This window comes from Carassius gibelio, chromosome B5, assembly GCF_023724105.1.
Source record: "Carassius gibelio isolate Cgi1373 ecotype wild population from Czech Republic chromosome B5, carGib1.2-hapl.c, whole genome shotgun sequence".
Classification (NCBI taxonomy): Eukaryota; Metazoa; Chordata; class Actinopteri; order Cypriniformes; family Cyprinidae; genus Carassius; species Carassius gibelio.
This window is the reverse complement of record NC_068400.1, coordinates 42,242,614-42,314,702: the sequence shown is the minus strand read 5'-3', so window position 1 is coordinate 42,314,702 and position 72,089 is coordinate 42,242,614. Positions and strand designations below refer to the sequence as shown.

The following is a 72,089-nucleotide window of genomic DNA, read 5'->3' as shown; positions in this document are numbered from 1 at the left end:
TTTCAGATACTAGAAAAGGTAGTATACTCACAATTATATTCTTTCTTAGAGAAAAATGGTATCTGTGAGGATTTCTAGTCTGGATTTAGACTGAGACTTTTCTCCTTAGAGTTACACATGACCTGCTCTTATCATCTGATCGTGGGTGTATCTCTCTATTAGTGCTTTTGGATCTTAGTGCTGCTTTTGACACAGTTGACCACAACATTCTTTTGCATAGACTTGAACACTTTGTTGGCATTAAGTGCATTAGCATGGTTTAAATCGTACTTATATGACCTCCATCAATTCGTAGCAGTGAATGAAGAGGCATCATATAGATTACAAGTGCAGTATGGAGTACCTCAAGGCCCAGTACTAGGACCATTACTCTTCATGCTTTACATGACACACTTGGGAGATATCATCAGGAAACACGGTGCTAGCTTTCACGGTTATGCTGATGGTACAACTTCTTTGTGGCCCGGCGAAACATACCAATCTGAAAAACGAACGTAATGCATAGTTGATATAAAAACCTGGAATACGAGTAATTTCTTACTGCTTAATTCTGAAGAAACAGAGGTGTTAACTATAAGACCTAAAAACTTTGCATGTAATAACCTAGAAAACTGTCTAAGACTTGATGGCTGCTCTGTCAATTCTTCGTCATCAGTTAGGAACCTAGGTGTGCTACTTGAGCGCAATCTTTCCTTAGAAAGCCACGTTTCTAGCATTTGTAAAACTGTATTTTTCCATCTCAAAAATATATCTAAATCACGGCCTATGCTCTCAATGTCAAATGCAGAAATGTTAATCCATGCATTTATGACTTCAAGGTTAGACTATTTTAATGCTTTATTGGGTGGTTGTTCTGCACGCTTAGTAAACAAACTACAGCTAGTCCAAAATGCAGCAGCAAGAGTTCTTACTAGAACCAGGAAGTATGACCATATTAGCCCGGTCCTGTCCACACTGCACTGGCTCCCTATCAAACATCGTATAGATTTTAAAATATTGCTTATTACTTATAAAGCCCTGAATGGTTTAGCATAGTCCTCCACTTCCACTCCTGTCACCGATGGAGTTTTGGTTTCTTGCCGCTGTCGCCTCTGTGAATGAAGTGTCCCCAACTAAGCAAGTCAGTGATATTGTTGACTTGATTGCAAATGATTGCAAAGATACTATTTAAACTGAACTGAGCTGAATGATGACATTACTGAATTCAATAATGAACTGCCTTTTTTGTTTTATTGACACACTGTTTTCCTTTTTAATGTTGTTCAGTTGCTTTGACATAATCTTTTTTTTTTTTTTTAAGCGCTATATAAATAAAGCTGACTTAACTTTTCATAAATGTAATGCATCCATGCTGAATAAAAGTATTATTATGATTTTTTTAAACAAACTTACTTTTGATTGGTAGTGTATATATTTGTTATTATTATATTTGATGATGAATGAGTTGAATGAAAATGACTAGTGAACGAAAATGCTGCCAACAAGTCTCATAAACACATAAATTCCCTGGAAAATAATCCTACCAGAGAATGAGTGTGTGTTTCCTTGAAAATGTGGCACGATTGCAAGTGTGTCTACCCCAGCCCTACAGCGCAGGGTGAGTGTTGTGGCTGTGAAGTGGGAAGTATTGTTACAGCCTGTAAAGATAAGGTGATTTATGAGAGAGAGTGTGAGGATAATAATCACAGCACCTCAGGGCAGAGAGACGGGATGGAGAGGAGGAGTGAAGGAGAGAAGGAGAGATGTTCTGGCAGGGATTTCTCTCCACTGCAGACCTGAAGACTTGAGTGAAAGAACACAGAGCCAGAATTAATGAGCATTTAATCAGTCTTTAATGAGGATTGAACAGTGAGTAAGAGACATGCGCTGGACAGAGAGGTGCAGAGATGATCTGTATCTGCATTCACACTGAAAGAGAGAATTCACACAAAACATGAAAATCCATCATCATTTCCTCACCCTCATTTCATTTGGAATTCTATGATTTTATATGGAAACACAAATGAAGATGTTTAGCAATATTCTAGTTATTTTAAACCATAAAACAAGTTAAAATAGAGAATGTCTAGATGAAAAAAAAGGGCAAAGGCACAAAAAGGTTCATATTAGTTGCATGTGCAATGATTCCAATATTGAAATAATATACAGTCCAGAGCAAAAGTTTGGAAACATTACTATTTTTAATGTTTTTGAAAGAAGCCTGCATTTATTTGATAAAAATACACAAAAAACAGTAATATTATTACAACTTAAAATGATAGTTTTCTATTTGAATATACTTTAAAAAATATATATATTCCTGTGATGCAAAGCTGAATTTTCAGCATCATTCCTCCAGCCTTCAGTGTCACATGTAACATCAGTCGATCACATGATCATTTAGAAATCATTCTAATATTCTGATTTATTATGAGTGTTGGAAACAGTTCTGCTGTCTGATATATATGATCAATAAAAGGTTCAAAAGAACTGCATTTATTCAAAATAATAAAAAACAAATTCTAATAATATAAATTCTAATAATATATTTTCTTTACTATCACTTTTTATCAATTTAACACATCCTTGCTGAATAAAAGTATTGATTTCATAAAAAAAGAAAGAAAAAAAAATTACTGACCCCAAATTACTGACCAGTAGTGTATATTGTTATTACAAAATATTTATATTTTAAAAACATAGCTTCTTTTTTTAATCATCAAAGTATCCTAAAAAAGTATCACATGTTCTGAAACAATATTAATCAGCAGAAATGTTTCCAGCTTTGATCATGAATCATCATATTAGAATGATTTCTAAAGGATCATGTGATAATGATCCTAAAAATTCAGCTTTGCATCACAGAAATAAACGATCGTTTAAACTATAATAAATGTAAAAAAAAATTATTTTAAATTGTAATAATATATCACAATATAAACATTTTTTCTGTAGTTTTGATCAAAGAAATGCAGGCTTGATGAGCAGAAGAAACTTCGTTCAAAAACATTAAAAATAGTAATGTTTCCAAACTTTTGGTCTATACTGTATATATTTCCTTTTAATTCTTCCAGTCAGTCGTATATCATTTGGAGACGTTCACACCAGCTACCGCAGATGGAAGTTTAGAGAATGCTTAAAAACACAAATAAGCCTATGTTTTCACTGTTCAAATAGTGCTGCACATTCACACACAAAACACTCCTAAAATGATTTTCCTGAAGTGAAAGCAGTGCGTGCTGCATGACTGCGAGGGTTTACTGTAAACAGCACGATGGAGGTTTTGGAGATCATGCAGGTGATGGAGCGACAGGAACAAAGCAGACAACAACACAAACAACCCTCTAGCAAATTAAATGCCTCATTATCTCAGAGCCATATTCATTGTTTTATTCTTTTGTGAAAAATAGTTTAATAGCAGACTAGCTATTTCAGACAGGTAATTTAGCACTTCTCATCTTGTTTGGTTTCATCTCACCAAATCACAAACTAAAATTAAAGAGCCTCACATTTTATTGGTATGTCTGACTCTTATAAAAATGTAAAAACTGCATTCACAAAAAAATGCAGGGGGTATGGGGAGGGGGTTGTTATTATGATGTTTCTCACCACTAAAGACGTCTCAATCTGAAGAATGTCAGAAAAAAGTGCACTATAATAGGCCACTATTCATTTTACCAATAAGCCCCCTTTTCTATGGCAATCTTCTGGCATGTGTTTACACGAGGCAGATATTTGTTTCTCGTCCCAGGGCTTTGGACACATGAGTGTAAACCCGCTGCAGAAGGGTGCTGAGGGCCGTCTGACTCACATACACTATAGACTGCCACTGATTCCTACTGTCAACCCACAATAGCGGTGGATTAAGACGCTAAATATCCACCTAACCCACCCTGACATGTTGACATGTTCTGCTAAGTGTGTCTCAGGGTGGATTTAGGTACATTTGTTCCATTTGGAAAGATAAAGAAATGCTGAAAGCGTGTTGCTGGTTAAAAGGGCGCACTAGTGTTTTCTCTCGGTGGGCGATGAAGACGACATTCACCTTAATAGCTGAGAAGAGAGCTGGGAGTTTTAGGGGTGACTCCGTTAAGAGTTTCAGGGTTTGTGAGAACTCCGTCCTTAAGAATTTCTGTTATTGTTGTTGTGCAGCTTTGACTGACAGCTGGGCATCTCTGAGGAGCCTGTGAGTGAAGACAGCGAGAGGTCAGACCGTGACCACACCAGCTGACCTTACACACACACACACACACACACACACACACACACACACCCACGCGCACACACACACACACACACACACACTCACTCACACACACTCACAGAGACAGACACAAACACACACTCACTCACAAACGCTCACACACACACACACACACACACACATGCGAGCACACACACACTCATGTTTGTTTTTGTGTAAAGTGTGTTCATCCCATAGGTGTAATGGTTTTTATACTGTACAAACTGTATATTCTATCACCCTTCACCAACCCTACACCTAACCCTAACCCTCACAGGAAACTTTGTGCATTTTTACTTTCTCAAAAAAACTCATTCTGTATGATTTATAAGCGTTTTGAAAAATGGAGACATGGGTTATGTCCTCATAAGTCAACCTCTCCTTGTAATACCTGTGTCATACCCATGTCATTATACAGAGTTGTGTCCTGATATGACACAAAAACAAGAGCACACACACACACACACACACACGCACACACACACACACACTAACTTGAAACGAGTTGTGTGCACTACGTAATATATATATATATATTTTTTTTTTTTCAGTATTTTTTGAATAATAGATAGTTCAGAAGAACAGCATTTATTCGAAACAGAAATCTTGAATCAAATGAATGAATTATTTTTATTGAATAAAAGTATGTTTATTTGAAAAAAAAAGTTTTGAAGTTTATGCATTTTGATGGTTTTTTTGTGGTGTTATTATATAGAAAAATTAATTTTAAGATCAGTCTTTAACACCCTTCACATAAACACAATTCAATGTGCACTTGAAGTTGCTGCCTATATAGTAATATGGGAGTAAGTACACTAAGTTTTCACACAATTCACACAATTTCATTTGTTAGAAACACAAGACCGAATATAATGCATCATTATTAATAATCCATATTTATTATCTTACACACGTTTATAAATGATCCAGTGCATGGCTTAATGCCAAAACAGGCTTCTCTATTTACAGAAAATAATGACGCCAGGTGACATCAGACTCGCCTCCTCTCCAGTTTTGGTTTTTAGTGCAAGTCATCATTAGCTGGGCCCTTGAAAGTTGAACCTTGACCCCTCACAGACAGTGTGTGAATGTGGAGATCAGAGCTGTTGTCTAAAGCACATTTGATCGGCATTTGCGCATATATAACATAAATAATGTCAGAACTCGGGGATCAAACTGGTAACATGACAATTATACTGTTCATAGCATGAATATCTGTACATTTTAGAGTGATGTAACTCAGCCCACCGGCCGTGTGTGTGTGTGTGTGTGTGTGTGTGTGTGTGTGTGTGTGTGTGTGTGTGTGTGTGTGTGCGTGTGTGTGTGTGTGTGATTTGACAGAGCCAAGCTGTTGGTGGTAGTGTGTTGGGGTCAGGGTTCTTCAGTCAGCACCCCGTCCATGAGACGAGCACATTTTTCGATATTGAGATTTGAAAAGCTGAATAAATAATCTTTCCATTGATGTATGTTTTGTTAGGAGGACAATATTTGTCTGAGATGCAACTATTTTAAAATCTGGAATCTGAGGGAGCAAAAAAATATATAAATATTGAGAAAATTGCCTTTAAAGTTGTCCAAAACGAAGTCCTTAGCAATGCATATAACTAATCAAAAATTAAGTTTGATATATTTATGGTAGGAAATTTACTAAATATCTTCATGGAGCATGATCTTTACATAATATCCTTATGATTTTTGCCATTAAAGAAAATTCTATAATTTTGACCCATACAATGTATTGTTGGCTATTGCTACAAAAATACCTCAGCGAGAAGTGCAAAATTTGCACTTTTGGGTCAGCTGTCCCTTTAAGTATGTAACATGGCCATTAAAATAACGTTTCTAAAGCGCTTTTCATATTCATTTTATATAACAATTGTATAAGTACAGAACTTAAGCAAATTCAGAGACTTATATAAGTTTTGTATATCTGTCGTTTCACTAACTCTGAAATTGTCCCATTTTAACTTCATTACACATTTTATTGAACCATTAAATGCATATTATGCCCAAAAGTTAAAATTCATTTCCTCAACTTCATGTTCTTCCAAACCTGTATTTCAATTTCTTGCATGAAAAAAAAAATTGCTACAGTGAACGGGACTGAAATAAACCACCCCACCAAGAAAAATGTTGCGTTATAATTGCACTTGCACTTATATATCAACATATTTCAAAATGCACTTTTATCTGGTTTGAAAGTACACAGATGTCACAGATTTCCTGTCACAAAATGAATTGAACCTTTGGGAATAGTTGCAATTTAACTTCCCTCAAAGCCAAGGCTATTAGCCAAGCACACAAACAACCGATAAGCTAAACCTATGGAGCGATAAATGCCCAGCAAGTGATCAATTCATCTTAACATTGTGCCATTGATTAAAAATGACCAGAATTCATAATGACTACCCAGCTCAGAGTTTTTGGGGAAAAGGAAGCTAACACTGCCACCTTTAGGTCTCTGGCAGTATTGTGGACTTTGAGGCTTTACCTGGAGAGATCAGGAGCAGGAGAGTATGTACCACCCTCCTGAAGTCCAGGACTAAACAAGTGCTCTCTTCTGCGTTTGAGCTCTACGTCTCGGGGAATCTGGGTGGTGTCAGAGAACGACTAATGCACAGGAAGTACAGCCAGAGAAACAACAATATTTGCAGAATATATTTCAGAAACATTAGGCCACTCTCTCCAGCGTTTCTCATTTCAGCAAACTGTAATCCTGATTTATGAGTGTGTTTATGTGTTCGCAGCGGCGCTTGTGGTTCGTGTTGCTCTAACCTAGATCTGCTTTCTTATCCTGGAGAGCAAACACGAGGACCTTACTGGATTACCAAGAGCTGTGGTAAAAAGCAGGCCGCGCTCTCCTGGACTCGGTTATAAACAATACATCACAGTGGCACAGAAGCACATACTCGTTAGCACTGACCTCCAGAATTATAATTAGAAATATCTAGTGCTGTCAAAATGATTTGTTGCGATGAATTGCATGCAAATTAAAATGTATGTCCACATAATATATGTTTGTGTTCTCTGTATGTATAATTACACACACACATCCAGTATATATATTTGGAAAATATTGACGTATATATTTATATTCATATAATTTATATTATATATATTTATTTAATACATAAACGTAACATTTTTCTAAAATGTGTACATGCAAGTGTGTGTGTATATATATATATATATATATATATATATATATATATATATACACACACACATACACACATATATATATATATATATATACATATTATCAGTTTTATGCTGTCCCGTGGCAAATCCACGTCTTTTTTGATGCGCATTAAATAATTTATTCTGTAAAAGTGTTTCCATTGTAGTTTAAGCACATGTTTTCATACCGGATAAATAATTAAATTCTTATCTAGTTAAGTGCATATGTTTGTCTAATGCACATTTGTAGATTTTTTTTTTTAAATATTTCCGCATCCATCCAGCGTTTTTTTTTTTTTTTTTTTACTTTTAATTAGTAATATGCATTGCTAAGGACTTCATTTGTAAAATTTTAAATATGATTTTCTCAATATTTATATATTTTTTTTGCACCCTCACAGCATTAGTTAAAAAAAAAAAGTCAAAATCTGGTGAAAATAAAAGTACTCTAATAATTTTTGCCACCACTGTATACTTTTCTTTTGAAATACTTTAATGTAGCACTGAGTTGCGTCTCTCTCAGCCACGGTGAACTCCAGGGGTTTGTAGAAGGCATGGTACACCTGTTAACCCAAAAACCATGATGCACTAACAACAAGATCATTATTTCCTGCATCATCAACCACTCGAGCTCGTCATCTTAGACAAGCAACACGTGTGTTGCTGCTCTAAACTTTTTTGGGCTCCTGAAATCATACATATTGAACACATGCTGACACACGCTGCACACAGCTGTGAGGGCCAATGGGATGCATCTCTCAACGACCTCTACAAGCATCAGTCAGCCCTCTTGCACACCTGTCAATCAAACCAGAGTCACACCCCTTTCTGAATGCTCGAGGCTTCAGAGCCACGCAGGTGTGCGAGGGTCCACTGTACACATGCATGCACGCATACAGCAGACAGCACTCACATATACATAAATGCATGCATATCATGTGCATTTTTTTATATTTTCAATTTTGCATGCATGTTCAAAGGAATTATAAAATGATAAACACAAACATTTTGCCGCACTTCAGTTATTAAAGCATGTCTGCTTTCAGCTTCTACTTCAGAGAAACCTACACAACCATACTCTAGTTTAGTGCCACATGCATTAGCTGAAATAATAAAATAAAATATAAACATTAGATAAAAACTTAAACTTAAGGTGCCATAGCACTTTCTATTCTATTGCCATTTTATGTACTTGTTTTCTTTTTTCTTTATTTAAAACAAAAATAACTTGACCATCAAGTCTACAATTACTAATCTAAAATTAAAATAAACATTTCATTAGAAATGCAAAATAAACCAAAAATGACAAAACATAAAATTATTAAAACCTAAGCTTAAATTACTATGAAACATTATAAATAAAAGCAAAATATAAAGGAATACTATAATAGTAAACTGCGTAAATTCTGAGTTCTGGGCACAACAACAACAACAATACAACAGAAAAGTTGTAAACCATCATTTCCTTTGCCTTATGTTCAAATGCCGTGTCGTTAAGTGTAAATCTGTGTGCGATTAGCCTGAACAGACATTTCAGAGATTAGCATCATCTCAACATTACACAGCTGTCAGTCAGGATGATGATTACAGCGCAGAGGTGGAAGACTGCCAATCAGCGCTGGGAAAAACATGCCAACAGTAACAACACAGGAACATGCAGCACCGTGGGGCGAATTCTCCCTCACTGACTAATGGCATCAGCAACCAGTCTGATAACTTCTGTACATCCTCCTGTCCAAGGAACCGCCTCGGGTTTGTGTGTGTGTGTGTGTGGATGCCACCCAGGCAGCTGAATAGCAAATGCATTTCTTGGCCGTAACCAGGTGCAGCTCAGAATCTTGTTTTCTTTCATTAAAAATTGAGAAGGGGTGCACTTTGAAAGGGTAAAAAGCGCTTCTTCGGACTAGTTTTGTGGCTCTGTGTGTGCTCCAATAATCACACAGCTGCTAATATTTGATCCTGACATCCAGTTGTTTCGGGATGACGACCTTCCAGGAGAGCGACTGAACTGACAGACAAGAATATGCTGAAGATGTGTTGCTTTCAACAGGAGCTCAATGGAAATAAATGCCTCTGCCTACATTTCCACCAAACTCAAAAACTACATGAATTGCTGCGTTTTATACATTGTAAAAAAATTGGACATTCGAAAAGTTGTACGAACAAATAAAAAGTAGCCAGAACAATGATTATCTAAAAGAAGTCTAATTTTTTTTGTGCAAACCGAAAAAAAAAAACCTCTAAACATGTAATTTGCAAAAGTTGTTTTGTACTTGATGCACAAGTATTTGTGCACCACATATTCAAATGTTCTCCCAACTATTCAAATGGAGTCATATGAACAAACGATTTTACAGTGAGCGATATTGCACAAGTTCCCAGCATGCATTGCACCTTGAAAACATTGTGATTAAAATGTTATCGTTTTACATTTTACTAGCTTAATTTATGCTTCTGATGCCGTCACTGTTCATTAGCCGTCATGTGGATCAGAGTTCATATTTTTAACATTTGAACATTTTAATGTGCGTGTGCATCTCATTGCAACTTCTGGATTTAATAAATTTCTTTATCAGCACAAATTTGTGCATTTAGTTTTAAGAGGGAAATACTACCCATGTTATGTAGTGGGCTTTAAAAACAAACATTAATCTAAAAGAAAGAGGACTGTTGAAAAGATTTGCTAAGCTAAATGCTAAAATAAAAAAATAAAAAAATCCTTGATTGATCTGACAGAACTTTTAAAACTCAACAGAATTACTTTTTTTCATTAGATAAACAAAAGTTTTTAAGTTGTCGGTTACTAGTAGAGTTAACTTGATTGTGACAGATTGACAATTTTTTTTTTATTTATTTTACGCTGCATGCTTTAGAAACACCCATACTCTGCTCGTTTCAAAATCCTTACACACACTTGAACCTAAAATAATCATTCATATAATTCGAAAAGGATGAAGGGAATTACAAGGATGATGTTCACAGTGGCCTGTGTTTGCATTAATCTGGCATCATAAAAACCATCTGAGGTGAAAAAACACTCTTCTTCATCAGCATTTGAGTGTGTGGATATTAAAAACTAGATTAGAGCGCCATCTACTATTAAATTCTAAGCTCATGATCAAATCCAGAGAGAATCGCGATGGATTCTGAAGAGCGACATCTCAGACAGTTTTTGGAGGATTGGGGTTGAAAGTTAACCGTTGGCCTGCTGGGAGAATTTAGGGGTGGTTTTACAGTCTGAGATTAACAGGCAAAATCTTATCCAGTGATTAGAATAGAAAAACACAAGCACAGCTGGGGTAGAGTTTCTGTGTGGTGGTCTTACAGAGACCTGGATGCATATCCCATCAGCCACCTGGGGCCTGCAGAGCCATTTCTGTCACTTCCTCTCCGACGGCTGAGAGAGGCTGTCGACACTTGTCCATCTACTTCCCACTTCCCCCATTCATGGCTAGGACACACACACACACACACACACTTCAGACTTGAGTCCAAATGCCTTCATAGGTATCACAATAAACAATGTTTGCAGCCGAAGCCAGAGGGACACATGTAGATGCTATCAGCCCCCAAGAAAAACAAACCTTAAGCCCCTTTTCCTGCTTCAAGATTAGTAACAACTTCCTTCGGCTCCACTACAGTAAGACCTGATCCATAGATACAACACTAGAATGTATGCCTCGATTACACACACTTATACACAGTTGTGCTCATTATTATTAAGAGCCTTGGTAAATAGGATCAAAGACTGCTGTGAAACATTTGTATCATTACATTTTATATTTATTTGATCTAACTTAAGATTTTTAAATATGTGTTCCTGGAGCGCAAAACAGTCTTAAGTCTCTGGGGTATATTTGTAGCAATAGCCAAAAATACATTGTATTTGTTGGGTCAAATTTATCCTTTTTTTTATCCCAAAAATCATTAGGATATTAAGTAAAGATCATGTTCCATGAAGAGATTTAGTACATTTGCTAAAAACTTTATGCATTGCTAAGAATTCATTCATTTTCAATATATATATATATATATATATATATATATATATATATATATATATATATATATATATATATATATTTTTTTTTTTTTTTTTTTTTTCAGATTCCAGATTGTCTAATAGTTGTATCTCAGACAAAAATTGTCCTCCTAACAAACCATACATGATGCATAAATCTCAATGTAAAAAAAAAAAAAAGAAAATAAAAATAAAAATGGACCCTTATGACTGGTTTTGTGCTCCAGGGTCATGTATGTGTGTATTTTTCAGCTATTTTATTTCATTTCTGTGCCTGTGTTAAAGGATGGCTCTCTGCTGGTGCAACTGACATGAAAGACATCCTTTGTTTTACACCGTGGAAAAATAACGTCCTTGACTTTGTGTGGGCAAAGCCAGCCTGATAAAAGTGAGAATGCATTTTTTATTGGTGCGTTTGAAAAAGACGGGTGTGAAACGATGATTGCAGTAAAGTGGGAAAAGTACCAGTTTCTGCGTCAGACTGGAGCGAGCAATTCCTGCACTTCCTGTCTGTTTTCTGTCTGATTTGGGCTCCTGGAACTCGCTGGCCATTGTGAAGGCTGGACATAACAACACAGAATCACTGATAAGGACTACGTCTGAGAATTCACACCCACACCTCCTCGCTCTCTCCCTCTCACACAAACATACACAGCCGGCTCTGATGATGCACAAGAACAAAGCCTGGAGTCACACAAGATAGAAAGCTCAAGGCCAACATGTTAATTAGCCACAACAATCTGCCTGGCAAGACTTTAAATGAGCCTTATCAAGACAAAAATGGATGAAACGGTAAGAGATGATTAAGCTGCCTTCCATTCCGGTCACACATGAAATCAATGTGTGATCTGTAATCCTCCACCGTGATTTTAATTATAATTTAACTGCACAGTAGCATAAAAAAAGCCCCTAGCTACTATAATGCAAAAACAAATTAAATTAAACTGAAAGATATAACAGAATTATAATGACAAAATGTGACACTGGACAACAAACCCATTTATAAGGGTACATTTTAATTGAGATTTATACATCTGGAAAAAATCTGAATAAATACGCTTTCTATTGATTTATGGTTTTGTTAGAAAAAGACAATATTTGGCCGAGATACAGCTATTGGAATCTTATTATGCAAAAATATTAAAATACTGAGAAAATTGCCTTTAAGGTTGACCAAATGAAGATCTTAGCAATGCATATTAAATGTTAATAAGTAAAATGTGTACGGTTATTGGCCAACACAGATAACGTAATAATGGCAATATTTTGCCCAATGTAAAAGAGTCTAATTAAAAAATAACAATAAATTAATATTATTTTTCATTCTCGGGATAATAGATGTTAACAGCATGTTTGAAACAATAACTGCAGTAATTTGGCTTAACCTTAAATTAGGTTATAATGGTAGGAGTCTAAAAATCATAATCAAAATACATCAAACGCACAATTGTGAACCAATAGGAAAGTCTATTTTTCCTAAGTATATGACTTCCCCTCTTCAATCCTCATAAAAGTGGTAAACCTACAGTGTGGAGGAAACGTTCTCTTTCCTGGCGTTTAGCAGCCACCTGCAGAAGGGTGCAGCTCAGAGGAAGGATGGAGGAGCTCCGCTGGGGTAAAAGACAAGGGGAGGTGCCGTGAGGAAGATTAAAAATGCCAATTTTTATGCTTTCACTGCGGGAAAGAGAGCAGGACGGAGAAAACGAGAGGCCACAGCATCCTCTCAGGGGTGTGATAGAGGATATCAGCCTCTAACAGCTCTTTTCACTATAATAACACTACTCGACTATAAAATAAAAATTGGCTTGGCGGCTACATTTTGGCTAATGAAGGCACAGTAATAAATATGATAGTACTTAAAGCTGCGGTAGGGAAATTTTTACGCTCTAGCGGTTAATAAACAGAACTGCTTGCGTCTTGCGGAAGAACATCGTAGCCGGAACTACTTCTCTCTGTTTATGTCTATGAAGAATCACAAAGGTACTGGGTTACTCCGCCGCGGTACCCCCGAAGCAATCTAAAATAGTCCGAATATAAACACTTATTATAGGTGCACCCTAGTGATTCAGGACAAGCCAAAAACACGGTTTGGAAAATGGATTCATGGTGTACTTATTTATTCATTAAGTTTTTGGCTTATTATATAAATTTTTCTACAGTTTGAACACAAACAAAGTTACGGACTGCAGCTCTGATTGGCTGTTTTTTACCGGGAGCGCACGACTTTCTGCAAATGGCAATAGGACACTGGGAGGAGCCAGAGGAGCTTGATTTTTTCACAGATTATCTGTCTCATATTCTACTGTCAGGACATAATGACAGGTTTAATAAATATGTAAAAAAATATTTTTTTTTACAAAAGTTCCCTACAGCACCTTTAATGGTAGAACTGTTCATATTTGTATATTATTGCAATTAATAAATGTAATATTTATTGAACATTGCACAGCAATACATACATGGTTATTGGGCTTTGAATCAGACTCACAGTTTGATAAGATTATTAGAAATTACAATCTTTGGAAATCTAAGTATAACAAAATAGTGAAATAATAGTTAGAACTGCAGTAAATAAATAAGTGTTCATTAATTTCGCAATTTCTATAATAATAATAATTATTATATATATATATATATATATATATATATATATATATATATATATATATATATATATATATATATATATATATATATATATATATATATATATACACAACAGTTTTGTAAATTTTAGGTAATAACAAAAATAAATTACAAAAAATAAAAAATAATATTTCAATGACAGATTTGAGTTAAATAAGTATTAATTTGATTTTAATAAATAATGCACATTTTCTGTAAATTTGTAATTTAATAAATTATAATTACTACATAGAATTTTAAAATATATTAAAAGGTATAATAACAATTATAACATTTAAATAAAATTTGTGTTTTTTCAGTAATTTGTGAATTTCTCATTTGCCATATTTTTTTCAAATTATGTAAATATATCAGCATAATATCGGCCATGTGTCACCAGTTTTTCAGATTTTGGTTGAACACTATATTTTATACACTGGGTTTGTATGAATTTAATATCATACCTTAACTAAATACACATATTTAACAGAGAATAATGCTATATATGTGTTGTTTTCAACAATTTATGCATGTCTCATATGTAATTTTTCAAATTATGTAAATATATCGGCATAATATCAGCCATGTGTCACCAGTTTTTCATATTTTGGTTGAACACTATATTTTATATACTGGGTTTGTATGCACTCAAGTTCATACCTTGACTGAATACACATATTTAACAGAGAATAATGTTAGATATGTGTTGTTTTCAACCATTTGTGCATGTCTCATCTGCCATATTTTTCAAATTATGTAAATATATCGGCATAATATCGGCATAAAATCAGCCATGTGACACCAGTGGATTTCAGATTTCGGTTAAACACGACATTTTACACACTGGGTTCTTATACATATAAGATCATACCTTAACTAAATACACAAATCTGTGGTAAAATTCAAGTTACACACAGGCAGGACTGCAAACCTGAGAGCACTGTAATCCCTCAACGGCAAACAAGTCTGGCTCAGAATCTCAGGAACAAAAAGGTCAGAGAGACAGCCAAAGCCAAGACTGCCATATAATGCAGCAGGAGTCACTACAGATCACTAGATCTCAGTCTCATGTCACACACATCCAGACAGGAAGCTGAAGTCTCATCCTCACTGTACGCACTCTTCTCACACCGTCGATAAATAAACCAGCCGGATATTCCTATATTCCTCTCATTGTCCCTGTAACCGGAATGAGAGAAATCAGATGAGTGAAAGACAGAAACACAGAGCAGAGGATGGCATCTGTGGACAGAGATGCTGAGAGATGACAAAAGGGGAAAACCATGGAAGCTCTGGGTGGGTTTCCATACAGACAGACAACTCTGGCAGGAAAACCCTGAGCGAGAGAACAAAGCAAGGAATTGGGTGACCCCAGGGCCCCTGGTGCATCCTGGTCTTAAAGAGTTAACACTTCCCTAGATGATTTTATCCCTCTCTCTTTATTTATATTGCAGGCCAGTTATGCTGATAAAGCAGCACTGTTGTGTAAGCACAAACAGATACATGTATTATGAAGATTTATGCTTTTGGAAAGCGATGAAAGCATAACCGATCACAGCGGATGACTCAATTGTAGAACATGTTTTCCTGCAGCATTAAATCACTGTTAAGAAATAATGTACAGTGAAACAGTCATTAATCGCTAAACAAACCCAGACAGTCAATCAATGAACCAGAAGGTTTTTAAGAATTTAGTGTATTTGGTTAACCGTATTCTGCTTATTACACAGCTCCTTAGAAAATAAACAGATAAATTGATAATGTTAATTTGTAACTGAGAGAGGTATTTTATTACACACAAAAAAGAGACTATGAAGTGAATTATGAATTTCTTATAGTCACAGTAGCACTGTTTGTGCAAAAACTTAATGAATAAATACAGTTTGCTAAAATGTCAATCTGTGGAACTCATCTAAAGGAAAAGTGACTAATGCATTAAATCAAGCTGCATGTGTTTGAGATGCACTAAAGGCCTCACCTACAGCCCAGAGGAGTGAGTTGAAGGTGATGTTCCTCTTCAGTGTTTAGATCCATCCATGTGACCTGAAGAAGCCCAGAAGGGAGCTTCTATCAGTCTCTGTGAGTGCTGTACACATAAACAAAGAACTGCCATTTGCCCTCAAATCAATGAATAAGCAGATATAATAATGCAGTTTTAACAATAAAATCATAAAAATGCCTTTTTAGCAACTAACATAACTAAAAACACAGAGGAAAATACTTTAAAGCATCACAAGGACACATCAAATAAAGACACAACCCCTAATAATAATAATACACACCCACACACACACACACACACACATAGTATTGAGGAAAATACATTTGCTCTTTGCAAACAAAAATTAAGAATTGCAAAACAAATGAAACAGCGCGAAAAGCAATGATTTTGCAATACATATTTTCCATGGTCATATCTATTAATTTATTTGCAATGCTGCTTTTATTTTGCGTGTCAGTCTAGTTTGACCATTTTTCCTTTGCGCTTCACGTTTCTGCACGTCTCTCTTTTTTGTGGCTCTGTTTTGACGTGGGGCGGAGTCAATGGACTGGGGCGTGTACAACATTCCTCCATGGAAGTGACGTCATCGTCCCTAGACGCAGCTCACTGATCCAGGTCCTGTCATGATGAGCAGAGACTTTCGAGTGAATCGTTTATTTTTATTCAGTAGCATTAAAACATTCATGTTTTCGTTTTATTTACTTTATTAACAAATGTATGTGTATAAGCAGCATTTGTTCAAGTTAAAGAAGTTATTAACATGAACATCTGCTGTTTATTTCTCTCGATGTGCACAAGTTTATAGCATTATGTGTATTGGGATTGCAAATCATTTGAGTCAGTTCGGGAGTTCGTAGCGGGATCGTGAATCATTTGAGTCAGTTCGGGAGTTCGTAGCGGGATCGTGAATCACTTGAGTCCGTTTGGGGATCGCGAATCATTTGAATAAGTTCGGGAGTTCGTAACAGGATGGCTAATCATTTGAGTCAATTTGGGTATCGGGAATCATTTGAATAAGTTCGGGAGTTCGTAGCGGGTTCGCGAATCATTTGAGTCAGTTTGGGGTTTGCAAATCATTAGCTGTATATGGATAGGCATTTTTAACTAATTTAGTAGCTAGTTATAATTACGTTTTCCACGCTTGTTTAGGTGTGAAATGTGAACTCATATTTTTTGTTTTAATGATGTGCCTTTTAACAGTATCAAGTATATTCAAAAACTAAACAAATCGGGCCTAAAAAGTGCATGCATCTAGGCTAATGTAAAGTTACAAGTCCATTTAAATAAGGAGAATATATTTCATCTATAATAAATCGAACAAAGAGTAACTACAAATAAAGTGATGCTTTCAAATACTTTTAAGAGCTTTTCCTCATCATTTGTTTTCTTAAACACAGATTTTAGTTCAACTGAGCAATTTGCTCTTTGTTGTCATTCTATTGCTTCTGTCAGACACACTGCGGGAGTAATGCTTAGTAACAACATGACAAATCTCCTGTCAGAACACTAGAACCAATAATTAAAGATGAACACTTGAAAAAAACAGGGTTATAAAACAAGTCTGGCCAGGTCTCTCATCCTGTTTTTGCCACAAAGCCTGACGCTTCTGCCAGCGTGAGTCACATTAAAGAAGCAATGTTTGAGACCAATAATAGCTATACTAGCATTTCAAAACTCAAAACAAATTAAATCAGATTCTTTCTAAATGTGACACTGGACCACAACACCAGTCATATGTTTTTTTTTTTTTTTTTTTTTTAATTAGGCCTATTATTATTTTGATTTAGCATCATCTGAAAATCTGGAATCTGAGGGTGCAAAAAAATCTAAATAGTGAGAAAATCTCCTTTAAAGTTGTCCTAATGAAGTTCTTAGCAATGCATATTACTAATAAAAACAAATGAAGTTTTAATATATTTACAGTAAGAAATTTATATTTTCATGCACCATGATATTTACATAATATCTTAATGATTTATGGCATATAAAAAATACAAATAAAAAGTGACCCATACAATGTAGTTTTGGCTATTGCTATAAATATACCCTGGGGACTTAAGTCTGATTTTGTGCTCCAGGGTCACATATGCATCAGATAGGATGTGATGTCAGGCACCAAACAGAGATGTAGTACCTGATCAAAGCCCCGGAAGGCGATAGTGGTGTCCAGCCCAATGCCTGTCAGAAAGCCGGAAAATTCCAATGCTACATCTTTACACACAGTGAAGGAAAAGAGATACTATTTATTTAAAATATTAATCATCATCATAATGTGTGTATTTCTTTACTATGCACCCTTTCCTGCAAAAAGAAAAGAAAAGAAAAAAAAAGAAAAGTCCCAGCCTATTCAAATCAATAAATAATAATAATAATAAAAAAACACTATTTTTTTAAAATTATTTTAATGCTAATTGGTTACGTTATTAATATCACAGTATATGTGGGAAAACTTCTGGAAAAAATAAATAAATATAAGAGTTTTAATAATAATAAAAGGTAATCAAATGGCTGTTCAGGACATCAGGTGGCTTAAAAAAAATCTACATGTTATTTGAGATGAAAACGGTGAAACAACCTGTAAATGACTGTGTTTACTTGCACAATCATGAAGCAATTATGCATACTCCTTAGTGTTTTTATATTGAACCTAACTACACAATAAAAAAAAATGCATAATCGTAACCCAATCATATTTCCTCTCTCTCTCCCATACACACTCACAAAACTCAGCTCAAACACAGCTTATTTACTCCTTAAATAACCGTAGACATGTACGAATATAACACTCTCTTCCGCTCGAGTCTCACTAGTGTGAGGGAGTTGATTTTAGGGAGTGTGTGGGAACTGTGTTAATGTAGACTCGGTCAACCTTGGTCAGCACTTGATAAGAGCGGCAAGTTCATGCTGTGCCTTCCCTAAAATCTGCCCAGACTGATCCTGCTTTCATTTCAGCAGAGAGAGATAACGGGACAGAGGATTATTAACGGCATGAGGCCTAGCAGACACTTCAACCACAGGCAAAATAGTTAGCTGGTTCCTTCAAAACGAGTTATTTTCAACATTGGTGTTTATGTATTGAGCCCAAGGGTTGATATTATACTGAACACATAATTTGGTATTCTTTTCATCTGTCCTGAGAGATGCTTGGTTCTTGTTCATGCCCGTCAGTCACCAAGGTCTCGCCACTTCCACAGGATGAGTGAAGTTACTGGCGACGGTCTGAAATCACACCTGTACTGCTGACAGCTCAACAGCTAAACAACATCACCTGTCCGAGAGGATGCGGCCGCCACAGACGCTATAGCGTGAGTTGAGTCGAGGGAGAGGAACTGAAAATATTGCATAGGTTTAAGCAGAGCTTTATCTCTAAAAAAAAAAAAAAAAGTTCTTAGCAATGCACATTACTAATCAAACATTGAGTTTTGATATATTTACAGTAGGAAACTGATCCAAACATGATCTTTACTTAATATCTTAATGATTTTTGGCTTAAAAGAAAAATCTAGAATTTTGAATAAAAAAAGAACAGCATTTATTAATATAATCGTTGCTATCACTTCTAAACAATTTAACACATCCTTGCTGAATAAAAGTTTTAATTTCTTTCAGAACAAAGAAAGAAAAAAAATGTGCTGACCCCAAACTTTTGAAGATATATTTATATAAAATATTTATATTTTTAAAAATTATGTTCTTTTTAATACTTTATTCATCAAAGTGATACAAAAAAGTATCACAGTTTCCCCAAAATATTTGTCAGCACAACTGTTGAGAATTCTAATAATAAATCAGCATATTATTCTGATTTCTGAAGATCATGTGACACTGAAGACTGTAGGAATGATGCTGAAAATACAGCGGAGCATCACAGAAATAAATTCTATTTTAAAAGATATTAAATATACTGTACATGTCTTCCCAGCAATTCAGTCCAGGTAACTACAATACAGCAGTTCTGAATCTCAGTCAACGGTACACTGATGAACATGTGCTTTTTTTGTTCAACAACACAGACTCTGACCTATTAATCTACTAACATGATTTATTTACTCCTAAACTCCAAATATAATCATCTGAATAAAACAGATGGTTGACAGATGGTTTTTAAATACAATATATAAACAATACTGAACAAAGTAGATATTATTGGTGATGTTGTTTTAATAGTAAACCGTACGTGTCTTGTAGACTTCACATGGACAACCTCAGCCATTACTGACCTGCAACATATTTCACAAAATCTACAGGTCGACGGTACTTTACCTGGCAACAACGCAGATCAACACAGACACCCTCATGCACGTGAGATTTAGTTTTTTATCTTATTTTATTTTTTATATCAGCTGCTGCACTCAAAAACGGGTTGCCATAGATCTACATGATTTAAAAAAAAAGAAAAAAAAAAAAGAATTCCCACTAATGCTTTTTGGAAGTAAATAAATATAAAAAGATGCAGTTTCAAACAAACATCAAATTTAAAAAAACAAACAAACAAACAAACAATTAATTAAAAAAAAAAAAAAAATATATATATATAGATATATAGATAGATATAGATATATATATATATATATAGAGAGAGAGAGAGAGAGAGAGTAAATGCACATATATAAAGATGAATAGTATAATATACTGTGTTATAATAAAAATAAAAATAAAGGAGAGTATATACAGTTTTTATTTTTAAGTGTATGGAAAAGTGCATTTAAGTCCAGCGTTAGAAAAAATAAATAAAAACCTGTATAAAAAAAAAAAAAAAAAACACCTAGCATCTTTCTCAGACCTGGAGTGCCCTCTAGTGCAAAGACTAGTATATGAAACAAATCCTATCTGTCCACTCAATATTATATGAATATTATAATACGCTCTGATCAGGATGAAGCTACACTTATGACTGGTGCAATGCAGCAGCTCTGGATATAAGCAAAGTCATCGTCATCTCTGATATAGCTTCATGAAACACACCAGTCATGTGACAGGGATTCTGGGATTTGTCAGCCGTACTTCCCAGCATCTGAGAGCAGTGAGCCTGATGCATGAGAGCTTCAGAATACATCCCACATTCACACACATCGTGCCAGAGGGCAATGCTCAGACTAGCTGCATTTCTAATAAACAAATCACCAACACAAAGACACATGAAGATACTTGGGTCGATGATGAAGATAAATGTACCTTTGAGCGAAGGTTCGACAAAAGTCCAAGACAGCAACTCTTTGTCCTAAATCAGCAGCTGTAAGCAAAAAAACCGTCAAGCATCTTAAAACACCAAATTATATCTCAATCACAGAAATTGTTTGCAAGAAGAGTTTTGCTCATAACCTAAACAGGGCTATAGTACATTATATACTGTATATATATACTGTAATTTAAATTATTTTATCAATTGCATTATAAATGTTTTAAACACCATCATAATAATTATTGTATAATTATTATGCATGCAGTTTTACCCCATTTTAATTGAGAAACGTCATAATGACAGACTATTTTAAGTGCATAAAATCTGAAAGGTTATTATTATTAAGCTCTCTCTCTCTCTGTGCACACACACACACACACACACACACACACACACGCATGCATGCACGCACGCGCACACACACGCGCACACACACACGCGCACACACACACACAAGTTTGCTGGGAAATAATTAAATTTCACTCCTTGCAGAAGTACATTTTCACTGATAAACTAATATTATTTAGTAAAGGCAACTGATCAAAGATACTTCAACCTATGCCTTCATTTACATCACTTCATTTGGAAGCATTTGTGACCCAAATAGCTGCATCTCAGACAAATATTGTCCTCCTAACAAACCATACATCAATGGAAAGCCATGTATAATAAATCAAAATTTAAAAAAAATGAGCTCCTATGACGTGCTTCAGGGTCACACTTCATTCTGCCTCGAGTAAATAAAATGCAAAGGAAAATTTCTGTTGTATTTGTAGCTGCATCTTTAATTTCACAAGGTTCTCAGTGCAGTAAACTGGAAATAAAGCCAAAGGAATAAAATGTTCCAGACTACAACACGACGCCGCTTGTGTGACGAGCACTTTATTTACAAATATAATGAAAAGCTCTGACAGAATCATGCCTCTTAACCTGAAAACAAATGTAAAGTGCATGCGACAGTAAAGCGTTTGTATGTCCACCGAGACTTTGTAGAAAAACAACAGATGACCAGAATCAAACGGAAACCCCAATCATCAAATCAGACGCCTTGAGATAATTTCACCAGAGACTGCAGGAGGCAAAGGGTGCGGAAACATTTAGAATATATAGATGTATATATGTATAAAGAAATTAAAATTGAGTTAAAATCTAATAGGAAAATAAGTAATAAGTTCTCATAAAGCCTTCTATACACAAAATACATGTTCCTTTCCCTTCAGCCCTTTGTGCAGGCACCACATGTGAGGATCGATGCATGTATTATTCACATTGTGCACCTCAGATGAGGTGAATTACTGTACCGTGCATATGACAAAAAAAATCATATTCAATGACCATAAGAATCTCAGAGTCACAGATGCAACTATCAAATTTGTTTTAATATGCAAACGTTATCAAATTTCTTCAATACTTAATAAAAGGCATTACCAAATAGAGATTCAAGCAGCAAGACGGCTGCAATAAAAAAAAAAAAAAAAAAGTATTAAATCTCACAGCCGGTCAAAAAATTTAACAAAAAAAAAAAAAACCTTGTGCACAAGTGCATCTGGATTCATCTGAGCAATACAAACCCCCCGTTCATATTGCTTTTGTCTTGAAATCTCTCATTTTAATCACACTGAAAGTGTTATCATTGCACGAGAAAACGTCGACATCAACACTTTAATCGTCTCGTATATAATATTCATATATAAAACATGTTCTCCCTTGACGTGTGTAGAAACAGACGGCAGCCCAGAGGATCGACAGGACCGTCTGTAGCAAAAACAGCAGATTTGTTCCCAAAAAAACAAAAATCAACAATGAAGGAAACGGAGAGAAGTGGGCGAGCAGGACAGAGGCGGGAGGCTGCTCTCATCTGTAGTCATCTTTAGGGTAGTCCAAAGCACCCAAGTTACTGAAACCCAAACGAAGGCTCTCCGTATCGAAGGCGTCGATTTCTCTCTCGTGACGGTCCATCAGGTGCTTGATTCGGTCGGTGCGCTCTTTCTGAAGAGAAGCCAGCTCCTCCTCGATCTGAAAACACAAGACTGAAGCTCAAACCAGTATCTCTGAAAAATGCCTTGCTTTTCCTTCCTTCGATTTTGCTAAAAACACAGTTAAACACAGTCGTGTCCCTGCAGCACAGAAGCTTTCATCAGTAGCACAGGTATATTTGTAGAAATAGACAACAATACATTGTATGGGTCAAAATGATCAAATATTTTTATGCCAAAAATTAAAGATTATGTTCCAATAATGTTCCATAATTTTTGATTAGTAATATGCATTGCTAAGAACTTCATTTGAACAACTTTAAAGATGATTTTCTCAATATTTAGATTTATTTGCTCCCTCAGATTCCAGATTTTCAAATCATTGCATCTCAGACAAATATTGTCCTCTACTTCTAAAAACAGAAAACAGAGTTGGTAGCCTCAAATTCAATGTTAGCTTGTCCACTTAAAATAATTCAAGTAATGAAGCTAAGTGGGATTTCTTGTTTGCTAGATCTTTTTAAAATATAAATCTTTTATCACATTCTAAATGACTATGAACATATTTGATGTATCCTTAGTGAACACATATATTAATTTATCTAAAAAAGTATTGAATCTGTGCATGTACTTTTGAAATATACAATAATATATATTGTATCTATATGCACAAATAAATAAAATGTGTCATTTTAGTATTATAGTTCAGAGATTTTCTGAATCCAGGCTAACTTTGGTTAACGCTTTAGTAATTGAGTTTTGAGTTTTTGTCATTTTTCGTTTTTTAAATGTGCACGTAGATTTGATTGATTTTATTTCAGTTTAAGATTGAGTTATTTTAGCACATCAGGTTAACTAAATAAGAATGATTTATTCACATTTTATTTTAAGTTACTTTGTTAAGATTTTAGTTTTAATAAATGTTTTATTAATATACAGATACACACACACACACACACACACACACACTGCAGTGCATTCAGGCTAACAGTTTTAACCTAACACATATATAGATATTGGTAGTACAGTATTGGTATTCCAGTAAACTACTGATGTTAAACAAGTTCGAGTCTTAGAGGTTAATAACAGGACAGGACCTTCTGTTCAAGGTGTGCTCGGCGCAGGGAGACCTTCTGCTCCAGTTTCTGCTGCTCGCGCTCGTGCTGAGCCTCGGTCTGAATCTTGATCTTGCTCTGGTACGCATTGAGTAACTCCATCTCCTGCTGCAGCTGCTGCCTCAGAGCCTGGCACTCGGCCTCCTGAGCTTCATCCAGACGGAGCTGCACAAAAACACACACCAGCGCACGTGAGCCTCACACTACAGCACAGTTACGGTTTACCATCAATGGCCTTCTTGTACAGGCAACGAGCCGAGACTGGAATTTCAAACAGGAGGCCTCAGTTTTTTCTTTATGTCGACTTTATGATTTCCTTAAAGAGCTCTTTTGGTGCAACTTGCTATGACACTGATTGGTGGAATTTTGGTGGAGAGCATTATGGGTAATGTAGTTTTCAACCACAAATTCACCTGCAAAAGAATTATAAAATTTCCCTACAGAACACGATCATCAACTATTTATTCTTTTTCTCTCAAAAATGCCACATTATGGAGATTAACTCTTTCCCCTGAAAAATTTCATGGCTCCCAGAATATTTTGAACAAAAGATCAGTTTTATTCTAGCTTCAAGCATTGCTTTTTTTTAATCAATACTTGAATTTAGGTACGTTTCATTGAAACAAAGCAACATTTTGAGCAAAAAGCTGAGAAAATCGCTTTTTTTTTTCAAATACTACATCTGGATCATATTCAGTAATATTATTAAAGCAAAGATGCAGTAGATGGCTTCCTTCAGCACTCCCAAAGCTTGCACAGGCTTTTCTGGACTCATTCTAGCTTTATTCTACAGAGCAATTCTAGCCTCATTCAACTGCACTTTCTAGACTATTCTACAGCACCCTCTAGAATTTTTCTAGCACTTTTCTAGACTCTTTCTAGAAATTCTAGAAGCGCCCTCTAGAATCATTCTTGCACATTTCTAGACTCAATCTACAGCACCCTTCAGATTCATTCTAACAACAATTTCTAGAATCATTTTAGCCCTATTCTACAGTGCAAATCTAGGCTCATTCAACTGCACTTTCTAGACTCATTCTAGAGCATTTCTAGTCTCATTTTACAGCACAATTCTAGACTTATTCTAGCGCATCTCTAGACTCATTTTACAGCAGTTTCTAGATTCATTCAGGAGATGTGTAATAGTACCCTCTAGAATCATTCTAGTACATTTCTAGCCGTATTCTACAGTGCAAATCTAGGCTCATTCAACTGCACTTTCTAGACTCATTCTACAGCGCCCTCTAGAATCATTCTAGAGCATTTCTAGTCTCATTTTACAGCACAATTCTAGACTTATTCTAGCACATCTCTAGACTCATTTTACAGCAGTTTCTAGATTCATTCAGGAGATGTGTAATAGTACCCTCTAGAATCAAGCACATTTCTAGCCTTATTCTACACTCATTCTAATAGCATTTTCTAGACTCATTTTACAGCACTCTCAAGAATTATTCTACAACACAATTCTAGACGTATTCTAGTATGCTCTAGACTCATTTTACAGCAGTTTCTAGATTCATTCAGATGTGTAATAGTACCCTCTAGAATCATTCTAGTACATTTCTAGCCGTATTCTACAGTGCAAATCTAGGCTCATTCAACTGCACTTTCTAGACTATTCTATAGCACCCTCTAGATTTTTTCTTGCACTTTTCTAAACTCATTCTAGAAATTCTAGAAGCACCTTAAACTCATTCTAGAAATTCTAAAAGCATCCTCTAGAATCATTGTTGCGCTTTCTTAGACTCAATCTACAGCACCCTTTAGATTCATTCTAACAACACTTTCTAGAATCATTCTAGCCCTATTCTTCAGTGCAATTCTAGACTCATTCTACAGCGCCCTCTAGAATCATTCTAGAGCATTTCTAGTCTCATTTTACAGCACAATTCTAGACTTATTCTAGCGCATCTCTAGACTCATTTTGCAGCAGTTTCTAGATTCATTCAGGAGATGTGTAATAGTACCCTCTAGAATCATTCTAGTACATTTCTAGCCGTATTCTACAGTGCAAATCTAGGCTCATTCAACTGCACTTTCTAGTCTCATTTTACAGCACCCTCAAGAATTATTGTACAGCACATCTCTAGTCTTATTCTAACACATCTCTAGACTCATTCTACAGCATTTTATAGATTTATTCAGGAGATGCGTAATAGTGTCCCTGAGCATATACCAGTGAAAATACAAGAACACGCAAAATTCCGTATTTGGGAAAGTGTTAAAAGCTTTGTCAAAGACATTCCAAGTGTCTATTCCTCACAATGATCTCACAGATTAACGAGAACGTGAACGAACTGGTCTCTATAATGGTTAACGGTGTTGTTTCTTCACTCACTGCCTGCGATGCCATCATCTCGTTGATGCTCTGCTCGTACCGCTCTGCAAGGATGGCCAGTTTGCGTGTTTGCTCGTCCTTCAGGGCTTTTAGCACCGTCCTGTGCTCGCTTTTGGGGGTCACCTCAAGCTGATGGTGCCGCAGGGCCTTGTACTGTTTCGTCTGGACTTTACATGTGTCCTGGAACTGTTTCTTTATCTGGAGCTCCATCGCCTGCAGAAGACAAAGCTCAAAGTTGAATAAACACAAATTGACAGCCTTTCCAGGAACAAAATGACAATCTAATATCAGTTTTGCCTCAAAGGATTGTGAAACCAAGCTTTTTTTGGTAACACTTATAAGAACCCATCATGCATTAACTAACATTAGCAATACATTTGTAATATTATTTATTAATGCGCAACAGAAAAAAAGAAACGTGCAGTAATACAAAAAAGTTATAAAAAGGACTCTTCACAATTGGTGGTACCTTGAGGTTCTTGGGCTGCTGCCGTAGTTCGAGCACATGTTTCCTGTGCAGTTCTCTCTCTCTCCGGCTGTTGTATTCGATCTGGTTCTCCAGCTCTGTTTGATGCTGCAGTCGGATCACATCCATGCGTAGTTTCTGTAGGCTCTTCAGCTGCCTCTGCTCAAGCTCTTGGGTCGACTCGTCTTGTCTGATCAACATAGCGTGCTCCATTTCCTTCTGGGTCTTCTTCTTATTCAACTCCTGACAGACCCAAATTAACATTACGATATTAAATAATAAGGTCTCTTTTAAATCTAATAATATTTGTACATATCCTTAAGAAAACTAGCAATGTTACAAAACAAAGTTAGTGGTTTAAAACAAACCCCATTACTTGCTCTCAAATCAGATTAATTGAAGACAGTCATCAACCCTGAGAAATGGCTCAAATTCAGCATTATCCCTGGGCAAAGCCTTCATATGATTATCCTGTATATATATATATACATACACACTACTGATCAAAAGTATAGGCTTTTTAGATACATTTTTAAAAGTATCTTATGCTCACCAAGCCTGCATTTTTTTTTTATTAAAAACAATAAAAGTACTTATATTGTGAAATTTGGTGCTCAAGAGATGTATCCATCGTGAAAGAGCAGAAACATTTCATAACATTATATATTTATTTATTTGTCTTTAATAATTTATTTAAAAACAATAATCTTACTGACCCCAAAACTTGTAAACACACATACACTATCGCTCAAAAGTTTGGGATCAGTAAGACTTGTGATGTTTTTGAAAGTCATCAAGGCTGCATTTATTTATTCAAAAATACAGAAAAAAACAGTAATCTTGCAAAATGTTATTAGAATATAAAATAATGGTTTCTATTTTAATATCCTTTCAAATATAATTTATTTCTATGATGCAAAGCTGAATTTCCATCATCATTACTCCAGTATAAAGTGTCACATGATCTTCAGAAATAATTCTAATATGATGATTTATTATTAGAACTATCAACATTTTTGCTGCCAAATGTATATACAGTATATTTATTTTTTATATGAAAGTTAAAAAAGAACCGCTAAAAAGAAATAGTTAAAATGTACTGCCTCCAAACTTTTGAACTGCAGTATATTGTTGGAAAGTATTTCTATTTTAAATAAATGCTCTTTTTTTTTTACTTTTTATTCATCAAAGAATCCTGAAAAAAATATCAGTTACCAAAAAAATACAACAATTTCAACAAAACATCAGCATATCAGAATGTTTTCTGAAGATCGTGTGACACTTTATACTGGAGTAATGATGATGGAAATTCAGCTTTGCATCAAAGAAATAAATTCAATTTTAAATTAAATGAAAATAGAAACCACTATTTTATATTGCAATAACATTCTGTATGATTACAGATTTTTTTCTGTATTTTTGATCAAATAAATGCAGCCTTGACGACTTCTTTAAAACACATCCCAAACTTCAGAGTGCTAAGCAGTCTTCAGCATGTCTTCCTCACCTCTCGTAGCTGTTCCTGCTCAAACTCGTGCTTCTTGACCATGATCTTGCGTTTGAAGGCCCTGCAGTTCTTGTCATAGAAAGTCCTCTGTTGACCCAGAAGCTGAGCCTCCTCTTCCGCCTGGGAATGCTGTATGTTCTCCTTATGCTTGGAAAGCCTCTCCTGCTTCTCTTTCTTAGGCGTGCTGTGGTCTTCACTCATTTCCTGAATGAAGAATCATGAGAAGAGACAAAAGAATTAAAAGAAGGGCGATTGCACCCCATTTTTAAGTCAACATGAAATGGCATTCGCAACCCACTTTACTCTTGTAATCTAGTGTTTTTCTATGCCAAATTGTTCAGTGACAAGTAGTAAGTATCTTCAAAATTATGTAGTAAGTGGGAAAAGGAATACATTTTTTTAATACATTTTTCAGTAAACATGGTCAAGTATAGTTTCGAACCTCTTTGATCTTCTCCTTGCACAGCTTATACTGTTTCTTCTGGTTATCCAGGAAGTTGGTGAGCTCTTTCTTCTGCTGGACCATGATTTGCTGCTGGAACTTCTTCTCATCAGCTGCCAGTGTTTTCATCTGAGCAACACAAAGCAGATTTATCATCAATAGCAATGCAGATTTTTTTTTTTTTGCAAACTAAAAAAAAATCATTTTCTTTGCCATTTTCTTCTCGGGCTTCATTAACATATTAATCAACATATGCTATAATAATTCTTAGCATTCATACCTTGGCTATTTACATGCTTTACATGCAATATGTAAAATAATAATATAAATTGATGAAATGATCTACATGAACTTTTGCACCTTTGTGCATTGATTTTTTTTACTGTAGAATTTATTATTAAGACGTGAATGTCCCAGAATAACCATTCTGGATGGTATATTGGTCAAATCATGATTTTATTCAACATTACGTCAACAACAGTCGACCAATATTTAATAAGCTGGTAACTATAAACCCTTCGGGTCTCAACAGAAGAGTAAAGAAAGATCCCCCACTTCTTTATCTGTCTGGATGGTGTGCTTCTTGGCAAGTTTCTCCAGCTCAATGAAGGCATTGTTGGCGTGTGTTTCCAGTTCTTTTTGGAGCTTCAGTCTGTGCTCGTCGATCTCTGCCTTCAGCTTGTTCTCCAGAGCAATCAGCTGCTTCTGGTGCTGCCGTCGCATGCGTTTGTATCCCGACATCTGCTCTCGGAGCTCATTTTCCTGCTCGTGTTCATGGATCTGACGCGTGACCTAGATGGAAAAGAACTCGGTCAACTTTTGAGATGATTGTGAATGAGATTTTTTCAGTGTTCTAAAGTGCAAAAGGTGACCAAAGGTTGCATAATTTCAAAAATTTGGTGGAACTTTTAAGACATTGTCAGATTATTCAAAATTACTTATCAGGCTACATGCATCTCCCTAGTTGAAAACTTCCAATTTCTCCCCATTTTGTCCATTTTTAAAGCCTACTGGCACATTTTGGACCGTCACCTTGGAATGTTTCTAAAGCATCCCCAAAAAATAAGCTCTGGAAATGTGAGGATCTAGAAAGAAAAATGAGCAATAGCAAATGGAATAATTCATCAGATATTGTCCAATGATTAACCAGATTGCATGATGACGATCAGTGTCAAGTTTCACATTATGAGAGCAGAATAAACAGAAAAAGCCATGAAATCTACCGCACAGCAACTGATAAGACTAAAAGTTCTTGTGATCTCAAAAGTGCATGAAAATAACAAACACTATATTATCATACTGAAAAAAAAAAAAACAAACAAAAAAAAAAAACATTCCAGCCCATAATTATTAATCATACTACAATATCTAATTGTGAAAAAAATGGAAAAGTTGCAAGGGTGAATATTACACATCTCAACATTTCCTTTGTGCATTTTCTAGATCTAGAAGGTCACAGATGCCTCTAAATCTAACAAAACACTGAAAAAAAACATTCCCTTGACTTGACAAACCTGGAAGAAGGGCGCGTCCAGATCAAACTGTTCGTGGAGTTTCTCGTAACTCCCACCTGAACTCTTCAAGCCAAACATATTGGCGAAATAAACCACCCGTGAGAACATCGAGATCCGCCTGCACTACATCCCCCGAAAGCACTCGCTCAAATCCCACCGGGAGAGAAAGAGAGAGGGGATAAAGAGAGGGAGAGAGAGGGTGAACACTGCTTCTCTCTCCTCGCAGGTGCGCCGTGAATGAAAGACGTTCTCAGAGAGGCCTAAGAAGCGTTTAGTAAGCCAGTCACATGAGACGCCTGTCGAAGGGGGAACTTTCCTTATCGCCCTGAATCAGAAGACCCACTGTAACAACAGTCACCAATCCAAACGCTTTCTGCTCAAATGCCCCAATCAGCCACACTGAGAGCACTGAACCCTGGCGGCAAAGCAAGAATGAGAAGGAGTGTAAGATACACCCCCAGGATGGTGTCACAGATGACCATTTAAATTAAATTTCTGACCTTTTGAGATCAAATGTAAACATGTGTGAAGCTGACACCAAAGTGTTCGACAGGCATTGCACTTTTGTTTTTAGCATGCATGCACGCAGGAGCCAATATAAGCCCACACTGTGAAAAACGACACGTGTGATTTATCAGATTCTACATTTAATTTTACAATCTGTAACAAACCTAAGATATTCACACATTCCCTTTTCCATAACCAAAAGCTATGCCAATGCATCGACATATCAATTTCATTAATTCAATCTGTGTTCCTGCAGCACAGAAGCAGTCATCACTATCACAGGTTTATTTGTAGCAATAGACAACAATACACTGTATGGGTCACAATTATACATTTCTCTTTTATGACAAAAATAATTAGGATATTAAGTAAAGATCATGTTCCATGGAGATATTTTGTAAATCTCCTACCGTGAATATATAAAAACTTAATTTTTGATTAGTAATATGCATTGCTAAGAACTTCATATGAACCACTTTAAAGGAGTTTTTTTTTTTTTTTGCGCCCTCAGATTCCAGATTTTCAAATAGTTGCATCTCAGACAAATATTGTCCTCCTATCCCAACAAACCATACATCAACGGAAAGCTTATTTATTCAGCTTTCAGTTTTCACATATGCTTTCCTTCCTTTTTCCTGTCTCACTTTGTTTCTACAGCTCACCCTTCCTCTACAGCTCTTCTCTTTCCCTGCATTACCCCAGATCCTTAAGTCTCCTTCCATGCAAGCATAAAACCCATATCAATAACTAAACCGTGTGCACTTGATTCCACCAACAAGTCGATGAAATAAAAATTAAGCCAAACTCCTTTGTGCTCAGCTGAAATGAGTAATGTGTCTGTAGTATCAGACAAAGTCCACTGCGCTCGTCTGCCTCTAGAGGGCGCTCGCGCTCCAGAGAAACCGAGCCAAAACAGGTGACGTCATCATCTAACCCAAACACACTGATCCACTACACCGCCTGCCCTTGATCTCCATTCATTCATCAATCAGACTGGAAGTGGTTGTGTCACAACGGATTATTTTGCATGCTCAACTGCCTAATAAATTATTTTTGTGAGTCAGATACTGACCCTGTGTTTTCTGAAGGAGGCAAAGAACACTGAGAGAAATGACCACAGTGTATAAAAGCAAAGGGATGACAAGAAAAAGAATGAGTAGAGCAGGAGAGGAGGGTAATGAGAGGATGACAGTAAGGATGATGTCACACTTTCTCCTCACCAGTGAAGCCGACTTGATGGTGGTGAAGCGCTCATGGTTTTTAAAGTTTTGAGCCGGAGCTCTTTCTGACGAGGACGGTCTCGGGTCCGAGCGCTGGTCCCGATGAAGAAGGTCCTCACGGATAGACTGATGATCCTGAGGACGAAAAGCACATCAAATCAGCCAGAGTTTACAGTCAAACTGAAAATGATTCAGACACCAGAAATATTTTTAGATATTTTTTTAAATAGTTGGTGCAAGACACTATAGTTCATAAATGTACTGTAAGTGAGGATAGGAAAATAAAGTGAACGGTGACATTTTATAATCAAAAACTCTTCATACAGTGGACTATTAGAAACAATTGGGACCAAAAATGATTTAGACACTTTGACCTGAGCATGATTTGAAGTGTTTTTCTTTAAACGCTAATGGATCTTTTTCACATTTCTGTGTTTCTCAGCAGTGGAAGGGTTAACTTGAACAGCAGTGAATGGGAGAGGAAACACAGATATATATGTTTTGCATTCCCTTTGGCTCAAACAGCAAAAGAAAAACTCCACGAAAGTGTTTTCATGACTCAAAAAGAGACGAAAAAAAAAAGCACCAAAAATGACACTTTTTAGAGATTGTCAAAGGCACTAGAGGAGAAAATACATTTTTTATTGTAAAAAATCTGGTTGGCTGTTTGTTTGTAGGGACTCACAACTTGTGATTTTAAGTCAGCCTGACAATTATAACAACAATAACAATTATTATTAATATCATTATCAAGAAAAATACTGCAAAAGATATATTCCTAATGAGATATTTAAGATAAATTACAATAAAAATATTTTACAGTACACTTACCGTTTATGAATGTTCATATATTTATTATATTAAAATCACAGCCTTTGTGATTTGTTGTCAAATGTCTATTACTGTTACTAACAACTGTGAAGTGAATTAACCTGAGTGTTGTCAGATAAGCACCAAGAACAGCATGTTTAGTGCCTGTAGTATTTACTAGCTGTAGTCTCAAGCACAAGTTTGCATTTTTGGTGGAGAGGAGCGCCATTGAACGTTTTCATCTTCAATCTAATAATAACTTTAAGTATACCTTCTCTGTGGCCTGAAAGACTGAGTGTACCATTAAAACTGTAAGAAGCAGTTCTTCTGAGAGAGAAAATCATAGGAACGGACTGGAAAGCATTCGTGACCCTTCAGCACAAAACAAGTCTGAAGTCTCTGGGGTATATTTGTAGCAATAGCCAACAATACATTGCACGAGTCAAAATTATGCATTTTTTTTTGATTAATAATATGCATTGCCAAGAACACAATTTGGACAACTTTAAAGGTGATTTTCTTAATATTTAGATTTTTTTGCAACCTCAGATTCCAGATTCTCAAATAGTTGCATATCCTAACAATCCATGCATCAATGGAAAGTTATTTATTTTAATCTCAATTCCACAAAAGTGACCCGTATGACTGGTTTTGTGCTCCAGGGACACATACATTGCATCAATGCAAGTATGGTAAGCATTTAAATGAAAAGGAGTGCAATGCATTTTAAGCACTGTGCATGTGTTTGAGACCTTTTTGGAAGTGGGAGACTCGAGGGTGCTGTCGTAGTCGTGGTGCAGCTCGGAGCAGGAGTCGTCTTGCACCTCCTGCAGACTGTTAACGCTGCTGCTCTGACTCCCTGTGCTCACCGAGGTGCTGGGGATGGAGTGATTACTGCCCAAACTGTTCATCTTACACCCTGCCTGATCTCCATCCTGTGCAAAACAGAGAAACTGATCACCATCCGTACTGAAAACCCCTGTTTATCTCACTGCTAGGCCTGTAACAGCAGATGAACAGACACACATTCATCACTGAGAGTCACTTCATAGTTCAGTGTTGTTCAAAATAGTGTATAGTCCCACAGTTTAGTTATAGTATCTTATGTTTATTTCACTATATTATATAATATCAAAAGTTCATTTTTTTAATGATGTATTGTTCTTGAAAGAAGCCTGTAATGCTCCCCAAAGTTCCATTTACTTGTTAAAATATATTAAAAACAGTGTTTTTGTTTTTTAAATACTGTTACAATTTAAGTTACTTTAATCTGTTTTAAAATGTAATTTATTCCTGTGAACGCAAAAAGCTGAATTTCCAGCAGTCATTTCGTTCCATGATTCTTTAATGAATAGAATTAAAAAGAATTTGATATAGATATATATATATAGATATAGATATATATATATATATATATATATATAGATATATATATATATATATATATATATATATATTTTTTTTTTTTTTTTACAAAATGTTAACATATCTACTTTCACGTCTGATTCATTTAATGCATCCTTGTTGAATATTAATTTCCTAAAAAAAAACAAAAAAAAAACTAAACTCTAACCAATGTTACATTTTTGTAAAGTGCATAAAACTACAAATATACTGAAAACATCCATAACTGTTTGTCATATACTGTGGTTGTGTATAGTATAGTACATGCATCATATACCCTCAGTTTAGTACAATATACTTTAGTTGACACTGACAAGTTAATTCTTTATAATGTAGTCAAGTTTAGTTTATTACCCTTAAATCTAATTGTGGCCCTTTACATCCATTAAATAAACCGACAGACACCAAATCCATCTGTAGTCTTAGTTTTTTGTTAAAGCGTCAGCTGCAAACACGTAAAGGACATTTTTTAGTAAGAGTCGGTGCCAAATCTGCTGTGTACAACAAGAGAAAGCTCGCTGACCACTGAGGAACTCACAGAGACACTTATGAAGTCAACGTGTGTGTGTGTGTGTGTGTGACACTCGCTTCTGAACCCACCTCCTCGTCTTCCTGAGACTCCCCCATTGGGCCGTTGTGTTTCTCTTGGTACAGGATTTTCTTCATTTTACGGTACTGCAGGTTGTCCAGCTCTCTGACCGCATCCTTCGTCCTCTGGATCAGATCGATGAGGACCCGCAGAGGACGCTCTCTCCTCACAAACTCATGCTGGGACGGACAAAGAGGGCACTTGTGAAATTAATAGTGTTTGTGAAATTTTACCCATGTGTGGTGATCAAATGCATAAACACAGCTTCTGTCCATAACCCCTTGGGTTCTAGGTTTTATTCAATTTATGAGAAAAAAAGTGTGTTTTTATTTGGTTCTGTGTTCACCTGGAAATCACAAAAATGCGTGCATTTTATAAAAGCTAATATTTCGGGAGAAGCATTTGGATGTTAAGCATGATGCAGTTTAACTGCCATTAAATAAACCCACGTCTCAATCCTCTCAGCATGCCGGATTACTCTGGTGTGCTCCGAATTACATATTTCGTCTGTGCTTGTGTGTAATGTGGCCTCGAGTGGACACATGCCACGTGGAGGACGGTTTCTCACATGGCTGGCTAAATGTGGACTTGATCTCACCTCCTCAATGGGAATAAAAAGCGAATCGACCGGAGAGTTCAAGCTGCTGCATGCGTGCATCTTAACTGGGCTCGCACAACCACAAACCATGAGTCTTTGAAAACTAATTGGTCGTATGCAATTATGTTTAGTTCAAACTATAATAACATTTCACATTACTTTGTTTTGACTGTATTTTTGACCAAGCAAATGCATCCTTAGTGAGCATACGAGACATTTACCAAACTCCGAACTTGTTTAAGGTGGACTAGACTCTAGACTCTCAGAGTGATTTGGAGAGGAATCACAAATTGAGTTGAGAACACATTTTGTTTAATAGGGTCACGTCTGTGTTGCGAGCGGGTTAAAGCAAACGGCTCAAGCGTTAAACCCGACGAAGTCAGTTACAGCTAACAGCTCGGTGATAACACTGATAACTCTTCTCTAAACGCACATCTGTGACTGACCAGCCCGGGAGGAAACTAATCTACAGGATTATCCCATTTAAATGCAAGAAATGACATAATCTGATCAGCTGGTGAGTGATATTCACGGCTCGTTCTCAAACGAAACAGACCTCCGTGGGTCAAGAGCAGAGACCTCGTGTGAGATTATGATCGCAGTTGGGAAGCAGCAGATACTGGGAATAGTATAAATGATGCTAGACTCAGATTAATGACCTCTTAAGAAGATTGGAAGGAAGGTCTTGAGGTATTATGGACTGATCATGCATGACCCAAATTTTTAATTATTAGTAAATGAATCATTATTTTGAATCCGTTCTTTCCTTTTAGAGAAATGAGTTATAAAAACAGTTTGAATCGATTCACATTGAATCGTCTGAAGCGGTTTCTCTGTCAGTAAAACAAAGGTTTAGATGGGACCTTCAAATTTGCTGAAAATTTACCCAATCGCAGGCCATCCAAAATATACATGAGTTTGTTCCTTAATCAATGATATTATGGATTCTGGACTTGTATTTGTACTTGAACTTTCACATCACATGATGTTATTTAATGGACTGGATTGGTTTGTTTTACTTGTGGATTATTTTGAATTGCTGAGCAAATGATGCAACGCTACATTTCTACATATACATATACTGTATACACACACACACACACACACACGCATGCATGCACACACAAACTACCATAAAAAGATTGGGATTAGATCTATTTTTTGTCTTCTGCTCATCAAGGCTGCATTTATTTGATCAAAAATACAGGAAAAAAATGTTAAATATTATTATTATGTAAAATATTTTTATTTTTATTTTAATATAAATTAAAATCTAATTTATTTCTGTGATGTACAGCTGTATTTTCAGCATCATTACTCCAATCTTCAGTGTCACATGATCTACAGAAATCATAATAATATGGATTTTTTATCAGTGTGGAAAATTGTCTTCACATTTTTTTTTTTACCTTTTCTAACAATATACACCACAGTTCAAAAGTTTGGGGTCAGTACATTTTTATATTTTTTTATTTTTTTTAGAAATTAAACTTTTATTCAGCAAGGATGTGTTAAATTGTTTAGAAATGATAGCAAATATTTATATTGTTAGAAAATAATTATATTTTTAATAAATCCTGTTCTTTTTAACTTTTTATTCAAAAAAGTAAAAAAAAAAAAAAAAAAAAAGCACAGCAGCAAAACCGTTTCCAACATTGATAAATCCAATAATAAATCATCATATTAGAATGATTTCTGAAGACACTTTATACTACAGTAATGATGCTGAAAATACAGATTTGCATCACAGAAATAAATTACATTTTAAAGGATGTTAAAATAGAAACAATTATTTTATATCATAATAACATCTTGCAAGATTACGTTTTTTTTCTGTATTTTTTTATCAAATAAATGCAGCCTTTATGACTTCTTTAAATAATATCCCAAAATTTTGACCAATATTTTATGACTATATATATAAACTTTAATGTAATGTTTTTACAAAAAAATCTGATGAAATCCAGTAGGCACCCTTGGAAAAGACCCCATACCCCATCTGAAGTGAGTGCCTAGCATCAACCCGAAGCTCTCAGAGCTAAATAAGATTACCTGCGTCTACCAAAGAGATCAACCATGACCTGTAGCATGCACCCACACAAACAGACCCACACAGTGTGCAAACACACCAATCTCACTGGACACACTGTCCCTTCATGATCACGTATCCAGAGCTTCCCTGCAGCCAACAATTACCCATATCCCAACTGCGCTGCTATACTCTATCACTCATTTATTTTGGCAATGATTTAAACCCATAAGCCTCCCACCGCAGCACGACATCACGACCATCAGTCACCACGCAGCAATATGTCCACCTACAGCCCCAGTGATTCAGTTGAGAGAAAGTCATGGTTATATTAGTTACGTTAGACACGCACAATCGAAAACTCATCCTCCTTTTATTAACCCTCCAAGGATGTAGTTGGCTCAGCAAATAAATAAATAAAAAAACAGCAAAAAGGCATGCTCCGTGGGCTGAACACGAAACCGTGTCTGTGTGTGAGTCAGCAGGGATGGATGAGTAAGAAACCCGCTGTCATGAGAGCAGGAAGTACTGACAGATATGGCAAAGAGGAAGTGCACTCACCAACTGCACAGGGGCGTATTTTGTGCTTAAATTATATTCAAATGTAATATGCATAATTTCAGTTAGGGTAAAGAAAAGCTTTTGGCTTTTCTCCTGAGGACACAAGAGGGCGGATCGAGCAAAATATTACTAATGCACATTTATTCAAAGTATAAGGTAAAATATCTGTGAAATAAAACAAGTGCAAGATGTTTAAAATAATGGTTATAAACCAATTATAATTAATTAAGTTGCTTAAATAACTTAACAAAACAGCATCATGTATGTATGCATGCATAGTTTAAATATAAAACACAGACAGAATACATTTTTTATTTAAAAACATGATTTGCTGTGCAATGGGGGAAAAAAAAAATTAAAAGCTAAAAGAACATCCAAAATAAAAGTTTTTGTTTACAAAAATGTATGTATGTGTACTGTGTGTGTTTATTATGACGTGTGTGCATGTGTGTACATACACATAATAAATATACACGGAACACACACACACACACATATATTATATATATATATATATATACATATATTATGCAAACAAAAACTTTTATTTTGGATACGATTAATCGCGATTAATCGTTTGAAAGCACCAGATAAAATACAGTAAAAGTAGATTTAAAATAACTGCTTTGTTTTTTTATAATTTTAAAATGAAATGACTGTGATTGCCGAGCTGAAGCATCTTTACTCCAGTCCTCTGTGATCCTTCTGAAATAATTCTAATATGCAGATTTAACACTCAAGAAACATTTATTAGTATCAATATTAAAAACCGTTGCACTGATTAATATTTTTGTGGAAACCATTTTTTTTTCTTGCAGAATATTTTGCTGAACAGAAAGTTTGAAAGAAGAGAGTTAATTTTTATTTATTTAATTATTTGTAATTTACACAATGTTTCTTTTTAATGCATCATTGTTAAAAACCCAAAACCATCTGTACGGTTCTTGCTTGTTATGAATTGCACAATTTATGAATATGACATTTCTGAAATGCAACTCCAGAAATTAAGCTTGTGTTGCTTTTCTGCATAATCCTGCAGTTCTTTGCCATTATCAGCTGTAATGTAAACCGGATCATATGCTATTAAAGTCTCACAACGTGAGATTAAGCTGCATTAATTTACATTACTAAGCCTAAGCGTAACAATCCATGTGTGAGTATCATGTGAGTACTTCAGTGTGTTTTCAAAGTGTGTTTGAGAACGTGACTCAGAGTGGGAATGAATTAACAGTAGTGTGTGGCCACTCAGAAGTCGTGCTTGGACGTCAATGAGCAATGCTTATGAGTGACTTTTATGTGGCATGATAATCTCCCCTGCATTTGTGAACATTTGTGTGCATGGATTACTCACCCGCATGAGTTCTGCCGAGGAGGGTCTGTCCTGAGGAAGTTTTAGTAGGCAGTAGTCAACGAAACTCCGGAATGCATCCGACCTTCACAAAATACAAACTACAGTTACAGTATTATGCACTTTCATAGGATAAGTCGTGTACAAATACAGTGATGGCCAACATTGTTAAAACACTTGATGCATTTAAGAGGTTTCAGCTGTTCTCAAAAACAGCTTTCAGACTGGTACTCAAAGTCCAGATCTCATCCCCATTGATCCCCAAGGAAAATAATCTGAACAGATCTATGGTACATTCAGAGGAAAAGCTTTGGCTTGAGCTGTAGAAGGCATGGGATAACATTAGTGTTGACGGCAGCGAGTCCATGCTCTCTAGACATTAATGGCAGCACTTCGAATACACCCGGCATCCGAGTTTTCCTCATCTACTTTGTACTTCGTGATCAACAATCAAGGGATGCACGATAAATCGCATGTGATTGTCATGCACATCTCGTCAGTTAAGCAGTTTCTGTGTATAATAACACTGGTAAATCTCCATCACGTCCTTTCAGATGGAAACTATTCAGATGCATTTAACACACAAAGACATAGATCACTGACAAACTATGCTCTTTCGCGTTTATTAGATAAAATCGCATTCGATTTTTATTAATGCCATTTATGTTTTTGTTAATACAACACATTACTCAACTCAATTAATGTAACATGGTAAAGATTAATGCACTTTTGGAAGTAGAATTTATGTGCTCTAATGTTATGTTGTTAATGTTATGGCTCATAATGAAATTCTATTTTATTGCTATAATTAATTTATAGCATGTTTATTTTGATATTAATGTTTTATTTAAATGTTCGCCAGTTCCCGCTTTCTTCTTCCCATGAATGTAACAGTGTTAAAATTGCATTAAAAAAATAAAAAATGAATAACGTTTTACGGATTTATTGCATTTTGGGGGAAAAAAAAATTATAATATTTTATAATAAATCTCTGAAAATCAAAACCTGGAATTTGAACTTTTTATTTTATTATAACCTAAAGATGCTATGTGAAAGTTTGAAACAGAACATAGTTGTATTTCATCTTGCCACTTTCTTAGTAAAGAAAACACATTTTTACTAATTTTATTTACCGGTTAATGGCCATTTCAAACTTTCCAAATTCTGTTCAGAACTATAACTTTTGATTTAATTTCTGTTTCTGTTCCAGTCCGCTGAAAATTCAGTTTTGCATCACAGGATTAAATTACATTTTAAAGTCTACTGAAACAGAAAAATGCTATTTTAATTTGTAATAATCTCTCACATTTTTTTTAAAGCCTAAATGAACACAAGAGACACCTTTAACCTGTGAAAGGTAGTTTAAATTGTGTGTGTGTGTGTGTGTGTGTGTGTGTGTGTGTGTGTGTGTGTGTGTGTGTGTGTGTGTTGGGTAAAAACCATATCTCCTCCATATAAAAAAATGTGAAAACAATAACATTGGCTCAACGCTGCTTTAAAGACCAGCAGGCTTTGATTTCAATGCATGTCAGAGAGTTGAAGGGTACTGAAAGTCTGCTTGTGCAACAATGCACAAGATCAGGAATTGTAAAGAACTGACGTGTGTTCAAGTGTGAGAGGAGAGTGTGGTTGAGAGAGTATATACATGTTTGATGTGTAGGAGTATTATATGCATATCTCTTCTGTTTCTAACTGTGGAAGGACACTCACCACTCATTGGACTGTAAGGTGGGAGAGTCGTTTTGGGCGATGTGGTATAAGGCACTCATTGCGTTCATGTTGAAGAGAGGAGGCTTGCGTTCAGCTGGAAAACAGCCGAGGTGGAAGAAATCATCAAATGTGCTGAAATTCTCAAACAGGAAATTTGTGACACATTGCATGGATTGAGAATAAATATACATGCATATGCTAATCAGCAGAGTTATTTCAAACTAAATCCCAGTACACCTCGTATAGCATGCAATATTAGCAGAAGCACACTTTAAAAATAAAGGTTCTTTATTGGAACTGATGGTTCCATTGAAATGAATGGAATCCGCCCATGAAAGAGCAACAGCACATGTGACCACACCTCAAAGGTCACAACACACAACAGCTTCTACACTTCTGTTTATCGCAGTGGACACATTGGCTCAGAACATTAAAATAAAGAAACAAAATTAAAGACCCTCACCCAGCTCTATGCAAGTGATCCCCAGAGACCAGATGTCCACTTTCCCCTCATACTGACCCTCATCCATAGCTAAAATCACTTCTGGAGCCATCCTGTGGTAGAAACACACACAACTCTCTAATTAACCCTGGAGCATCAGGATGCATCATCTTCCTGAACATCAGTGTCGGTGAAACTGACCAGTATGGGGTTCCCACAAAGGAGTTGGCAGGAGAGGCGATGGAAGCGGAGCCGAAATCAGCCAGTTTGACCTGACCGGGTTCCGTCAGCAGGATATTACCAGCCTTCACGTCTCTAAAAAAAGACAGTATATAGACTCACTGTAGTATCATATCACCATGTTATGCAATGAAAGGGTGTCTCGGGTTAAAAGATATAGAAATAAATAAAATAAAAAGAGAAAATGAAAGTAAAAATAGCGCTTTGTTACTGGAAGCTAATAAAACATAAAACTCACATGCTGTAAAGCAGTTGAATAAAGCACGCTCAATAAACCATATGCAATCATGAAATATATGAGCCATGGATTGGTCCTTCAACTATAATAGTTCAGTACTTTAAACCCTGATACAAAAGAGTACACACTATAAATCTGAAGAAGAAAAATAAAAAATATATAAATAAATAGCTCTTTTGATATTCAGAGTAGACTTTGATATTTAATATAAAAAATATAATATATTTATATTTTATATAAATATAATATATTTAATAGGAAAAATAAGGATTTATTTATTTGTTTGTTTATATTATCGCCATAACAGCATCTATGGCTATTTTTATGCCAAGATCAATGTATTTAAAACAAAACAGATAGTAGTAACACAGTAGAAATAAAAACAACAAACTCACATCAATATCACAAGCACTTTATAAGATTTTACATTTCAATATCTGATAAAGCTTCAGATTAATAAACATAAAAATAAAAATAAAATCTTTAGAGTGGCATTTAAAGCAGTGCATTCCAACCACCTTTTAATTAAAAAATAAGTCTAAAATGACCAACAAAAATAATTTATAATTGGATCGACTTCATTTAACTTAGTATCGACATAGTTGTCGCATTTCATTTGCCATTTTATACATGTTTAGTACAGGTTTGAGATCTGATGGAGGAATTTAAAACAAAATTATGAATGGCAAATTCTATTTAAATAATAGAAGCTAATAAAACACAAAAGAACTCAACACTCGTGTTGTGAAGCAGTTAAAGCATGCTGAATAAACGTTATGCAGATTTGTCATAGATTAGTACTTTACTTTAATCATCAGGATTTGTTGCTTTAAAATCTGAAGAGTACACGCTTGAAATAAAAATAAAATTAATGCAATCCATTTCTAATCATTCTAGACAGTCGATGCTTGTGGGAAAAAAAAACAAAAACTAAATAAAACTAAATTGCAAAGTATATACAGTCACTGTAAACAAAGGTAAGGGGAACAAAAATAGCACTGCTTTATGGTAAGCATAAAAGCACATATGACCCAAGTTTGCTTTATAAACAGATTGTCAGATAAAGACTTATCTGTCATTTACACACACACACACACACACACACACACACACACACACACAGAGGAAGCTAACATTGTGTAAACAGAAATCATTCAGACGGTGGCTCACCTGTGGATCATGTTATGGGAATGTAGGTAAGCCAGTCCTAGCAAGGCACCATGGGTAATGGCAGCAATTTCAACCTCTTGGAGGGGTTTCTTGTGAACTGGAAAATAAAAGCAGCATGCTTAATGACATCTTAACATGTGCCAAACAGCATGGGAACATTTGGTGGTTTTGTTATGATGGTGCTAAAAAAAAAAGAACAAAGAAAAAGCAAAAGTTTCAAAAAGAGTCATGCGATGCTTAGTGGACGGACACTACACCTGATCCTCATGTAGACCAGGACCGAGAACGATTAGAACATGGCCTTGAATTAAACCCATGCCGACTGAATTACCATGACATTACGGCAGTTAAACTAGAGATTCTAAATTCCTCTTTCACACACACACACACACACACACACACACACACACACACACACACACACACACACACACACACACACACACACACACATATATATATGGAGCGATAATTGAAATCAACAGTCTATCATTAAAGCTGTTCATGTTGCCAACATCTGAAGGAAACAAAAACATGAACGCGATGGCATACATGGAATAAAACACAACAGGCTTTATCATGCATCTGAGATGTGGATAATAAAGGCCTTCAAACACATGACAGCTCTAACTATGACTGATCCTCTGTGTGTGTGTGTGTGTGTGTGTCTGCACTCTACTTGCATACTTGAGAGTGTGTAGTGTGCATTTCAAGTGTGAACTCACCCTCTAACAAGTCTGAAGCAGAGCCGAGACAATACTCCATCACAAGCTGAAAAAAAAAAAAAAAATCAATAAAAAAAAAGCAGATGAATTGTGAAAAGGAGGCATGGCTGCCCCAGGGAATTCTGGGAATTAATTCAATGTACTGTACACTAAGGAGTTGTTACGGTCGTTCCCTCGGTTCACAAATGCATTACTGTATATATATATATATATATATATATATATCCCTCTCTTTTTTTCTTCTGCTTCTTATTTTTTTTTAATGAAATGAGACATAACAGAAGACAAAAGAAATACACCAAAAAACAAGGACAAACATGCGGACAACTCCCCAGCCTTCCGATGCATGTGAGAAGAGAAACTTTGAAACAAGTAATAATAATAACTAGATGAAAAAAAGGTGTAGACAAACCTTTAGGTTGGCTTGAAAAAGCCACGCAAATTTTTTTAAAAAGTATTTTTAAAAGCTTTAAGTTTGAAGGTTTTCAGTTTCAACTAGTTTGAAGTTTAAAGCAGTTGTAAAGTTTAAAGATAGATAGATAGACAGAGACAGGCAGATAGATGGGAAATATGCATGTTTGCAGAAAACGTTTGTATAAACAAGTAATAATAGTAATAATAATTTACAGTTGTAATGTATAATATCCAGTATGTACACACTGTTTTAATGACAAGAATAAAAAGCTAAATATACGTAAAGAAAAAGGAGATGGAAAGAAATATTTTGTCATTTATAAATATATATAATTCAGTGTATAGTAAATAATGATTGTTTTTTGTTAGCGGCAGCACTAACCCATGCTGTGTTGTCCTTCAAGTAGCAGCCTTTATATTCGATGGTGTTTGGGTGTCGCAACTGTTCCAAAAACTTCACCTCTTTAATGATGTCCTGCCATTTCTGAACCCAAAGAAACACACAGACACAATTTTAAAACACAAATTTAAACGATATTGTTAAACAAATGGTTACTGCAGCTATAAATGCTTTGATTCAATCATTCACACGAGTTCAAGGAATACAGAACTGCTTTATCTGGAGGCTAAAACAGCAACACGTTCAAGACTCGAGTTTGTCTCTCACCTCGGTGGTCTGCTTGCCGTTGTAGGACATCTTCTTAATGGCCACCACCTCGTTGGAAAAGGAGTTTCGGGCCTGCAGCGAAGCAAAACAATTCATTATACTATTTTGGGCATTTGCCACTTTTATCCAAAAGGTACAACAAAAAGCTTTTTAGTACTTCATGCAACTTGCATAAAAAATTAAGCCTCAGTATTATCAGTTTCCATTATCATCCTAATTTAACCAATATTGAAATTGTAAAAAAAAGACAATATTGGTAATATTGATATGCTAACGTACACAGTCTTTTTTTCATTTTTTAATTCAAGTTCATTTCTATAGCGCTTTTCACAATACAAATCATTGCAAAGCAGCAAAGTGTGCAAACGTTTCTACATTATATTTAGGAGTACTAGGTTATTAGTGGTGACTATGGCTGAAATGTACAGAATCATGCATTTAGATGCAAATTACACATTAAACTTTGCAATTCAATGTCCAGGGTTAGCATCTTCTGTCTTAAAAAAAAAAAAAAAAGACAGTTGAAATGAAAAATTGTTAACTATAATAAATACAAAATAAAGTAATTTATTTTTGTGATGCACAGCTGGATTTTCAGCATCATTCCTCCAGTCGTCAGTATCACATGATCTTCAGGAATCATGAAAATATGATGATTTGGTGGTAAAAAAAATATATATTTCTGACATTTATCAGTTACAAAAAACTATGACGCTTAATATTATTTTGGAAACAATTCAAGACTCTTTGATAAGAGTTTAAAATATATATATATATATATATATATATATATATATATATATATATATATATATATATATATATATATATATATATATATATATATATATATATTTTTTTTTTTTTTTTAGTTTCCTGAATAACAGCATCAGTTTAACATATCAATATCAATCTAAACATGTGAACAGCAGTGTAGGATGAGACGTGATTGTATATTTGTTGACAGAAGTGTGTGTGGCAGACGTCAGTAACGTCATGAGGACAGCTGGCCCTCACATTTACACCGAATGAACATCTGTCTTTAAGCAGCATCTCCTAGCTATTCTTTCCCTTTGAGTCCAGATCTACATCTGGATGGAGAGTCTGTATACAAGCGAACAAGCGTTTGAGAAAAAAAGACCGATAGAGAGAGAGAAGGGTGGGATTTGCACGGTGGATTCCAGTCTTGCAACAGATTTGGAATCAAAGGCTTTATGCTATTAGCGCCCAGAATAAGAAATGCACAAGAACTTGTCATGAGGATTTGACAGAACCGCCGCACTTAGGAGCCGTTTCCAAAACTAAACGATGTTCTCCAAGTTGAACTATAGATAAGTACTGACTGACGGGGAGAATAAGAGAAAAAGTTTAGGTATTAAAAGCTTTTCTGGTCTCTGACGTCTCCATGTGCCTTTCGTCTTCTACAGAACTTGGAAAGAGAAAAATACTACTCCAGCTTTATCTAGATTTTTAATGTTTTTAAAAAGTTTCTTCCGCTCATCAAGGGTGTATATATTTGATCAGAAATATATGAAAACAAAAATAAATGTGAAATATTATTGCAATTTAAAATAAAAGTTTCTATATTAATATACTTTAATATGTAATATATTTCTGCGATCGAAGCTGTATTTTCAGCATCATTCCTGCAGTCTTCAGTGTCACATGATCTTCAGAAATCATTCTGATGTAAAGATTCGCTGCTCAAGAAACATTTATTTGTTATCAGTTGAATAATTTCTTTTTTTTTTCATTTTCATTCATCAAAGAAAAAAAAAAAAAGAGTCACAGGTTCCAAAAAAAATTAAGCAGCACAACAGTTTCAACACTGATAATAAATCATCAATAATCACGTGACACTGAAGAGTGGAGTAATGATGCTGAAAATACAGTGCCGTGTCACTGATATAAATTATATTTTAATTTATATTAAAATAGTAAACCAATATTAGAAATTGTAATAATATTTCACAATATTAGTGTTTTTTTTTCTGATTTTTGATTGGCAGAAGAGACTCCATTAACATGATCAGTGCTAAAGTTGTTTTCACTGATGCACAACCTGTTCATACTTCAAATTAGCAAAGGAAATTAATTAATTTAACATGGTCAGTTTTTTTTTTTTTTTTGGAGTATATTCTACTTGATTTTTAATGTTAACTCATGTAGCACTGAAAAAAAGAGAATAAAATCATGTTTTTAAAGCATGTGTTATCACTTACAAACTAGTAAGCAAGCATGCAAACAGCTTCTAATCCTGGTTTTAAGATAATATGTCTACTCAATGTAGTTACACTACCCAAATGAACAAAGAAACATTGATTATAAGTAAACAATACACAATGATGATAACAATAAGTGGATATTGTTCGAGTATGAATGGGTCATTTTGAGTAAAAAAAAAAATGAACTCCAGAACACTAAACCTAACAAAAAAAGCAACCATAAAACACTGTAAATACAACTCAAAAACTGTGAAAATGTAACTCTGTTAATCATTCATGCCCCAGTGCATGACGTACTGTAAGTTATGAGTACTCACAAAGTACACCGCTCCGAAGCTCCCATGACCGATCTCGTGCAGGTCGCAGAAGACTTCCTCCGGGTCATCTTTAAAGAAGAGATTGGCCGTCTCTGGGTCCTTCAGTCCTCCCTTCTGCGTGGACGACGGCATCATGAGTTAGACAGAACCTCTGATGTCCACGTGCTTCTGCTCGACTTCATTCAGCAGGCCCGGCATTGACCTGCTCAGCCTGCGGACAGAACGCAGCGCATTAAAGACGGACCGAGAGAGGGTCATCAGCAGACAAGAGACTTCAAAGATGAGTAAACCCCAAAGTGAAAGTTCTGTCATCCTTCACTCACCCTCACCTCAAACCAGTTTCACTTGTTCTTATTTGGAGGAAGAAAAAAAATCTGAAATTTTAAACCGTTTTTGTTTCAGAATTTAAGTAATGACTTAATGGAACACTTCCCAAGTCTTCAGAAATTCTATAAAAAAAATAAATAAATTGAGTGATAAAAGACATTTTAATATAAAATATAAGCATACAAGTCAAGTGGACTAGATTTATGGTACAGTATGTTTTTTGTTTGTTTTATTCATTTTGGAGCTTTAGCGTCTCTGCCCTGATCTATTGGCACAATATTGAGGGACCAGCATATTCGTGAGAAAACTTCCTTTAGTAAATAATGACAAAACTATATATTGTGCTTTAAATTAAACATTTTAATAAAGCAAGCATCCTGCTCAAATGCAAAAAACTTTATAAAAAAAAAAAAAAAAAAAAAAATATATATATTTTTTTTATTTTTTTAATAATAATTAAATGTATTAATTATAATTATAATAATTATTTATTATTTTTTTAATTATAATAAATACAATAAAATAATGAATAAATAGGTGGAAATAATAGTAGTAAATATAAAAAAATATATAAAATAAAATACAATATGTAAATAAGCAAATACAAAAACAAGTAAAAGAAAGAAATAACAACAACTAAAATAAATAAATAAATATCTCCACAATGCTGTTGCACCAGGAATAATATATTTTCTCATGCACATACATGACCCTCACATACCCACAGATACTAGTGAGTGTAAAATGATTAGATACTTTTATGCTGAGTACAGGTCTCTCCCATCCACAAAGTCTACACAGTGTTGTTCTCAGCATGCTTGAGCATGCACACGTGTTTGTGATGGTAAACTGGTGTGACACAAATGTGTTAGCACTGGGGGTAGTTTGGTTAGGCATCATGGGACGACGGCTCAGCGTGTGCCAGCATTGATCATCATGTGCACACACAAATACAGCGGCCGCCTGCATGTAACACTGCAGACATCTGACCCAGACCCAGGAACAAAAGCTGCTGAGAGTACTGGGTATCCAATACAGAGAGAGACCAACACACACATTAAAAATATGATATAAAAAAGAAAAAAGAAAAAGCAAATATAAACAGAATTGCAAAAAAAAAAAAAAAGGTTGTTGAATAGTAGAATGCAGCCAAATGTTTGTAGTAGTATGGGGGGGGGGATGTCAACTACAACAACAACACTTGCAAATAAATTATTTATATCAACCTAAAATGTTTGTGAAATCAGGAAGAAAAAATAGGTTTAAGAAGCAAAGCAAAATAAAACAATGACTGATGAAATGTTATGAAAAAACAGTTTTTTCTTTAATAAGTTGCAATGATAAATTGTGCACAATAAGCCAAGAAGCATTTATATAAATAAGGTCATTTTTGATTTCATGCCAACTTTAAATTGCAGTGCTTTAATTTAATTTAATTTTTTCATTGCAAGCCTTTCTCAATCCTGGGAGAGGGTAGCATACTGTAAATGAAAATCCATATTGCAAGTCAAACCTAGTGTGAAAACAGCTGCAAACAACATCTTGCTCCAGCATGCAGTAAACTAAACCTACAACCTTACGGTCTGATCTAAAACCACTACACCACCAGTGCCACGAGCAAACGCACTGGACACTTGATCCTAAACCATGAAACACACGATTCAGTTTCATAAGCGTAAGTGAGGTCCTTTAGTCCACTGACCAAATAAATGAAATCTTCACTATTCAATTACTGAATGAAGATAAATAGACTGCGGGTAACAGAAGTCTCAACCGGACACAGGTAAAGCCGCTTCTGATTGTGACTGGCATAAAGGTTAATAAGAGTTCACAGTCATCTAACAAATATATATCCATTTCTGCACAATGCACTCATAAAACCCATTCGCTCCAGATCATTTAAGATAATTTCATTTAGAGTTAGTGAAGACGTTGCTGTACAGTTTGGGATTTTAAAGGAACATGAGTTGACACAAATCAGCCGAAGTTACATGAAGAAAAAAACAAAAAGCAGCAATTCGGTCTTGTTTTATGACCACTACATGTGTTTACAGTCCAGCTTCATTCAACCCTTGCATAACAGGACATATAAAACAACATTTAAAAAATTGTATCATTTCTGTATTTATTCACCCTTGTGTCATTACAGAACATAAGATATTTTGAGAAACGTCTCACTGTTGCTTGAATCCCAACGTTCTTCAAAATATTGTATGAATACACAAAGTCATGCAGGTTTGAAATAATGTGAAGGTGAGTAAATGATGTCCGAGTTTTTAATTTAAGGTCAATTATCCCTGTGCTGGGTTTAATATAAGCATTAGTGACATGCTCGCAATAATCACTAATAAGAAATCTGACTCCACCCATAGTTTGTAGAAATCAAGTCAATGGAGTAAAACACATTAAAATGTTCAAAACAGTAGATGGGTTTCCACTGAAGCGCATTTCAAACGTCATTTACATTTTCAAAATGTGCTTGGATACATTTTTATTAGGCAAAAGAAATGCAATACAACGCAATTTCCCACAATGCATCAGATCAGACGTCTGCTGTTGATCGCGAGCAAATAAAGTGCGTCAAAGTGTCTGCCATCTAAATTTATGACATTCACTATATAAATAAAATGCATTCCTATATAAATTCTTTTTTGACTGACTATATAAATCAAATTAATTGAATCTGAACACACATTGTTATATTATATGGCATGCAATTTCAGCAAATTTATACATTCACAGAATTCCCATCTATTTTCTAAATGCATGTTACAGATAGTATTGCAAACAAATTACCATGTATATCTTTTACATTTTTTTGACCTTCCAGTGAAGAGTGACATCATCCATACTTAAACCCCACCTTCATCTGCAAACATGCATTCATTAATGTACGTAACACCCACATCCTAAACTCAAATCAGCAACCAATGGACACAACTAAGTCCTCACAAAGGTTTTTTCATTATATATTACACTTTGATGCAACAACATCCATTTCACCTTGAAACTCACGTGATAGAATCACTTAAACACACTTTCAGTGTAAGGTTACATCCTTCTGTATTCTTCAATTTCTCTAATTTAGACGTTGGTGATAAACCTTCACAATTTGCACGAACCCTAAACATTTTCCAAAATAACATCTATCATTTAGCAAAGGCCAAAAGCGATTGGTTGACCTGTTCCACCAGCAACAGGCAGAACAATGTCTTCTGGTTGCATCATGTCTGTTTATCTCTCCCTTTTTCTGTTTCTGTCACTTTTCAACTCGTGCACAGAGTTGCCGTCTTCTACCTTCTTCGCTTCAAACGACGACTCAGAATACGACAGCATTTTCCTTGTCCCTCATAGGCTGAGATCCAGACATCTGCAACCAATAAGATTCCAGCAACCAGAGCCGGAGTCCTGCTTGATGATGCAACGCAGAACCAACAGGTTGCAAGATGTGAGAGTCAGTCTAATAACAACAACCACATCTATTTGGGAAGAATAACTGTGAATCTATGGCTGCTTTGTGTTAAGGTTGAGAGATTAGCCAGCAGGTTTATTTCAGATTAATGGAGGGTAGAAACGAGGAGAGAGAATTCATTAGACTCTGACTTTTCCTCTATATAATGCTCCTTGTGCCATCAGGTCCCAGTGGAAAGGTATCAACATTACTAGTGTATCTGTGAATGCATGTGTGTGTATGCAGTGCATCAAACCTCTGAATAAAACATACGTTTGACATGTTGGTGTCCACATTCGTCCTGTCCTTCTAAACCACAGGCCTCCCTCATACGGAGAAACCTTGGAAAACATGTGAAATCCAGTCCAGTTTTACATCACAGCATGAAACTATGTATGACTAGGGTTGCAAAAAGGTGGAAAATTTCCAGCAAATTTCGGAAAAATTCCAGAAATTTTGGAAACTATCCAGATTTTTTTTTTTCTTGAATATTCCATGGATTTATTAGACATTTTCCACCCCTTTGCAACCCTACATGACACTAGTAATTTGTGGAGGGAAATGGTTTATATGTGGTAATGCCTATATACATGCTTTTCAAATTTAAAGGTTAAGAATTGAAACAATATAATGATTTTAGAGTCAAATGAAAAGTCAAAAGTTGTGATGCTGTGTGTATGTGTATGGCATATGAGAGAGGCCAATGTTTTTTAATTTCTCTGATGACTGTGTGAGAAGAGACGAAGATCTTTGATATGACTTGTGAGCAGCACACAGATCAGTTCTTACGTCATTAAGTCAAACTCTTCAATCAGCACAAACATGAGCTTTGCAGTCATCAGCGGCACCCATTCATCACCACAGACGAATTAATAACAGTCACATGATCATTAGTGCCAGAAATGAGCATTTCCTAACGCTACAGACACAAATAAAAGAATAACCTACACATGAGCAAAATTCAAAACACAACAGCAGTCAACTACATCAAATCCTGCATCTATTTAAATGGTGAATATTACTGAAAACAAACAGCGTTTTCATTGCTCTTTTGAAATCAATGGATGAGTTGATCTACACGGTTTCCCAAACTGGAGCGTGTGAAGAAGCTAATCATTAATTAAATCTTAAAAACGGAACACTTTAAATGTAAAAACTGGATGTGCAAAACTGCATAGTTTCAAAATCGACTTAGTTTGTCTGAATGACTAAATCAACTATAATTGATTAAATTAATATCTAAAAACATCTGTAGATGAAGCCAATTTGAAGCATTGCTAAAAAATAAAAATAAAAACATTACTTTTGAACTATCCAGTTGCTGGACTCAACAGAAACCAGATTAATAACAACAACAACAACAGTTTACTCAATTTTCATATTTTCATAAACTATCCCTTTATTTGTAAGAATCGGTCAAAGGATGTAAAATAAACTAAATTACAGATTTTCTTTTTTTTTTTTTTTTTTTTTTTTTTTGCATTGCAAGAAGATTTCTGGGGGGGTAAAATAAAACGCTAGAAAATAACTATGCTTCTTTAAACCTAAATGAAAAGTGTAATTGATTCCCAACAGCTCAGTGTGGCACCTCAGGCAGCTCATCATTGAGAAACAGAGGAATGCATAACAAAAGAGGAGGAAAACATGAGCGGAGAGGAAGAGGAGGAATAGAGAGAAAGAGGGTCAAAAAAACAACCTCCTTTACATTTCCCCTCATGTTCACATCCTCACTCGCTCGCCCTCTCTCTCTCTCTGCTGTTTGTGTGACTCAGCAGACAGTGATGCTCACAACTGACCCTGTTGGGGTTATAGAATGAGAGAGAGAGAGAGAGAGAGATCTAGAGCAGGCCAAGACTAGAAAGAGCTGGCTTCTCCTGCCCGACTGCTTTAATTCAGTAAGATCTGCTGCTTCTCCACATAGACGACTCTATTTAGAGTAACATCCCTCAAACGCTGTAACATTTCTCCTTCATGCAGCGAGAGGAAATGAGAGAGGAGGAGAGAGAGACCTTTAAACTAAGAGACTGATGTAGATGGACTGGTGCTCTACTGCTTGCTTAAGACTTCTGGATCACAAAAAAAAAAAAATAAAAAATAAAAATACTGGGTGGCATAAATACATGAATAAAGAGAAATTGTAGAAGTTTGCAGAATGATTCACGCTTTACTATGAAAAGCTTTACAAATAATCACAAAAGGAAGTCTGTAGGAGGCTGCACAGATTGCACCTGGGGAAGTACTGAAGGTCAGAGACAGTAACAGAGTACAACTAAAATGTTAAAGTGGGTCTAAACATCAGGCGGAGGTTTATTTGACATTTAGAGCAAGATTTCGGTCCAAAGAGGCGTGAAGATCAACATTTAAGTTTAGTGTCACTTTAGAAAATACGATTTTGGTGCTAAAGAAAAATTATTTATTAATGTTTTTTTTTTTTTTATGTGAAAAAATAATTATATGAGAAATATATTTTGTAGCATTATAAATGTCTTTTCAGTCACTTGATCAAATTAAAGCAACTTTGCCGAATAAGCATCATCAATTTCTTAATAATAATAAAAATAATCTTCTTAACCCAAAACTATACATGCGAACACACACACATATACATTATAGGCCTGTATTATTTACATTATGTTACAATAAAAATATTATTTACATCGCTTAACACTAGTTTAATTTTTTTATTATTATTTACTTGTACTGCTAATGATCTGCAGCTCAATTTATATGTTATTTTGACCCAAAAGCCATTTTAATGAGTGATTATGTGCATGCAGACGGCCAGTGTATCTGCATTGAGATTGGCCTGTGTGCTACGGTTATCTCCGCAGAAGAACACTCTAGTTTAAGCAGATGTGTGAGTCAGTGTAGTTTGGGCCCCCGGGGCGCTGCTTCATGTCCCGAGAGATAAGATAACAATTTGAACAACATGCAAGAGAAAATAAAGGGTTTAATGCTTGACTAACCAGAGAAGAACACATGCATTTCTTTTCATTAATAGTACACTATAATAGACAAGGATTGCGGTTTCTTTTAAAAAAACAACAACAAACAAACAATTAATTGACATTTATCTTGTCAAAGTTTGGGGTCGGGACCTTTTAATTGATCAAATGTGACACTAAAGACATTTACAATGTTGCAAAATAATTCTATTTCAAATAAACACTGTTCTTTAGAACTTTCTATTTATCAGAGAATGATGAAAAAAAAATTCTTAAAAAAAACTGGAACAATGGCTACTGAAAATTCAGCTTTGCTGTCACAGGAATAAATTACATTTTAAAATATATTACACCACCTGCAATTTTTTAAACTGTCACTTATTTTATTTTAACAAATAAAAGCAGCCAAACAGATTTTTTTGTATTAAATTTTAAATTTCCAGGTTTTCCCCAACCATGGGAACTAAAAGCTAAATTAAGTATGCATTGGGAATGTGTGCCGGAGCACTGAGCCAGGCCTGCATTCGACAGAGCAGATCACTGATAGCGCTTCAGTTTCCATTACCCTCCGCCGGCTTCAGAATTAACCAGTTCGGATTCCCAGCGAAGGGAATTCGACAACAGATTGTACAATTTTTATGCCAGTCTACTACGCTGCATAACAGTACAAACGCACAAGTGCATATGCCCTTCCTTCCTGTCCCACTTTCATCTCGCTTCACAAGAAAGCCATCATTAAACAGCACTTAACGCATTCATTGGTAACACTTTAGAATAAGGTTCCATTAGTTAATGTTAGTTAATGTATTAATTAACATGAACAAACAATGAATAATACATTTATTACTGTATTTATTCATCTTTCTTAATGTTAGTTAATGAAAATACAGTTATTCATTGTTAGTTCATGGTAATTCACAGTGCATTAACTAATGTTAACAAGCACAACTTTTGATTTAAATAATGCATTAGTAAATGTTGAAATTAACATGAACTAAGATTTATAAATGCTGTAGAAGGATTGTTCTTGCTTAGTTCATGTTAACGAAAGTAGTTAACTAACATTAACTAATGGAACCTTATTCTAAAGTGTTACCCATTCATTTAGAGTCATGCTGAAAAAAGGCTGAGCAGCATCTGCATAACACAACTGCACAAACCCAAACAGATGAGAGGAGAGAAGGTGAATTAATCCTCTTCATGTAATATAGGTCACAGGCACAGGGATGCAGAAGACTGTTGGTATTCAGTACGGTTGAGCTGATGAGGAACATGGGTGATTCTGAATTCACACTGCATGATTTTAGCCTGATTCTTCACTTGCTGACAGATTTTGCGAAATCACGACAAATGGCCGAAATCGTTCACGCAATTAATAATCACGTAGTTGAATTATCAAAAGACGTGATCTAAGGGAATCACCGGTTTTATTTTTTCCCCAAATTTCATTTTTTTTATTTTTTTTTTAAATTCCATGTTTCTGTTTTAATTTTTTTTTTTTACGCCAAAAATCATTAGGATATTAATTACAGATCATGTTCCATGAAGATATTTAGCAAATTTCCTACTATATCAAAACTGGATTTTAAGAACTTGGACCACTTCGATTTTTGAAAGGTGATTTCTCAATATTTAGATTTTTTTTTTTTTTTTTTTTTGCACCCTCAGATTCCAGATTTTCAAATAGTTATCTCTCGGCCAAGTATTTTCCTCCTAACAAATCATACAACAATGGAAAGATGATTTATTTAGCTTTCAGATGAAGCAATCTCAATTTTAAAACACTGACCCTTATGACTGGTTTTGTGGTCCATCACATACGTTTAGTTTATAGCGCTTCCACAAGAAAAAGAATAGTAGTGGTAGATATGCTTCTAAAGCACATCGAGACAAATGAGGGATCAAACGAATGATCAAAGAGGATAAACAACCAGACATTTTCAGTCCTCGTTTTGATCCAACTTTCATATTAACTTTCACTTTTTTTTCGTGACATTGCAGCATCGTCAATATCACGTCAATGTAAATCAGAGCATCTCTGGTCCCAAAACACAGACACTGACTCTGCCTCTGGCCTCCCTTCAGGTGTCAACTGATATCCAATCTGATATTCTGGTGGTTCATTTGCCCGATTGACTGAATACACAGAGGAAGACTAGCCAAAGTCTGCAGTTCACTTTCAGCATCAACAGCAATGATTTATTGATTGATTTTAACGTCCAAAACTGCACTCCAGATGCAAAACTGGAACCGGTTTTCAAATCAACAAAGTTTCAGAAATGTCAGTATTCGGTAACACTTCAGATAAAGGAACCCATGTTCACTATTAACTAAGAGTTTTCCCTCAATAAACTCCAAATTTGCTTGCTTATTAATAGTTAGTAAGATAGTTTTTTGTTTAGGTACGGGGTAGGATTAAGGCGTCAAAAATATGGTCATGCAGAATATGCGCTTTAATAAAATGCCAATATGTAATGTAAATGCTAATAAGCAACTAGACAATAATAGTAAGAATAGGTACTTAAAATTAAGTGTAATTAAGTTTAAATACCTTTTTAAAAATGGAAGACACATACACACACACAAATTATAAATATAACAACAAATATTTGATAAAATTAATATTTACTGGATAGTGCATTATTTCTTAAAATGGATAAAAATGACAAATTTGATTTATGATTTGAAAAAAAACGACAAGGTGCGAGGATGTTAAAGCCACAACAGAAAGCTTTATAAGTGATTTGTAAAGCACAAAGAGTTCCTGCATAGTTAACTGGTTGTTAAAATAGCACATGATAAAATGCAATACAAGGCAATAAAATTGTGAATTACCAAAGTCCACTTGTCTGACACATTAAACCTGTTAACGTGCATGAGGTCACAGTTTGTTACTTGGCTACATGTCATTTAGCCTTTCACCGAGAGTATGCAATACTTTCAATGGGAGAGATAGCAACAGTGCAGCATCATGGGATCAAATGACACGAAAGAAGATCTCTGTAACTCTCAAGGTCACACATATGTGGGATTGAACGCAGTAAACATCGAGTTACAGCCAAGACTTTGGGAATCAGACTCTCTCACAAAATCTAATCTCACATGGCCTGTAAAGGGGGAAGAGTTGTTTGTTTTGGCATGATAGAAAAAGACAAAAAATAGTTAATGGGTTAATACACTGTCATTATTGATCTTTCATCTAATTTTGTTTTCAGGAAAAGCGTTAAATATGTTGACACGCCGCTCCAATAAACATGAAGTCATGGATTGGGGACAGAACAGAATCTTTTCATAACAACATTGTTGTTTGGTGTAATCACAGTTCATCTCAGGACTGATCTTTATTTTCTATGACGGTTCGATCTCCCTACAGCAACAGAGTTATTCATTTCACAGCACACTGATTCCAGTCATACAGACTGACTCACACACAGCTCATGCCTACCCAAACACACACTTATCATGCACTGGTGTTGAGTACAAACTACAATGTGACACTCACAGCAGCCTGCGAGAACTGCAGGACAGAGCATGAGACAAGTCTCTTGACATCTCATAATTCACAAACAGCCTCTATTGTTGTTCTGGTACATGTACAACTGCACACATACACTGCAAGAGGCACAACAAACTCCGACAAGGGACAACAAAAACACTAATTAATGACCTAGCATTTCAGACATACAGTAGGCATTATGTAGGGGTTGACCGATTATCGGTGCCGATATTAAGCATTTTTATGATTATCGGTATCATCTTTTTCAAAAACAGATTTGTTGATAAAATAACGTAATTTTTAAAATGCGCTATTTGACATATATCAGTTCAAAATATCAGTTAGTTATCGATCTACTAGATCTGTAATAATCGGTATCGGCCCTAAAAAAACACATATCGGTCGACCACTACTTAGAGTTGGGCCGCTAGACGATGTTATCGTCCATCGCCGATGGCCAACAGACATCACAATGTTGAGCCAGCATCGTGATCCCCCCCCCCATACCCCCCGCAATCCACCACATCCCGCAATTCAGTGTTCGGAAAGAAAAATAAGTGTACTACAGAACCCCTAAAGGAACTAAATAGCCTACGAGACAGGATGATAAAAAAAAAAAAAACTATATTTTCTTTAGCAATTATATCACTGGGTAATTATACTGTATATAAATTGTGAGCATCAGGGAGCCGCTACTAATATGAAGGGCATTGAAACCGCTTTTTAATTCACACTCATTTTCATTTCACTTTCGAAATTCACGATAACATGGACTCTATTTTATGGAGCAGTAGTACTGGTTGGTAGTAGCATACCGTGGGGTTTCAGTCAAGGCCTTCAGTAAGCAACTGTAAACTACATACCCTTACACATCTATCTTACACATCTCTATAACAGCTAACACAGACACATGCATATAGTTCACATATTATGCCACACACAGGCTCTCAATGACAATGACAGCTGATCAACAATTTCAACAGTAGGCTAGATGAGGGTAGGTTAAATTAAGAGTAAATTTCCTTACATTGATCAGTAAAAGTAATCCACTAATACACGATTCACTATGAATATTCACGTCACTCTAAAATGACGATGCGTCCACAGCAGTAAAACTGTTCAAATGCTGGACATCCACACACCACGCCAGTATTATCAACGCATCATGTACACCTACAAAACAATGTGCATGATACAATATTCGTCAAATAATAAAGCACTCACTTGTAAACTAGGTTTCTTTAAGTACCGGTGGTACCGAGGATCCGGTCAACCCGGTTCTTGATGCATACAGCGCTATGATTTCCGCGAAGCAGAAAACGTTGACGGAATCTCAAAATCCAGCCATGAAAATGAAACTTACATTTTAATATGGACAGTCACAGAATTTGTCAAAGTTGGCATAAATTAATCAAATCTCCATATGGACCAGTATCTGTAAAAGTTGGTTGAAATCTGATTCCTGTATGTTCTGCGCGTCTATGTGTGTGTGAATGAATGAATGAATGGTTTGTTTAAAACATAGACTGAAGCGTGTCACGCTTGCAGTAATTTCAGCATCTGCCATCTCAATGAGGACATAAATACATCAACAACATCACCAGAACTGCTCTGAGTCACTTCACAAGCATTTTACCATTTCGTTTGAGTAAAACCAATTTCAATTTAAAGGTATTCACGGCAACCCGTCAAAATAACTTCCTTTTTTTTTTTTTTTTACATAAAAGCATTGTGCTAGAAATATTACTATTATTTAGTAGAATGTATGTGATACTGCTACTACTGTTGAATTTTTTTTATAAAACTGTATTTTTTTAAAGAAATAAACCACACAATATTTCTTCCATTTTTATATAATTTTTTCACCATTTTTTCTTCCATATAATTTTAATAGCAAATCCCCTTTGTTTACCAAAAAATAAAATGTGTTTAAATTTTATTAATTAAAAGACTAATTAAATTTGGGTGAAACTTGTTTACTGTTTTTCATAATTATATTACTTGTAGAAAAACTTTAAACACAATTTTTTTTTTTTATATTAGCATATTTTTGTGTTGTGCTTAGGTACCAAGAACCGTGAATTTTCACTGGTATCGGTACCGAATACTGAAATTTTGGTACCATGACAAGACTAGCCGCTACCACACATTTTACAAGATCAGATATTTGCCGTGGTGCTCAGTATCTGCAAATCATTCGGCATTATCCTATCAGTCATCTCTCCTTACTCTGCGTATGTGGATAAGTGAACTTTCATGTACTATAATATAACAGTCCACCGCTAGCAAGCGGCTAACCATGTCCCTTTAGTGGCTTCAAAGAACGTGTTGTTTTCCGTGCCTTTCTGCAAATGCATTTAGGCTTCAGGCACATCCCCTAACATGGAGACTACAGTGGCATCACGATTAATCTCCTAACTACCTACACAAAGCATGCAAGTAGCACCACAATTCCCAACGAGCAGACAACTAACCAATTCACATTTCAGACATAGATGATTATATAGAATTGTCCCCACAATGGGCCAATTAACTAACCAGCTATCTTGCATTTTTTTGCACTAAGGTAACAGCAGAACTTCCCAACAAATTAACATTTTAGCGTGGGGAAAAACAACTTTTGAATAAAACTATTGCCAAATGTCAGAAATAGACAATATGCATATTATAACATTTAAAAAATAATAGAAAAGCAGTGCAGTGAAATGCAAAACCTGTGATTGAACTATTACCATAAGTATGATGTGTGCATAATGGTGACAGGCTGAGAGCTGCTGTTACTTTCTTCGTTTAGCCTATCTATAGTTAATAATAGTCTACTGGTGTTATACTTTTAGTCATTCATCAGTTTGAATTGCCTTGACCTTTAAGCATTTTTCTTTTATTATTATTGATAATAAGATACGTTTAAGATAATTTTGTACAATAGGTGCAGTCATATTTCATGGATCTTTTCTGCAAAGATATTTAACAAGTGATCTGTTTAACATGATGACTATTCAGCTTCATTTAAACAATTAAGACAGGGACTATTAGTAGCATCATAAAAGGTCCAAACTAACCAACCAAACAAAAAAACAACATAACATTTTAGACATGGGCACTACAATTTCTCAAATAGGGAACTAACTAACTAAGTGACTAGCACTAGAGAAGACATGAAGTCATGTCAAAAGATGAAAATGAGCTTGACCTTACATTGTGTCTCAAACTGACTAAGGCTTTATTCATGCATCTGTTTTAGCCAAAACTAAAATATGATTTGAGACAAGCACAGGGTACATACTGCATTTCTGCATGTCTGCATGTCTGTGTGTGGATTTGGCTGATTTGATCACCACAGGAGATGAATCAACTCAATGCATCTGTTCTCTCACACACACACACACACACACACACACAGGAATGTACCCCACACACTCCTGCATCTACATATGAGCACAACGGTTTCTGTCTTTCAAGCTCACACAGGAAATCAGCAAGAAAAATGCTCACTTCCCTCCTCCCCCTTTAACCACACACCTCAAAATACTGACATTACAACTCTACACTTTAAATCACATAAAATACAAAAATAAATTAAACATACACACTCATTTCGCCTGGAAACGTATGCAGATGTGCGCACACACACACACACGCTCTAGATTCAAAGAAGAGCTGTTCTAAACCCAACAGGATTTTCCAATCAGAGAGATTAATGCGGAAGTCACACACACACACACACACACACGTGCTACCACTTCCCTGGCACGAAACGCAAACCACCAGCTTTTTACACTGTTAAATATTTAGACCCTAAAGAGTCTGAATTAAAGCTGCACAGCTCGAGCGCAGTCATAATCTCGAAAAACATTAGCGATCATTTTATTTTCACGCACACACACACTATAAAACTTACAATTGAGTTATCTTGTGTATGTGTGTGTGTGTGTGTGTGTGTGTGTTTAAGGAGGAGCAGTGCAGAGCATGATGATGATGATGATGTCATCAGGCCCTGAAAGTCTCTGGGCATTCGGGACTCATTTGCATAAATTTGTGGCTTTAAAAGTAGCTCACCTAAAATAGCACTACTATTTTCACTCATTCACACACACACAGACACTCAGCCAAGACCCCTTACTACGCATACAGGACTTTTTAATAAATTGTTGCATGGTCTCGTAATTATGATATAAAGAGGCCAAAGCATGTGGCAAATGTTGCATGATATGCTTCCTTTAATATCACTGCAGAGATAACCTGTCGATGACGAACTCAATCCAACTGTGTTCTAGCAAACAGAAGGTGAACGATTATACAACCTTAAGATGAATAGTGTGCAAAGACAAGCAGGAAAGAGGAAACTGAGCGATGAAATGTTGTGAAGGAAAACCTCAGCAAGTAAAAGCGACGCACAACTTGGCCACTGAATCATCGCTCGTGCTTCGGGTTTGGCGTCACAAAACACAAACTGACAGTATGCACCCACCAGTAAAAACAGACATCAAAAGTGATATCTGATCACTGAATAATTGTTGTTATTCAATTCAGTTCATGCCTCACGCTGTTCTCGAATCAGACGATGACCGAGCAATCGGTCGGTCCACACTGGCAGCATGTTGGGGTCAGTTTAGACTTTTATTGCTTGTCACTTTGTCATGTTGCACTATAGCTGAAAAGACAGCGCAGCCACGAACCAACCCAAAATGCACCGCACGTCTATCATAAACAAAACTTGACGGTTAGGTGCCATGAGATCACTTCCTGTAACACAGGATATGAGCATCTGTCACCACAGGAAATAATTACTGCATCTAAGACACTAACTGTGAGTTACTATTAGTGTTTCCCTTCCAGACGGAGAGCGCCAGGCAAACCTAAAAACCCTGAAAACCCAAGTTCACCCCAAAAAAACTATTTGCTCATAACCCATGCCAAAGCCTTTATGCTTTACTTTTTTCAGAGGGACACAAAAGATGATATTTGATGAAGTCCAAACAACATTGGCACCCATTGACTTTCACTGTATGGATAAAAAAGACATTTTCAAACCATCATCTGTGACGCATGCTGGCAAAATGAGTCAGAATGCACAAAGCCTAATTACAAGCTACAGGAAAACAAGTGAAAAATCCCCTCATCTAGCAATCCCAATGCTCCAAAACCTCTAAAACTATCTTTATTTATACGCTTTCTAAGAAGTCTACCTTCTTTGTTTTAAAAAGTTGAATTTGTCAGCTGGAAGCAAAGCACTTGCGTCTGACATTTCTGAAAAGATCATGCAATAAGTGAACGATTGTTTAACATCTGATGTGTAATATTATATTACATCTGCGCATTACAGTAGGTATTAATATATATATAGTCTCAATGTTAATCAAACATTTAAATAAAAGAGGGAATCACTCGTTTGTTTTTCTTACTTGACTGTTTAGATTCAAATTTAAGAAAGTACTATACATTGAATTTGTCTCCTTCTATATTTGTTGTTTGCATTTCTGTTCTTATTTTTAATAACAACGATAAAATAACTCAAGATATTATGATTAATACTAATTGTTAAGAAAATAATTGTAGGAAAAGATGCATTGAGAATCGCTTTAGAATCAAACAGTTCCCTCTGAATCATAATCGAATCGTGAGTCTAGTAAAGATTCACATCTCTAGTAAAAATAAAGTCCTCTGTGATTGGTCCAAAACACCACAAAAAAAACTATTCTGACTGAATTTATTTTTGACAATCTGCTCATCGTGACTCATTTTGCCAGCACAGGTAACATTTATCGTTTCATCTTTAAAACATCCACTTCCTGATCGGCAGGCTCGCCTCACCTCCGCCCACAGTCCCTTCACTTCTGTCTGATGCAAACTGCATATTTAAATGGCTAACACTTTCTAGATCTGACAGAACGTACTGTAATCTGGTTGGTGAATCTGATGCAACTGGACAGAGTCAGGGAGTGAACGGTTTCTGCCTGGAAACAAGATTGTGTTTATAAGGTTATAGATCAGTAAGAGTGCTTTTAAAGAAGCTATCACTGGATTTGCAACTGAGCTCTGTTTTGAAACAGCATCAAAAATAGATTGAAGATCAATGTAGGGCTGAATGATTCTGTGGAATTTTGGTTTTGTTTTTTTTAAATCAAATCTAATTTGAAATGTGATTAAAAAAAAAGTTTAAGAATAGTGCCACACTTGATGCTGAAATATGCAGGATATATTTAAGTAAAACCACAAGCTTTATGATAAATATTTTCAATGCATATAGGCTGTAAATAGCCTTAAGCGAGACTACATTCACATGAACACACAAATATTTAATCTTTATCCCCTTGTATAATGTGCCTGGGTCCTTTAGTATTACATGTTAAAATTTAGGTTATAATCAGAAAACAAAACACACACAACATGATCTGAAGAATCCCCTGAAAATGTATTGTAGAGCCATCATCGTTTTTAAATGCTGGATTGGTTACTGGATTACATTGGTTCGGTGTCAAATGTTACTAGAAACAAGGGTGAGGTTATGTGTCAAATGTAAAGAAGAGAAGAGATCATCAAATGTCTGGGATGTCAAAAAGAGGAAGGGAATCTGAGCTGGGGTTAAAGCTCCTTTAATGTGTTGGGGTTTGATGTAGTGATGTCTTTTTATGCAAGAGAGAGATGAATGACATCAGGGGAGGAATGTCAGATGTTGAGAGAGTTATGAAGAAAGTGAAAGAGAGAATTCCCCGGACAGTGCACAAACTGGAAAAATGTAAATGTGACAAAACAAGAAAGACCTCCTTCTTATGAGTCTGAATCATGCAAAAGCATTGGATCGCACTGATGTGAACAGAGCAGAGCAGGCCACTCGAACACACACACAGATGAGGCATTATGGGATACGATCGGTCTGTCAGAGAGAGAGCTCCAGTAGGAGATCTGTCCTGGACTACATCACGTATCATGATAATTGCAATCAATCAATAGAGTTTTTTTTATGATACGCAACATATGGCAATATGCAAACCAACCACAATAATAACTAATCATCATCATCAGTTGGCAAAGATTGTTGCATGATTGTTGTTTACAATCATTGTATAATATTACAAATAAAAATTCACATGCACAGCTGTCACATTATTTTAATTGGTTCAGTTTATTGGCAGCCTGATGTTCACTGATATTATAATTATTACAAAATATATATCAGCACTTCTCAAAAACTGAAAGCGAAGGTGAGATATATACATTTCGGGTGACACGTCCCAGCAGTGAGCGTTTTTTAATGGGTGAGGATGTCAGTTTCAATTAAGGAAAAGAAAAGTTGAGAAGAAAATAGAATTTTCAAAGATGCTTTGCCAGAGGTATGTGTTCGTTGAGCTCCAATCCAGCATGAAGCTAATCTGTTTGATTTGTAACAAGAAGAGTGGAAATGTAACGCAACAATGAAACAAAACACAGACATTTTAAACACCCCTGTATTGTTACTTTTGGCCTACCTCTTGCTGACACAAACTTAATTGTCTTACAATTTTTGCACTTGTTATGTATTTTTAACGCAGAAGGCCAAAAAAATGCATGCATGCATGCTTATTAAAAACAAGTTTTGTATCAACCTTTAACATTGATGAAAATTCAGATTTGAAACTTTGAATGTAGACTTTGAGAACCCCCTAATATATATTTTTCAGTCATTTTGTGTCCGTTGTCATTTTGATGTGGTTTCATAGAAGCATTAGGCCACACTGGCAAAATTCATCCCGATCCCTTTAAAATCCTCAGTGAAGCTATAAACTGCATGTGAGCGCTGTTTTCTGTGTGGTGGCACATCAGATGGGTGAAACAGAGGGCTTTAGGACGGGGGCGTGGTTTCTATTTATAGAACATAACTCATTACCTCACGCTCTCTTTACATTGAGAGAAACAGGGGGCCTGTTCCAAATCACGTACATGCACGCAAAATATTTACATATTTATTTACATATTTATTAGATTGCAAATGTCAACAGAGGAAGCGTCTTGTCTTAATGCATTTTGTCTGCCTCTGAATGTGCTTTCAATGATTGGATTGGCAAACATTTTGCACCCCATTAACTCCAGCACTGTCCTCTAGTGATCCGAGACGGAGGGCCACATGAGGTGTGACACAAAAGCTATCCATGAACTACAGATGCATGTGAACACAGACATGTTTCTCCAACGTATTTGCACGCATATGAGACATATATCACACCACATAAAAAAATAAAATAAATAAAGATTGTGCCACTTGCTATTAAATATTAAACGGTGAATTATGACAATGCAACCTGACCAAAAAAAATAAAAATCAAAGTCCACACAGATATTAGACATTAATAAAAACCAAATTAACTAAAAGCTATATTTTTCAGCTTTGCACAGAAGATACAATATATATAATTGATTTTATTTTTTAACTGCATCTCACCTGGTCATGAAGCATATAGTAGTACTGTTCAAAAGCTGTTTTCAAATAAATGAATTATTTTATTTAACATGTATGCATTAAAACGTTTTAAAGTGTCTTTTAAACTTTCTATTCTATTCTACAGGTTTGTTTGATGACTTAGTTCAGTGTATTCAGGCTGTTGGCGCATTTTATATTGTGCATGCATCAAACATAACAAGAGCGCAACATTACCTTCCAGTTTAGTAAATGACTAAATTAATTTCCTTGTCTTTGTTTTTAAAGCGGCAGACAATTGATTCAATGTTTCTCTAGTTAAGCCTAATAACAGCCATCTATTTCTCCATTTTTTTATCTACTTGACATTTCTGCATGACAGCAGAGCATTTATTTCCCCATACTGTGACCTGGAGAGCCACCTTACTGTGACAGGCATGCTATTGTGAACATGTAAAGCACTAAGTATCGGTAACTCAATCCACGAGAGCAATGCAATTACCTTAAAGCATCTGCGGCAAGTGTCTTTTTAGGAATTCACACAGCTTTTGAGACCGTCATTAACATCTGCACATGTGAGTGTTATCTTAAACGGTGTTCTTCTACGAGGCTCGCTGAAGCTGATCACATCTGAACATTACGACTGATGGCAGAGGTTTAATTTTTAATGTACTTTCCTACTGGGCCATGCACTCTCAAGCCGCCCACCATGGTTACTCCCATCATGATGCATTTTTTAACAGAGATGTTGAGCTCACATGGAAGAGACTTGGAAAAATAATAATCACAGTCCCAGAACACAACAGTAGCAGAGGGAAATGGGAGACTCATCCCTCTCGCTCAAGTAAGAAGATCATCAGAGCATGTCCATCTTAGAACAAACCAATATTTATGAAAAATGCATAGCAGAAGAGTTGACAAACCACTATTATTCAAGGGATCAGATCAGACAATTGGTTTTAGTCAAGACCTGAAAAAACTAAGACCTAAAAATTTACTCTGTACCCTCTTAAGTGCAAAAATGACATGTAAACATTGCATTCTAAGCATTTTGTCACTAGGGTATGTATGTTTCCGGCATAAAAGCTATGGGGCAGCTAGACTGAAGTAAAATAATTAAGGTCAAAGGTTACCTGAGGCCAAAGATCATTCTATGTGGTGAACAGAAACACAACCTCACTGAGCACAGAATAAAAAAAGGGAGTTTAAACCTAAAGTCTCAAATGAAGCGCAGTGAAAGAACTGTCTGTGTACACCAAGGCCGATATATCGGCCGATATTTGCCATTCATATTTGTAAATTTCTCAGTGTGCTGGATGTAAAATGAGGGTTAGCCTGGCTTTATGTGAAAAATATGATTCCCAATGCACACAAACTTCCAAGAATACTGAGTGCCCCGTTGGTTACAGCGTTTACTTCCTTTTTAATTATATTTTTGTTAAATATTTATTTGTGAAAAATACTTTGTCATCTAAAATATAAGTTTATTTTTTAATCCAGGTGTCAAATTATTTAAAAAAATAAATAAATATTGATCAATTCTAAATATATCAGCTTTATACCAGCTATCGACCCCCTGAATTCCAAGATTTCGGCATCAGCTATCAAAAAAAAACAATATCAGTCGACCACTAATTATAAACACAGGCAGAGCAGTCCGTGAGGCTAAATCAGTAGCGCTAATTATAACGAGCTGGGTGTTTTCAGGCCACTCTCTGAATCCCTGCGCTGACATCAAAGCAGCGATGGAAGGCAAGTCAGTTCAAAAACAGCATCCGTGGACTAAGGTCAACTCATTTGAACCTACATCATTAACTCGTACTTTAGAGGAACTAAGATTAGTCGAGATGGTGATTTGGCAGGCTGGATCTATATATGGGTTTGGTCACTCCTCTGAAACATCTGATATATAATGAAGTGGAAGATGATTTTAACCATTTGGCTTTTATAAATGCATGCATGCACTATTGGAAAGACTTGGGAGTGTGATCAAACACCTTTTGATCTACAAAAGACACTTTTACAAGGTCTAGACAAGAGAAAATATTTGACATCCACTCTTGAAAATAAAGGTGCTTCACGATGCCATAGAAGAACCTTTTTGTATAAATGGTTCCTTAAAGAACCTTTAACATCAGTAACATCCTTTAACACCTTCAGAGTGTATATAAACAGTGCATGGTGATAGGACTAAAACAGGTGCATTTCTATCTCTAGCTACAACAAAAATTGTACACAAAAACAACATTCAATTCTGAATTTTGTGAATCAAATTATTTTTTAAATTAAAGTACTGTCAACCTGGAAGTTCTGTGTTAAAACAACTCATGATACCGTTTATAATACAAATTATATATATAAAAAAAAAATATATATATATGAAATAGATTTAATTTTATTAAATTAAGTTATACTTGATTAAATAAGTATTAAAGTCAATTAAACATCAACCCATATTTAGAAAAATAAAAATAAAATACATTTGTAGATAGAGCAAAAATATAAGCCAACCTCAAACCAGGACCTGAAATGAACAAAAACTAGAGGCAAATACTGTGACAGCAACATTAAAAACAGATTCATGTTTAAACCGATAACACTGTAAAGTATGTCAGTGTATGTCCAAGTGCATTTGCTGGAATGAAAACAAGATTCTCAATGCAATTAATTTAGGAATGTCCCAGTCACCAAACATGAATCGATTCTTTCAAATGGTTCATTTAAATGATTCAGCGTTTCTCTATTTGTTTTCTATTTAGTTGTATTAGTAATGGCTTTATGGCAAGTATTGTAATTTCATGTGCCAGTTTATTGCAGTCATGAATACAGGTTTACGAGTCGAAGATGATTCTTGTTGGTTAAAAAGAGCATTAGAAGATGGTTATCGGTTCAATGAGTTCACTGACTCGAGAACCGCTCGGAGCGATTCGGAGACTGATTCGACTCACAAGAATGATTCATTCGGACATTAATAATTCATCATGACCACAAGGCAAATCGTGAAGGAAATGCATATAATTAGCCAATAGGAAAATACAAACTGGAATTACAGTATACTACCATCATCTTTGTTTAGGCTACAAACAAATAAAGCCCAAAACGACTGTACTAGTTCATGCACAACGCTGACAGCGCCAAATAACGGTAGAAAAAAAAGAAAAAAAACTTCATCCCCATAGTGGTGAATTGTTTTTATCTTGCGCTCCTAATGACCATATACTTCATGATGACAGAATCCATCCACGCTGCAGTGTGTGAAAGAGATGCGCTGCTTAAAATAGCTCCACAAGGAGCGAGGCTTAAACAGAGCCGAGGACGCGCACTAAACAGCCCAACATGACATCAGACCTCACTTCTCTAAATGTATATCAAACTGGACGCATGCTTTCATTTTAACGATTGAATGCGTCTTTACGCACTATAAGCGAATAATGCTTCTGGCGCGCTCCGTTTTTAGACGAGTCCGTATGCGTTCAAGAAATACGAATATGAACATAGTGAGGATTTGCGCTGCAGAGGAAGTGAAAGTTTGGGTGTATAGGGCTGAACAGTTAGATTAGCAAACAGACTAAGATCCAGCAGGTGTTAGTTAGTTAGCTAAATCAAAAAAGAAACTGAGTCCTAACACCCAGATCTCTGCGTCAAACAACTTTGGGTTGTATTTAATTATATTTGCCGGACTTTGAAATTAATGTGCACGGATATATGTCACGCAAACCCTTTGACAGTTTTAACCACGAAACTCATGGTAATGTAATGAATGATACTGACCTGTTTTCTGTGGGGTGACTGAGAGAGCTCAAGGGAAAAATTCACCGTCCTGAAAACATTTATTCCGGCCGACAATTTCGTATTTTAAACGTTTTGTTGGCCCATGTTCTCCTGTCTGTCTGTCAAACGGACTTCCTGGATGAACAGCCGCGTGCGCGTATACTGAAGTTCACGAACACACATGCGTGCGCGCACGGAAATAAATGCACATTTCCACAAAGTAGGGTATGCAAAGCAGCACTTTTACCCTCAGTCCAAAATAAGCCGATAAATAACTATATATGAATAGATCTTTATTAAGTATGATAAAGAAAATAAAAACGCATAGTTATTTCAGTATAGAATAGCTTCTTAAAAAAAAAAACTCATAAGTGTGTTGTAATAATACATTTGCAAGAATTTCACAATTCTGGGCTTGTTCCTTTTAAAAAAAATGGATTCTATAATAAATGCATGAGTCTCTTACAAAAACAGGAAATAATACTTTAACTTTTTAAAAATACTGTCAATTCAGAAAAAATGCAATCTCTGACATTGTAGCAGAAGATCAGAAATGTCATTAATTTTAAGAGTTTAACATCATGATAGCAGTAGCTTTAGATATCATTAACAAACATTTTCTGTGTGTGTGTGTTAGAAAAACATAATCTTGTCTAACTTTATTAAAGTATAAAATTTCATTGCATCACATATTACAAAAAAATTATAATAATAATACAAAAAAAATGGGGGATTCATATGAAACATTGCATGAATATTTAAAGCCTAATTAAAGCATGCTATCTGTGTCTTTGGAGCACAAGCTGAAGTTTACGGCGGACTGGCTTCAACTACCCTCAATAGTTTTGAGGGTGTTTTTATAAAATAATGACCTCTTAATAGTAAGATCAAGGGAATTTTGGTTTCTCAATTCAAGACCCCTTTAAACATTAAAAAAATGCATTCAATCATAAAAGGATCCTAGATATACTGATTGTGTAAACAAACACTGTGTATCACTTGACCAGTTGTAGTAATAAATACTTTATGAAGGTTCAGGGGACATCAATCGAGCACAGAGGGAATCTATGCAGAGACGAATATGACACTAGATACGATTAAGACGCTTTTAATTATGACGCAGCGTTTCACTAATATCAAACAAAAATACCTCTCTGCAAGACGATGAATATGCGTAATAAATATACATGCCAAGGAACACGGCCTTACCGAGTCAATCCAGGTTAAACTCCATAGAAGTCCGGTTATAAGCGAATGTTTTCAGACGAACAGAGTACAACTCCACTTTATTTCTCCTGTAGCCCCTGCAAGGAGGAATGTCGAGCGAAATCAACTTCCAAACTCATTGCAAGTGGCGTCTTGGGGCTCCTACATGAAAATGCATCAACCTGTTTTATTTTCCACAGACGTCATGACTATCTCTCTCTCTATTTCTATCTCTTCTCTCTCCCGTCGGTGTGATGATAAAGCGTCCATACAGATGACGTTATGATCTCCAGCTCAGATACTGTATAATAAACCCCGAGCACGAGCGTCTTTCACGAGCCCTTCGCACCTGCTACAAAGTAACAGCGCGCTGATAAACGAGGGGGATACTATTATATCAAAGAGCTCTGGAACCCAACAGCGCCACCTGCCGCTTGAGCGAGGAACAACTCATTAACACACAATAGAGATGATGACAGAAGTCGCAGATCACTTAAAAGAAAAATGCTATGATAGGATTATAATCTAGTGTAATGATGATTAGTTTGAGGTGTTTGAGGTTACTCCTCCTGGCCATAATATCATATTTTACAATATTTATGCATAGGATATGTCTGACCAAGCATTAGTTTTTGCTCAAACTTACAGTATGTTTTCAACACCTGTTATCTGTGAATCTAACAGCTAACTG

At 35.6% G+C, this 72,089-nt stretch overlaps 1 protein-coding gene across 2 annotated transcripts; it reads right to left on the bottom strand.

Moving 5' to 3' along the window:
• Positions 1 to 22,074: 22,074 nt before the first annotated feature.
• Positions 22,075 to 71,696, bottom strand: LOC127957972 (serine/threonine-protein kinase TAO3). 2 transcript variants are annotated; one of them, XM_052556718.1, is made up of 20 exons: positions 71,402 to 71,696; positions 47,808 to 48,018; positions 45,266 to 45,337; positions 44,981 to 45,082; positions 44,185 to 44,230; positions 43,460 to 43,556; positions 42,013 to 42,126; positions 41,833 to 41,924; positions 41,370 to 41,463; positions 39,663 to 39,744; positions 35,135 to 35,302; positions 33,883 to 34,065; positions 32,321 to 32,455; positions 29,635 to 29,871; positions 29,080 to 29,208; positions 28,638 to 28,841; positions 27,134 to 27,373; positions 26,665 to 26,877; positions 24,306 to 24,488; positions 22,075 to 23,248 (listed from the first exon to the last, which is right to left on the bottom strand). In XM_052556718.1, the coding sequence occupies exons 2-20, from the start codon at positions 47,940 to 47,942 to the stop codon at positions 23,087 to 23,089; spliced, it is 2,688 nt and encodes an 895-aa protein (XP_052412678.1). In that variant the 5' UTR covers positions 47,943 to 48,018; positions 71,402 to 71,696; the 3' UTR covers positions 22,075 to 23,086. The 2 variants fall into 2 exon arrangements, with proteins under 2 accessions (XP_052412678.1, XP_052412677.1); XM_052556717.1 differs by lacking the exon at positions 71,402 to 71,696 and adding an exon at positions 70,193 to 70,361.
• Positions 71,697 to 72,089: the final 393 nt, after the last annotated feature.

Bases quoted from the DNA above. Each gene is read 5' to 3' on its own strand.
- LOC127957972 (XM_052556718.1), bottom strand. From the start codon at position 47,942: ATGATGCCGTCGTCCACGCAGAAGGGAGGACTGAAGGACCCAGAGACG. The intron at 34,066-35,134 runs GTGGGTTCAGAA...TGTTTTGCACAG, and splicing joins AGTCTCAGGAAGACGAGGAG to GATGGAGATCAGGCAGGGTG. The intron at 28,842-29,079 runs GTTCGAAACTAT...TTCTTCATTCAG, and splicing joins GCAAGGAGAAGATCAAAGAG to GAAATGAGTGAAGACCACAG.